General features: G+C 41.5%; 1 protein-coding gene across 1 annotated transcript; it reads right to left on the bottom strand.

Moving 5' to 3' along the window:
* Positions 1-35,981: 35,981 nt before the first annotated feature.
* On the bottom strand, positions 35,982-38,012 carry LOC148292272 (LOB domain-containing protein 29-like). The gene is made up of 2 exons (XM_088244990.1): positions 36,508-38,012; positions 35,982-36,407 (listed from the first exon to the last, which is right to left on the bottom strand). The coding sequence occupies exons 1-2, from the start codon at positions 36,784-36,786 to the stop codon at positions 36,102-36,104; spliced, it is 585 nt and encodes a 194-aa protein (XP_088101116.1). The 5' UTR covers positions 36,787-38,012; the 3' UTR covers positions 35,982-36,101.
* Positions 38,013-72,089: the final 34,077 nt, after the last annotated feature.

The raw sequence follows: 72,089 nt of genomic DNA, 5'->3' as shown, positions 1-72,089 counted from the left end.
AGCGGGACCATTGTGACCCCTCCAACCTTCCCGGATCCCCTGGCTGTGTTTTCTGAGGCCCTTAACTGGTCATCCATGAGTTGCTTATATATTCATATTTTTTTTTTTCTTTCTAAACCTTCTTCTTAACTTTTCCCCTTATCATTTACATGTTCTCAATCATCTTTACTTTGCTTTAACATTGAGGACAATGCTTCATTTAAGTTTGGGGGTGCTGGAAAGTTTTTTTTAGCTTATGTTTCTTTTCTTTGAGTCATTTTCAGTTTTCCTTCCCACACCAATGATAAATCTTGAGTCTAACTTCTAATATGGCTCTTAGGAATTTGATAAGCATTGTGTTAGGTCTGAATCTTATTCTTTTGCTAGCTAAGTCTCACATAATTATGCTTGAACTTTTTATGCACTTTAGCCATGATTATACAACTCTTGCATGTCTTACCCAATTGTATGCATTTTTGCTTGTGTGATTCACTGGAATGTCAAGTTTATAACTAAGATATGATTTAGGCCATCTTTGTTAAGCCTCTTTCTTTTTCCTCCATCAACCCATACAATACATATTCCATTGTAAACCCCTTTGTGCTCAAACACTTAGCCATTTCTTTCTATCACCTTATCATCCATTAAACATCCTACCATCTAGGGAACATGTAAAGTATGATTGTATTTCAGATTGTATTCAAGGCAATAAATGAGCTATTAAAAAAAAAAAAAAATTTAAAAGAAAAACAGAAAAGAAGTGTGGCCAATGTAGTCACGACCCTAGGGTGATATAAGGAGAAATCAAGGTGATCTAGGGTAAAGAGCCGCAAAATTGGGCCAAATATTATACAAAGTGTGTAAATGTCAAAATCAAATTGTGAAGTGATTCAATTGCAAAATCCGGTATTGTGAGCTTTTCAATTTATGTGCCTTACATTTCAAATGTCAATGATCTTGTTTACATGATATGCTCTACTTTGTTCCTTAGACTTTGTGTTCCAATATCTATTCTTTGTCTAACCATTACCATAACCCCATTACATCCATGAGTAAAGTCCTATTGATTTTGGTTTAGCTTGGCAAACTTGTGTTCATTCTTGCAGGAATTCATATCGTTGTCTGAGAAGCATGAGTTGTATCTTCATGGCTATTTCACACACACACCTTGAGCATGATTTTTGTGAGATTGTGGTAGCACTTGAATAATGTTTGGAACTTCCTTAGTGCTTGTTTTGTTCCTTGTTGAGCCATGTCTATGAAGTTTAAAATTTCTGTTCGGTTGGAAGGTTAACGTTTTTGTTTTTGTTTTGTTTTTGTTTTTTGGTTTTGCTTAAGGACTAACAAATCTAATAAGTTTTCTAACCATTTTGTTTTGTAGAGTTAGAAAAACGTTTGTGGGTATCGTATATGTTAAACCCTCAGGAGACACAACTCCTCCTACTAGGGATGCCTAGAGGTTTAAAGGCTTGTTGCATACGCTCAATGCAATCGAGTTACCTACGAAAGTGGTCTAGTTAACTTCTTGTTTTGTTTTTAGCTTCGTTTTCCTTTTGTTTTGCTTGAGGACTAGCAAAATCTAGGTTTGGGGGTATTTGATCGGTTCATAATTGTATATCATTTTGTACCCTTCTAGCTTATGATTTGGTTATGTTTTTGAGTTAAACTTGTGCTTTTAATCCTTTTTGTGTTTATCTTTCAGTTCATTGAGCTTTAGGTAATAATGATGGCTTTAGAGAGCATAATTCATGCAATTCAAGCATGTTAAGGCCTAATTTGGATGAATGGATGAAGAGCTTAAAGACAAACTCATTTTGGCTACAGCCCCCTGCCAGTCCAGTTCCGTAGGTCATATTGCAAGCTTTGTTTCAACAACCTTCATAGCTCGAATGAGGCCACATTCTTCATGAAAGTTGTTCCAATTGGTGTGTACTATAACATATCCAAAATTCAGACCCATTGGATAAATCTGGAGTCCGTTACCTAGCAAACACAGAACCATGCTCAGGATGGATCTTATCAGCGCGGAAAATGAGTTAGCAATTTGTTTTCGCCTTAACTTCCTCCTCCGACCTTGGATTGGCCCAAATAACATATGGCTGGAAAGAAGACATTCTGAACTTCAATTTCGAGTGCTTAAAGTCCTAATTTGATTAAGAGAAGCCCAAGTTGTAAGCCCTTGAAGTTGCTGGTCATGCTGACCTCAGCATGTGCTGGTTGGATGCTTGGTCATGGTGAGCTAGGTATGAGCTATCATTTCTGGTTGGAAGCTTGGTCATGGTGACATGAAGATGAGCTAGGGCTACTGGTGGGATCTATTGGCGAAGTGCATCAACCAATTCAAGATTTTCTAATACAAGTGCATCACCCAATTTAGATTTTCTAATACAAGTGCATCAACCATTTCAGATTTTATAAAACAAGTGTTGTATGCATTAGCCATATTGAATTCAGATTTTCACTTCCCCTAGGCCTATAAATAGGGAAGTTCTCTAAGCTTGTAAACACACCCCAAGGGGGGGAGCTCTCAAACACTTCTCTAGAGCTCCCTTCCCTTCTCTCCCTCAAATTCTCTTAGTTTTGCTTTCTAGTTCTCAATTCTAGCTTTCTTTAATGTTTTCTTAGTTGTAATTTATTTTTCTTGTAATGTACATTCTTTCTTAAGTATTCAAGTTTGATTAGTTTCCAAGTTTCAATTATGGTTTTTGTTCTTATTCATTATGCTTATAAGTTAATATGCTAGTTTGAATGATTGATCACCATTTAGGCTTGCATGTTAGCTATCTTGGTTTGAATTAAGAGTAGACACCATGCTTTAATTCGAATTGAACTATGAATAGGAAGAGTATGTATGGACATTCGACAACAGGGATTAGATACATGCTTGGTTGTTTAAATTGTTCTTCTATGCTTAATGGGTTCCTAATGCTTAATTTTAGGTTAGACAACAAATGATCAAATTAGGGAATTAGGAACACAAGGTTATGACCAAACACCATGGCTTAATCATACTTTAGCTAGAATCAATCCGTTAATCTAATTGAACTTGGGAACTTATTTGCTTGAGTTATTTCTTCCTTGTTTTATTTATTTCCTTTCTTTTTCATTTCTGTTTTGTGTAGGGAAAATGAATTGAATCATTCAATCACCAATCCTCGTGGGATCGACCTCGCACTTACATATCCTATACTACCGAACGGCTCGTGCACTTGCGAGTATCACAAGTTGAGGATGCAGCTTAATCCATTTTGGTGCAGCTGAAATCTACACAACAATGACTCCTCCCACCATATTATGATGTTGCCCAAGTTTTGGGCTCGATCCGAAATCAATAGGTGTTCCAAATTGGACAATTCAAGTTCAACGGCAGTTCGTTCCTAATTGGAGTGGTTGGGGTATTCCAAACTTCCAGCGATTGGATTTCACTCAAAAGTCACCAAACGACTCCTCCCACCATATTATGATGTTGCCCAAGTTTTGGGCTCGATCCAAAATCAATAGGTGTTCCAAATTGGACAATTCAAGTTCAACGACAGTTCGTTCCTAATTGGAGTGGTTGGTGTATTCCATACTTCTAGCGATTGGATTTCACTCAAAACTCACCAAATGACTCCTCCCACCATATTATGATGTTGCCCAAGTTTTGGGCTCGATCCAAAATCAATAGGTGTTCGAAATTGGACAATTCAAGTTCAACAGCAGTTCGTCCCTAATTGGAGTGGTTGGTGTATTCCATACCTCTGGTGATTGGATTGCACTCAAAACTCACCAAATGACTCCTCCCACCATATTATGATGTTGCCCAAGTTTTGGGCTCGATCCGAAATCAATAGGTGTTCCAAATTGGATAATTCAAGTTCAACGGCAGTTCGTTCCTAATTCGAGTGGTTGAAGTATTCCATACTTCTAGCGATTGGATTTCACTCAAAACTCACCAAATGACTCCTCCCGCCATATTATGACGTTGCCCAAGTTTTGGGCTCGATCCGAAATCAATAGGTGTTCGAAATTGGACAATTCAAGTTCAACAGCAGTTCGTCCCTAATTGGAGTGGTTGGTGTATTCCATACCTCTAGCTATTGCATTTCACTCAAAACTCACCAAATGACTCCTACCACCATATTATGATGTTGCCCAAGTTGTGGGCTCGATCCGAAATCAATAGGTGTTCCAAATTGGACAATTCAAGTTCAACGGCAGTTCGTTCCTAATTCCGGTGGTTGGTGTATTCCAAACTTCTAGCGATTGGATTTCACTCAAAACTCACCAAATGACTCCTCCCACCATATTATGATGTTGCCCAAGCTTTGGGCTCGATCCGAAATCAATAGGTGTGAGAAATTGGACAATTCAAGTTCAACGGAAGTTCGTTCCTAATTGGAGTGGTTGGTGTATTCCATACTTCTAGCGATTGGATTTCACTCAAAACTCACCAAATCACTACTCCCGCCATATTATGACGTTGCGCAAGTTTTGGGCTCGATCCGAAATCAATAGGTGTTCCAAATTGGACAATTCAAGTTCAACGGCAGTTCGTTCCTAATTGGAGTGGTTGGTGTATTCCATACTTCTAGCGATTGGATTTCACTCAAAACTCACCAAATGACTCCTCCCACCATATCCTGATGTTGCCCAAGTTTTGGGCTCGATCCGAAATCAATAGGGGTGAGAAATTGGACAATTCAAGTTCAACAGCTGTTCGTTCCTAATTGGAGTGGTTCGTGTATTCCATACTTCTAGCGATTGGATTTCACTCCAAACTCACCAAATGACTCCTCCCGCCATATTATGATGTTGCCCAAGTTTTGGTTTCGATCCGAAATCAATAGGTGTGAGACATTGGACAATTCAAGTTCAACGGCAGTTCGTTCCTAAATGGAGTGGTTGGTGTATTCCGTACTTCTACCGATTGGATTTCACTCAAAACTCACCAAATGACTCCTCCCACCATATTATGATGTTGCCCAAGTTTTGGGCTCGATCCGAAATCAATAGGTGTGAGAAATTGGACAATTCAAGTTCAACGGCAGTTCGTTCCTAATTGGAGTGGTTGGTGTATTCCATACTTCCAGCGATTGGATTTCACTCAAAAGTCACCAAATGACTCCTCCCACCATATTATGATGTTGCCCAAGTTTTGGGAACGATCCGAAATCAATAGGTGTTCCAAATTGGACAATTCAAGTTCAACGGCAGTTCGTTCCTAATTGGAGTGGTTGGTGTATTCCATACTTCTAGCGATTGGATTTCACTCAAAACTCTCCGAATGACTCCTCCCACCATATTATGATGTTGCCCAAGTTTTGGGCTCGATCCGAAATCAATAGGTGTTCGAAATTGGACAATTCAAGTTCAACAGCAGTTCGTCCCTAATTGGAGTGGTTGGTGTATTCCATACCTCTAGCGATTGGATTTCACTCAAAACTCACCAAATGAATCCTCCCACCATATTATGATGTTGCCCAAGTTTTGGGCTCGATCCGAAATCAATAGGTGTTCCAAATTGGATAATTCAAGTTCAACGGCAGTTCGTTCCTAATTCGAGTGGTTGAAGTATTCCATACTTCTAGCGATTGGATTTCACTCAAAACTCACCAAATGACTCCTCCCACCATATTATCATGCTGCCCAAGCTTTGGGCTCGATCCGAAATCAATAGGTGTGAGAAATTGGACAATTCAAGTTCAACGGAAGTTCGTTCCTAATTGGAGTGGTTGGTGTATTCCATACTTCTAGCGTTTGGATTTCACTCAAAACTCACCAAATGACTCCTCCCGCCATATTATGACGTTGCCCAAGTTTTGGGCTCGATCCGAAATCAATAGGTGTTCCAAATTGGACAGTTCAAGTTCAACGGCAGTTCGTTCCTAATTGGAGTGGTTGGTCTATTCCATACTTCTAGCGTTTGGATTTCACTCAAAACTCACCAAATGACTCCTCCCACCATATTATGATGTTGCCCAAGTTTTGGGCTCGATCCGAAATCAATAGGTGTTCCAAATTGGACAATTCAAGTTCAACGGCAGTTCGTTCCTAATTCGAGTGGTTGGTGTATTCCATACTTCTATCGATTGGATTTCACTCAAAACTCACCAAATGACTCCTCCCACCATATTATGATGTTGCCCTGTTTGTGCCTAATAAATCACGGCCATGAGCTGGCCGAGGGAACCCCTTTTCTCGGCCCCGGCCCTTGCTCGTAAAAGCTAAAGCGCGGCGTTTCACCAGGGTAGTTCGCCCTCCTGAAGACAAAAGAGGAAATGCTAATGCATGATCATCTCGGCCTCAGGCGCAGGCCGAGGCCGAGGCCAGGCAAAATTGCGGCCAAGACATTAAAGGCAAATCATCATGTGACAACAGGGTCCCAGGCTTCATTTAATGAAGTAGTGCCTGTTTAATGCAGCAAACCCACTGGCCATAAATAAGCATTTAATGCATGAGGGAAGGTGGGAAGTGACTAAAGTCAGGATTTGGTGATAAGAATCAGAGTGATTAGACGTGGACATTCTCACAAGAATTCTGACAGCTTGAGAGGTCAGCTCACCAGCTATCCAGGCCATAAATGCGTCTCCACGGCCAGAAGCTCAGAACCCACGATCGAGAATGGCGGCCGAGATTCACCAGGATTTGGGGTCACACCACCATACTTCATGATCCCAAATGTCGATTAGACTGCCCACTTGCTCTAATCAGGCTCCACCATGCAGATTTTCAGCCTCGATTACTCCTCCAGGGACTCTCCCTATAAATACAAGGCTCGAGCTACATTCAAAGGGTTCAACACCAAAACCAAGCCTCCCACGAAGCAACTTATTTTTTCCTGTAATGCACTTTCAATATCTTTACTTGCTTTTGTTGCTTCGATTCAGCTGCACCAAAATAGATTCAGCTGCATCCTCAACTTGTGATAGTCGCAAGTGCACGAGCCGTTTGGTAGTATAGCATATGTAAGTGCGAGGTCGATCCCACGAGGATTGGTGATTGAATGATCCAATTTGTTTCCCCTACACAAAATAGAAATGAAAAAGAAAATAAATAAAACAAAAAAAAGGAAATAACTCAAGCAAATAAGTTCCCAAGCTCAATTAGATTAATGGATTGATTCTACCTAAAGTATGATTAAGCCATGGTGTGTGGTCATAACCTTGTGTTCCTAATTCCCTAATTTGATCATTTGTTGTCTAACCTAAAACTAAGCATTAGGAACCCATTAAGCATAGAAGAACAATTTAAACAACCAAGCATGTATCTAATCCCTGTTGTCGAATGTCCATACATACTCTTCCTATTCATAGTTCAATTCGAATTAAAGCATGGTGTCTACTCTTAATTCAAACCAAGATAGCTAACATGCAAGCCTAAATGGTGATCAATCATTCAAACTAGCCTATTAACTTATAAGCATAATGCATAAGAACAAAAACCATAATTGAAACTTGGAAACTAATTAAACTTGAAACTTAAGAAAGAATGTACATTACAAATAAAATTAAAGTAGAACTTGAAAACTTGAAGGAAAATTTAGTAAAATCAATTTGTTACAACAATTGACAACTTGAAAGGAAACTAAGAGAATTTGAGGGAGAGAAGGGAAGGGAGCTCTAGAGAAGTGTTTGAGAGCTCCCCCCCTTGGGGTGTGATTTATGAAGCTTGAAGACTTCTCTATTTATAGGGCTAAGAGGGAGGAACATCATGATGAAATTCAACACCACCATTCCTTCTTTAATACAACCCATAACTCCCACCCCATCTTGTCTATATTAGTGTGGTTGGAATCAATCTCATCCCATACTTCTTTTGCTGCACCTCAAGCTTCTTCACATGGGTTCAAAGTTGATCAGTTGTGGCTGCCTTTGCTGCCAACCCATGTGGTTGCCTTTTGGTTGCCAACCCATGTGGTTGCCTTTTGGTTGCTGAAAAACGAGTTTTCTGAACCAGGCTTGGTGTAGGAAAGCCAGAGGTTTCAGAACGTATCCAATGGGGCTCAAATTTGGATATGTTATACTAAATTTGGATATGTTATACTACACACCCATTGGAACAACTTCTATGAAGAAAGTATTCCCATCGGAGCAGTAAAAGTGTGCGTTGTGGGCCTTGCAAGTTGGCTGCCGAACAGAGACTGGAATTGACTTCATTTCATTTCTTTGCTTTACATGCATGCACATGCTTTCTCTATAATAACTCCAGCATGTACCAACTTGCTCCTTTAGAATTTCATAGCTGGAATGCCTCCCCACTTCACTCATTATGTTGGATCCAAAGTCAGTTGCAGCATGGGTGAGGCACATGGCTGAAAGGAGGAGACAAGGCTCAAAGCTAGCAGCTGCAAATCCTCCTGAGCATCGTTCAGTGTTGGACGGGCTAAGGACTCTACATATGTTCAAATGGGCTGAATTTTGGATATGTTGTAGTAGACACCCATAGAAACAAGTTTCATGAAGATCTTCACCTCATTCGAGCCCCATAGCATGCTGATCCAAGGCCAAGAAGTTGACCTACGAAATTGGGCTGGAAAGGGGTTGTAGCCAAAATGTGTTTGTCTTTAAGCTCATATTCCTCATATGCCAATCAGCCCTTAACATGCATGGATTGCATCAAATGTTATCTCTTGCTATCTTAACCTACAAAACACACAAACAGAGGTAAGTGACTCAAAATAAAGAGAAACTAAGCAAAATCACTAAGTAAAGAAGGCAAGCAAGTGTATGAAATTATGGACTTATCAAAACAGAAAATGGATTAAAAGCACAAGTTTAACTCAATAACATAACCAAATCATAAGCTAGAAGGGTACAAAATGATATACAATTATGAACCGATCAGCTTTCCTAGGAGTAGTGTTAGGTTGTAAGGAAAATCCATTCATCAATATATCATACGACCCATGACTTTCAAGGCGCCGGAGCACCATCCTTGTTGTTCGTTCACTCACCCCATATATCACACGACCGCCGCTCCCTGAGCAGCGCGCCGGAGCACCGCCCCAAAACCCGCCACCAACACCATCACTCAACGGCCTTGTAGTTCAGACCGTGAACCTAACGGCCGAGACCAGTTCCTCTATCGGCTACAATCGTTTGATTAGAAGACGAGTTCAAGCAGGCGCACCACTCACCCATCCAATACTCATCAAACATCTCGACGCACGGTAGACCGTGCTGGCACGCCTGCGCACAAACGCACCGCACCCAAAAGCAGGAAACCGCGTGTCAACGCACGTCTCCTCGGCCAGGAAACCCAGGCCGTGAGATGTGCGCGGCAGACATGCCCAAGCTTTGGGATCGATCCGAAATCAATAGGTGTGAGAAAATGGACAATTCAAGTTCAACGGCAGTTCGTTCCTAATTGGAGTGGTTGGTGTATTCCATACTTCTAGCGATTGGATTTCACTCAAAACTAACCAAATGACTCCTCCCACCATATTATGATGTTGCCCAAGTTTTGGGCTCGATCCGAAATCAATAGGTGTGAGAAATTGGACAATTCAAGTTCAACGGCAGTTCGTTCCTAATTGGAGTGGTTGGTGTATTCCATACTTCTAGCGATTGGATTTCACTCAAAACTCACCAAATGACTCCTCCCACCATATTATGATGTTGCCCAAGTTTTGGGCTCGATCCGAAATCAATAGGTGTGAGAAATTGGACAATTCAAGTTCAACGGCAGTTCGTTCCTAATTGGAGTGGTTGGTGTATTCCATACTTCTAGCGATTGGATTTCACTCAAAACTCACCAAACGACTCCTCCCACCATAATATGATGTTGCCCAAGTTTTGGGCTCGATCCGAAATCAATAGGTGTTCCAAATTGGACAATTCAAGTTCAACGACAGTTCGTTCCTAATTGGAGTGGTTGGTGTATTCCATACTTCTAGCGATTGGATTTCACTCAAAACTCACCAAATGACTCCTCCCACCATATTATGATGTTGCCCAAGTTTTCGGCTCGATCCGAAATAAATAGGTGTGAGAAATTGGACAATTCAAGTTCAACGGAAGTTCGTTCCTAATTGGAGTGGTTGGTGTATTCCATACTTCTACCGATAGGATTTCACTCAAAACTCACCAAATGACTCCTCCCACCATATTAGGATGTTGCCCAAGTTTTGGGCTCGATCCGAAATCAATAGGTGTTCCAAATTGGACAATTCAAGTTCAACGGAAGTTCGTTCCTAATTGGAGTGGTTGGTGTATTCCATACTTCTAGCGATTGGATTTCACTCAAAACTCACCAAATGACTCCTCCCACCATATTATGATGTTGTCCAAGTTTTGGGCTCGATCCGAAATCAATAGGTGTTCCAAATTGGACAATTCAAGTTCAACGGCAGTTCGTTCCTAATTGGAGTGGTTGGTGTATTCCAAACCTCTAGCGATTGGATTTCACTCAAAACTCACCAAATGACTCCTCCCACCATATTACGAAGTTGCCCAAGTTTTGGGCTCGATTGGAAATCAATAGGTGTGAGCAATTCGACAATTCAAGTTCAACGGCAGTTCGTTCCTAATTGGAGTGGTTGGTGTATTCCACACTTCTAGCGATTGGATTTCACTCAAAACTCACCAAAGGACTCCTCCCACCATATTATGATGTTGCCCAAGTTTTGGGATCGATCCGAAATCCATAGGTGTGACAAATTGGACAATTCAAGTTCAACGGCAGTTCGTTCCTAATTGGAGTGGTTCGTGTATTCCATACTTCTAGCGATTGGATTTCACTCAAAACTCACCAAATGACTCCCCCCACCATATTATGATGTTGCCAAAGTTTTGGGCTCGATCCGAAATCAATAGGTGTTCGAAATTGGAAAATTCAAGTTCAACGGCAGTTTGTTCCTAATTGGAGTGGTTGCTGTATTCCATACTTCTAGCGATTGGATTTCACTCAAAACTCACAAAATGACTCCACCCACCATATTATGATGTCGCCCAACTTTTGGGCTCGATCCGAAATCAATAGGTGTGACAAATTGGACAATTCAAGTTCAACGGCAGTTCGTTCCTAATTGGAGTGGTTGGTGTATTCCATACTTCTAGCGATTGGATTTCACTCAAAACTCACCAAATGACTCCTCCCACCATATTATGTTGTTGCCCAAGTTTTGGGCTCGATCTGAGATCAATAGGTGTGAGAAATGGGACAATTCAAGTTCAACGGTAGTTCGTTCCTAATTGGAGTGGTTGGTGTATTCCATACTTCTAGCGATTGGATTTCACTCAAAACTCACCAAATGACTCGTCCCACCATATTATGGTGTTGCCCAAGTTTTGGGCTCGATATGAAATCAATAGGTGTGACAAATTGGACAATTCAAGTTCAACGGCAGTTCGTTCCTAATTGGAGTGGTTGGTGTATTCCATACTTCTAGCGATTGGATTTCACTCAAAACTCACCAAATGACTCCTCCCACCATATTATGATGTTGCCCAAGTTTTGGGCTCGATCCGAAATCAATAGGTGTGAGAAATTGGACAATACAAGTTTAACGGCAGTTCGTTACTAATTGGAGTGGTCGGTGTATTCCATATTTCTAGCGATTGGATTTCACTCAAAACTAACCAAATGACTCCTCCCACCATATTATGATGTTGCCCAAGTTTTGGGCTCGATCCGAAATCAATAGGTGTGACAAATTGGACAATTCAAGTTCAACGGCAGTTCGTTCCTAATTGGAGTGGTTGGTGTATTCCATACTTCTAGCGATTGGATTTCACTCAAAACTCACCAAATGACTCCTCCCACCATATTATGTTGTTGCCCAAGTTTTGGGCTCGATCTGAGATCAATAGGTGTGAGAAATGGGACAATTCAAGTTCAACGGTAGTTCGTTCCTAATTGGAGTGGTTGGTGTATTCCATACTTCTAGCGATTGGATTTCACTCAAAACTCACCAAATGACTCGTCCCACCATATTATGGTGTTGCCCAAGTTTTGGGCTCGATATGAAATCAATAGGTGTGACAAATTGGACAATTCAAGTTCAACGGCAGTTCGTTCCTAATTGGAGTGGTTGGTGTATTCCATACTTCTAGCGATTGGATTTCACTCAAAACTCACCAAATGACTCCTCCCACCATATTATGATGTTGCCCAAGTTTTGGGATCGATCCGAAATCCATAGGTGTGACAAATTGGACAATTCAAGTTCAACGGCAGTTCGTTCCTAATTGGAGTGGTTCGTGTATTCCATACTTCTAGCGATTGGATTTCACTCAAAACTCACCAAATGACTCCCCCCACCATATTATGATGTTGCCAAAGTTTTGGGCTCGATCCGAAATCAATAGGTGTTCGAAATTGGAAAATTCAAGTTCAACGGCAGTTTGTTCCTAATTGGAGTGGTTGCTGTATTCCATACTTCTAGCGATTGGATTTCACTCAAAACTCACAAAATGACTCCACCCACCATATTATGATGTCGCCCAACTTTTGGGCTCGATCCGAAATCAATAGGTGTGACAAATTGGACAATTCAAGTTCAACGGCAGTTCGTTCCTAATTGGAGTGGTTGGTGTATTCCATACTTCTAGCGATTGGATTTCACTCAAAACTCACCAAATGACTCCTCCCACCATATTATGTTGTTGCCCAAGTTTTGGGCTCGATCTGAGATCAATAGGTGTGAGAAATGGGACAATTCAAGTTCAACGGTAGTTCGTTCCTAATTGGAGTGGTTGGTGTATTCCATACTTCTAGCGATTGGATTTCACTCAAAACTCACCAAATGACTCGTCCCACCATATTATGGTGTTGCCCAAGTTTTGGGCTCGATATGAAATCAATAGGTGTGACAAATTGGACAATTCAAGTTCAACGGCAGTTCGTTCCTAATTGGAGTGGTTGGTGTATTCCATACTTCTAGCGATTGGATTTCACTCAAAACTCACCAAATGACTCCTCCCACCATATTATGATGTTGCCCAAGTTTTGGGCTCGATCCGAAATCAATAGGTGTGAGAAATTGGACAATACAAGTTTAACGGCAGTTCGTTACTAATTGGAGTGGTCGGTGTATTCCATATTTCTAGCGATTGGATTTCACTCAAAACTAACCAAATGACTCCTCCCACCATATTATGATGTTGCCCAAGTTTTGGGCTCGATCCGAAATCAATAGGTGTGACAAATTGGACAATTCAAGTTCAACGGCAGTTCGTTCCTAATTGGAGTGGTTGGTGTATTCCATACTTCTAGCGATTGGATTTCACTCAAAACTCACCAAATGACTCCTCCCACCATATTATGTTGTTGCCCAAGTTTTGGGCTCGATCTGAGATCAATAGGTGTGAGAAATGGGACAATTCAAGTTCAACGGTAGTTCGTTCCTAATTGGAGTGGTTGGTGTATTCCATACTTCTAGCGATTGGATTTCACTCAAAACTCACCAAATGACTCGTCCCACCATATTATGGTGTTGCCCAAGTTTTGGGCTCGATATGAAATCAATAGGTGTGACAAATTGGACAATTCAAGTTCAACGGCAGTTCGTTCCTAATTGGAGTGGTTGGTGTATTCCATACTTCTAGCGATTGGATTTCACTCAAAACTCACCAAATGACTCCTCCCACCATATTATGATGTTGCCCAAGTTTTGGGCTCTATCCGAAATCAATAGGTGTGAGAAATTGGACAATACAAGTTTAACGGCAGTTCGTTACTAATTGGAGTGGTCGGTGTATTCCATATTTCTAGCGATTGGATTTCACTCAAAACTAACCAAATGACTCCTCCCACCATATTATGAAGTTGCCCAAGTTTTGGGCTCGATCGGAAGTCATTAGGTGTGAGCAATTGGACAATTCAAGTTCAACGGCAGTACGTTCCTAATTGGAGTGGTTGGTGTATTCCATACTTCTAGCGATTGGATTTCACTCAAAACTCACCAAATGACTCCTCCCACCATATTATGATGTTACCCAAGTTTTGGGCTCGATCCGAATTCAATAGGTGTGAGAAATTGGACAATTCAAGTTCAATGGCAGTTCGTTCCTAATTGGAGTGGTTGGTGTATTCCATACTTCTAGCGATTGGATTTCACTCAAAACTCACCAAATGACTCCTCCCACCATATTATGATGTTGCCCAAGTTTTGGGCATGATCCGAAATCAATAGGTGTTCGAAATTGGACAATTCAAGTTCAACGGCAGTTCGTTCCTAATTGGAGTGGTTGGTGAATTCCATACTTCCAGCGATTGGATTTCACTCAAAACTCACCAAATGACTCCTCCCACCATATTATGATGTTACCCAAGTTTTGGGCTCGATCCGAATTCAATAGGTGTGAGAAATTGGACAATTCAAGTTCAACGGCAGTTCGTTCCTCATTGCAGTGGTTGGTGTATGTTAAGCTCATAATATCATACATATACATGCCCTATTTACTTACTTCTTTTGCTTAGTTTCCTATAATTCTTAGTTATTTGCCTCCCTTTGTGTGTTTTGTAGGCAAATAGAGCAAGAGGGCATAATTCATGCAATTCAAGCATGTTAAGGCCTAATTTGGATGAATGGATGAAGAGCTTAAAGACAAACTCATTTTGGCTACAGACCCTTGCCAGTCCAGTTCCGTAGGTCACATTGCAATATTTGTTTCAGTAACCTACACAGCTCGGATGAGGCCGCATTCTTCATGAAAGTTGTTCCAATGGGTGTGTACTATAACATATCCAAAATGCAGCCCCATTGGATAAATATGGAGTCTGTTACCAAATAAACACAGAGCCATGCTCAGGATGGATTTTATCTGCGCGCAAAATAAGTTAGCAATTTGTTTTGGCCTTAACTTCCTCCTCCGACCTTGGATTGGCCCAAATGATATATGGCTGGAAAGAAGACATTCTGAACTTCAAGTTTGAGTGCTTAAAGTCTTAATTTGCTTAAGGGAAGCCCAATTCGTAAGCCCTTGAAGTTGCTGGTCATGCTGACCTTAGGATGAGCTATTGTTTCTGGTTGGAAGCTTGGTCATGGTGACATGAAGATGAGCTAGGGCTGCTGGTGGGATTTATTGGTGAAGTGCATCAACCAATTCAAATTTTCTAATACAAGTGCATCAACCATTTCAGATTTTATAAAACAAGTGTTGTACGCATTAGCCATATTGAATTCAGATTTTCATCTTCCTTAGGCCTATAAATAGTGAGGTTTCCCAAGCTTGTAAACACACCCCAAGGGGGGGAGCTTTCAAACACTTCTCTTGAGCTCCCTTCCCTTCTCTCCCTCAAATTCTCTTAGTTTTGCTTTCTAGTTCTCAATTCTAGCTTTCTTTAATGTTTTCTTAGTTGTAATTTATTTTTCTTGTAATGTACATTATTTCTTAAGTATTCAAGTTTAATTAGTTTCCAAGTTTCAATTATGGTTTTTGTTCTTATTCATTATGCTTATAAGTTAATATGCTAGTTTGAAAGATTGATCACCATTTAGGCTTGCATGTTAGCTATCTTGGTTTGAATTAAGAGTATACACCATGCTTTAATTCGAATTGAACTATGAATAGGAAGAGTATGTATGGACATTCGACAACAGGGATTAGATACATGCTTGGTTGTTTAAAATGTTCTTCTATGCTTAATGGGTTCCTAATGCTTAATTTTAGGTTAGACAACAAATGATCAAATTAGGGAATTAGGAACACAAGGTTATGACCACACACCATGGCTTAATCATACTTTAGCTAGAATCAATCCATTAATCTAAATTGAACTTGGGAACTTATTTGCTTGAGTTACTTTCTTATTTTCTTCCTTCTTTCATGTTCTTTGTTTTTGTTTCTGTTTTGTGTAGGAAAACTGAATTGGATCATTCAATCACCAATCCCTGTGGAATCGACCTCGCACTTACATACGCTAAACTACCAACGGTTCGTGCACTTGCGAGTATCACAAGTTGAGGATGCAGCTGAATCCATTTTGGTACAGCTGAAATCTACACAACAGTGTATTCCACACTTCTAGCGATTGGATTTCACTCAAAACTAACCAAATGACTCCTCCCACCATATTATGATGTTGCCCAAGTTTTGGGCTCGACGCGAAATCAATAGGTGTGAGAAATTGGACAATTCAAGTTCAACGACAGTTCGTTCCTAATTGGAGTGGTTGGTGTATTCCGTACTTCTAGCGATTGGATTTCACTCAAAACTCACCAAATGACTCCTCCCACCATATTATAATGTTGCCCAAGTTTTGGGCTCGATCCGAAATTAATAGGTGTGAGAAATTGGACAATTGAAGTTCAACGGAAGTTCGTTCCTAATTGGAGTGGTTGGTGTGTATTCCATACTTCCAGCGATTGGATTTCACTCAAAACTCACCAAATGACTCCTCCCACCATATTATGATGTTGCCCAAGTTTTGGGCTCGATCCGAAATCAATAGGTGTTCCAAATTCGACAATTCAAGTTCAACGGCAGTTCGTTCCAAATTGGAGTGGTTGGTGTATTCCATACTTCTAGCTATTGGATTTCACTCAAAACTCACCAAATGACTCCTCCCACCATATTATGATGTTGCCCAAGTTTTGGGCTCGATCCGAAATCAATAGGTGTGAGAAATTGGACAATTCAAGTTCAACGGCAGTTCCTTCCTAATTGGAGTGGTTGGTGTATTCCATACTTCCAGCGATTGGATTTCACTCAAAACTCACCAAATGACTCCTCCCACCATATTATGATGTTGCCCAAGTTTGGGGCTCGATCCGAAATCAATAGGGGTGAGAAATTGGACAATTCAAGTTCAACGGCAGTTCGTTCCTAATTGGAGTGGTTGGTGTATTCCGTACTTCTAGCGATTGGATTTCACTCAAAACTCACCAAATGACTCCTCCCAGCATATTATGACGTTGCCCAAATTTTGGGCTCGATCCGAAATCAATAGGTGTTCCAAATTGGAAAATTCAAGTTCAACGGCAGCTCGTTCCTAATTGGAGTGGTTGGTGTATTCCATACTTCTAGCGATTGGATTTCACTCAAAACTCACCAAATGACTCCTCCCACCATATTATGATGTTACCCATGTTTGGGGCTCGATCCGAAATCAATAGGTGTGAGGAATTGGACAATTCAAGTTCAACAGCAGTTCGTTCCTAGTGGTTGGTGTATTCCATACTTCTAGCGATTGGATTTCATTCAAAACTCACAAATGACTCCTCGCACCATATTATGATGTTGCCCAAGTTTTGGGATCGATCCGAAATAAATAGGTGTTCCAAATTGGACAATTCAAGTTCAACGGCAGTTCGTTCCTAATTGGAGTGGTTGGTGTATTCCATACTTCTAGCGATTGGATTTCACTCAAAACTCACCAAGTGACTCCTCCCACCGTATTATGATGTTGCCCAAGTTTGGGGCTCGATCCGAAATCAATAGGGGTGAGAAATTGGACAATTCAAGTTCAACGGCAGTTCGATCCTAATTGGAGTGGTTGGTGTATTCCACACTTCTAGCGATTGGATTTCACTCAAAACCCACTAAATGCCTCCTCCCACCATATTATGATGTTGCCCAAGTTTTGGTCTCGAACCGAAATCAATAGGTGTTCCAAACTGGACAATTCAAGTTCAACGGCAGTTCGTTCCTAATTGGAGTGGTTGGTGTATTCCATAATTCTAGTGATTGGATTTCACTCAAAACTCACCAAATGACTCCACCAACCATATTATGATATTGCCCAAGTTTTGGGCTCGATCCGAAATCAATAGGTGTTCCAAATTGGACAATTCAAGTTCAACGGCAGTTCGTTCCTAATTGGAGTGGTTGGTGTATTCCATACTTCTAGCGATTGGATTTCACTCAAAACTCACCACAAGACTCCTCCCACCATATTAAGATGTTACCCAAGTTTATGGCTCGATCCGAAATCTATAGGTGTGCGAAATTGGACAATTCAAGTTCAACGGCCGTTCGTTCCTAATTGGAGTGGTTGGTGTATTCCATACTTCTAGCGATTGGTTTTCACTCAAAACTCACCAAATGACTCCTCCCACCATATTATGATGTTGCCCAAGTTTTGGGCTCAATCCGAAATCAATAGGTGTTCCAAATTGGACAATTCAAGTTCAACGGCAATTCGTTCGTAATTGCAGTGGTTGGTGTATTCCATACTTCTAACGATTGGATTTCACTCAAAACTCCCCAAATGACTCCTCCCACCATATTATGATGTTGCCCAAGTTTGGGGCTCGATCCGAAATCAATAGGTGTGAGAAATTGGACAATTCAAGTTCAACGGCATTTCGTTCCTAATTGGAGTGGTTGGTGTATTCCACACTTCTAGCGATTGGATTTCACTCAAAACTCACTAAATGACTCCTCCCACCACATAATGATGTTGCCCAAGTTTTGGGCTCGATCCGAAATCAATAGGTGCGAGAAATTGGACAATTCAAGTTCAACGGCAGTTCGTTCCTAATTGTAGTGGTTGGTGTATTCCATACTTCTAGCGATTGGATTTCACTCAAAACTCACCAAACGACTCCTCCCACCATATTATGATGTTGCCCAAGTTTTGGGCTCGATCCGAACTCAATAGGTGTGAGAAATTGGACAATTTAAGTTCATCGGCAGTTCGTTCCTAATTGGAGTGGTTGGTGTATTCCATACTTCTAGCGGTTGGATTTCACTCAAAACTCACCAAATGACTCCTCCCACCATATTATGATGTTGCCCAAGTTTTGGGCTCGATCCGAAATCAACAGGTGTGAGAAATTGGACAATTCAAGTTCAATGGCAGTTCGTTCCTAATTGCAGTGGTTGGTGTATTCCATACTTCTAGCGATTGGATTTCACTCAAAACTCACCAAATGACTCCTCCCACCATATTACGTTGTTCCCCAAGTTTTGGGCTCGATCCGAAATCAATAGGTGTGAGAAATTGGACAATTCAAGTTCAACGGCAGTTCGTTCCTAATTGGAGTGGTTGGTGTATTCCATACTTCTAGCGATTGGATTTCACTCAAAACTCACCAAATGACTCCTCCCACCATATTATGATGTTGCCCAAGTTTTGGGCTCGATCCGAAATCAACAGGTGTGAGAAATTGGACAATTCAAGTTCAATGGCAGTTCGTTCCTAATTGCAGTGGTTGGTGTATTCCATACTTCTCGCGATTGGATTTCACTCAAAACTCACCAAATGACTCCTCCCACCATATTACGTTGTTGCCCAAGTTTTGGGCTCGATCCGAAATCAATAGGTGTTCCAAATTGGACAATTCAAGTTCAACGGCAGTTCGTTCCTAATTGGAGTGGTTGGTGTATTCCATACTTCTAGCAATTGGATTTCACTCAAAACTCACCAAATGACTCCTCCCACCATATTATGTTGTTGCCCAAGTTTTGGGCTCGATCCGAACTCAATAGGTGTGAGAAATTGGACAATTTAAGTTCAACGGCAATTCGTTCCTAATTGGAGTTGTTGGTGTATTCCACACTTCTAGCGATTGGATTTCACTCAAAACTCACCAAATGACTCCACCCACCATATTATGATGTTGCAAAAGTTTGGGGTTCCATCCGAAATCAATTGGTGTGAGAAATTGGACAATTCAAGTTCAACGGCAGTTCGTTCCTAATTGGAGTGGTTGGTGTATTCCAAACTTCTAGCGATTGGATTTCACTCAAAACTCACCAAATGACTCCTCCCACCATATTATGATCTTGCCCAAGTTTTGGGCTCGACCTGAAATCAATAGGTGTGAGAAATTGGACAATTCAAGTTCAACGGCAGTTCGTTCCTAATTGGAGTGGTTGGTGTATTCCACAATTCTAGCGATTGGATTTCACTCAAAACTCACCAAATGACTCCTCCCACCATACTATGATGGTGCCCAAGTTTTGGGCTCGATCCGAAATCAATAGGTGTGAGAAATTGGACAATTCAAGTTCAACGGCAGTTCGTTCCTAATTGGAGTGGTTGGTGTATTCCATACTTCTAGCGATTGGATTTCACTCAAAACTCACCAAATGACTCCTCCGACCATATTATGACGTTGCCCAAGTTTGGGGCTCGATCCGAAATCAATTGGTGTGAGAAATTGGACAATTCAAGTTCAACGGCAGTTCGTTCCTAATTGTAGTGGTTGGTGTATTCCATACTTCTAGCGATTGGATTTCACTCAAAACTCACCAAATGACTCCTCCCAACATATTATGATGTTGCCCAAGTTTTGGGGTCGATCCGAAATCAATAGGTGCGAGAAATTGGACAATTCAAGTTCAACGGCAGTTCGTTCCTAATTGGAGTGGTTGGTGTATTCCATACTTCTAGCGATTGGATTTCACTCAAAACTCACCAAATGACTCCTCCGACCATATTATGACGTTGCCCAAGTTTGGGGCTCGATCTGAAATCAATAGGTGTGAGAAATTGGACAATTCATGTTCAACGGCAGTTCGTTCCTAATTGGAGTGGTTGGTGTATTCCATACTTCTAGCGATTGGATTTCACTCAAAACTCACCAAATGACTCCTCCCACCATATTATGATGTTGCCCAAGTTTTGGGCTCGATCCGAAATCAATAGGTGTGAGAAATTGGACAATTCAAGTTCAACGGCAGTTAGTTCCTAATTGGAGTGGTTGGTGTATTCCATACTTCTAGCGATTGGATTTCACTCAAAACTCACCAAATGACTCCTCCCACCATACTATGGTGGTGCCCAAGTTTTGGGCTCGATCCGAAATCAATAGGTGTGAGAAATTGGACAATTCAAGTTCAACGGCAGTTCGTTCCTAATTGGAGTGGTTGGTGTATTCCATACTTCTAGCGATTGGATTTCACTCAAAACTCACCAAATGACTCCTCCCACAATATTATGATGTTGCCCAAGTTTTGGGCTCGATCCGAAATCAATAGGTGTTCCAAATTGGACAATTCAAGTTCAACGGCAGTTCGTTCCTAATTGGAGTGGTTGGTGTGTTCCATACTTCTAGCGATTGGATTTCACTCAAAACTCCCCAAATGATTCCTCCCTCCATATTATGATGTTGCCCAAGTTTTGGGCTCGATCCGAACGCAATAGGTGCGAGAAATTGGACAATTTAAGTTCAACGGCAGTTCGTTCCAAATTGGAGTTGTTGGTGTATTCCATACTTCTAGCGATTGGATTTCACTCAAAACTCACCAAATGACTAGTCCCACCATATTATGATGTTGCACAAGTTTGGGGTTCAATCCGAACGCAATAGGTGCGAGAAATTGGACAATTTAAGTTCAACGGCAGTTCGTTCCAAATTGGAGTTGTTGGTGTATTCCATACTTCTAGCGATTGGATTTCACTCAAAACTCACCAAATGACTCCTCCCACCATATTATGATGTTGCACAAGTTTGGGGTTCAACGGCAATTCGTTCCTAATTGTAGTGGTTGGTGTATTCCATACTTCTAGCGATTGGATTTCACTCAACACTCACGAAATGACTCCTCCCATCATATTATGATGTTGCACAAGTTTGGGGTTCCATACGAAATCAATAGGTATGAGAAATTGGACAATTCAGGTTCAACGGCAGTTCGTTCCGAATTGGAGTGGTTGGTGTATTCCATAATTCTAGCGATTGGATTTCACTCAAAACTCACCAAACGACTCCTCCCACCATATTATGATGTCGCCCTAGTTTTGGGCTCGATCCGAAATCAATAGGTGTTCCAAATTGGACAATTCAAGTTCGACGGCAGTTCGTTCCTAATTGGAATGGTTGGTGAATTCCATACTTCTAGTGATTGGATTTCACTCAAAACTCACCAAATGACTCCTCCCACCATATTACGATGTTGCCCAAGTTTTGGGCTCGATCCGAAATCCATAGGTGTTCCAAATTGGACAATTGAAGTTCAACGGCAGTTCGTTCCTAATTGGAGTGGTTGGGGTATTCCATACTTCTCGCGATTGGATTTCACTTAAAACTGACCAAATGACTCCTCCCACCACATTATGATGTTGCCCAAGTTTTGGGCTCGATCCGAAATCAATAGGTGTTCCAAATTGGACAATTCAAGTTTAACGGCAGTTCGTTCCTAATTGGAATGGTTGGTGTATTACATACTTCTAGCGATTGGATTTCACTCAAAACTCACCAAATGACTCCTCCCCCCATATTATGAAGTTACCCAGGTTTTGGGATCGATCCGAAATCAATAGGTGAGAGAAATTGGACAATTCTATTTCAACGGCAGTTCGTTCCTAATTGGAGTGGTTGGTTTATTCCACACTAGTAGCGATTGGATTTCACTCAAAACTCACCAAATGACTCCTCGAACCATATTATGATGTTGCCCAAGTTTTGGGCTCGATCCGAAATCAATAGGTGTTCGAAGTTGGACAATTCAAGTTCAACGGCAGTTCGTTCCTAATTGGAGTGGTTGGTGTATTACATACTTCTAGCGATTGGATTTCACTCAAAACTCACCAAATGACTCCTCCCACCATATTATGATGTTGCCCAAGTTTTGGGCTCGATCCGAAATCAATAGGTGTGAGAAATTGGACAATTCAAGTTCAACGGCAGTTCGTTCCTAATTGGAGTGGTTGGTGTATTCCATACTTCTAGCGTTTGGATTTCACTCAAAACTCACCAAATGACTCCTCCCACCATATTATGATGTTGCCCAAGTTTTCGGCTCGATCCGAAATCAACAGGTGTGAGAAATTGGACAATTTAAGTTCAACGGCAGTTCGTTCCTAATTGTAGTGGTTGGTGTATTCCATACTTCTAGCGATTGGATTTCACTCAAAACTCACGAAATGACTCCTCCCACCATATTATGATGTTGCCCAAGTTTTGGGCTCGATCCGAAATCAAGAGGTGTGAGAAATTGGACAATTCAGGTTCAACGGCAGTTCGTTCCTAATTGGAGTGGTTGGTGTATTCCATACTTCTAGCGATTGGATTTCACTCAAAACTCACCAAATGACTCCTCCCACCATATTATGATGTTGCCCAAGTTTGGGGCTCGATCCGAAATCAATAGGTGTGAGAAATTGGACAATTCAAGTTCAACGGCAGTTCGTTCCTAATTGGAGTGGTTGGTGTATAACATACTTCTAGCGATTGGATTTCACTCAAAACTCACTATATGACTCCTCCCACGATATGATGATGTTGCCCAAGTTTTGGTCTCGATCCGAAATCAATAGGTGTTCGAAATTGGACAATTCAAGTTCAACGGCAGTTCGTTCCAAATTGGAGTGGTTGGTGTATTCCATACTTCTAGCGATTGGATTTCACTCAAAACTCACCATATGACTCCTCCCACCATATTATGATGTTGCCCAAGTTTTGGGCTCGATCCGAAATCAATAGGTGTGAGAAATTGGACAGTTCAAGTTCAACGGCAGTTCGTTCCTAATTGGAGTGGTTGGTGTATTCCGTACTTCTAGCGATTGGATTTCACTCAAAACTCACCAAATGACTCCTCCCACCATATTATGATGTTGCCCAAGTTTTGGGCTCGATCCGAAATCAATAGGTGTGAGAAATTGGACAATTCAAGTTCAACGGCAGTTCGTTCCTAATTGGAGTGGTTGGTGTATTCCATACTTCTAGCGATTGGATTACACTCAAAACTCACCAAATGACTCCTCCCGCCATATTATGATGTTGCCCAAGTTTTGGGCTCGATCCGAAATCAATAGGTGTGAGAAATTGGACAATTCAAGTTCAACGGCAGTTCGTTCCTAATTGGAGTGGTTGGTGTATTCCGTACTTCTAGCAATTGGATTTCACTCAAAACTCACCAAATGACTCCTCCCACCATATTATGTTGTTGCCCAAGTTTTGGGCTCGATCCGAAATCAATAGGTGTGAGAAATTGGCCAATTCAATTTCAACGGAAGTTCGTTCCTAATTGGAGTGGTTGGTGTATTCCATACTTCTAGCGATTGGATTTCACTCAAAACTCACCCAATGACTCCTCCCACCATATTATGCTGTTGCCCAAGTTTTGGGCTCGATCCGAAATCAATAGGTGTGAGAAATTGGACAATTCAAGTTCAACGGCAGTTCGTTCCTAATTGTAGTGGTTGGTGTATTCCATACTTCTAGAGATTGGATTTCACTCAAAACTCACCAAATGACTACACCCACCATATTATGATGTTGCCCAAGTTTTGAGCTCGATCCGAAATCAATAGGTTTGAGAAATTGGACAATTCAATTTCCACGGCAGTTCGTTCCTAATTGGAGTGGTTGGTGTATTCCATACTTCTAGCGATTGGATTTCACTCAAAACTCACCAAATGACTCCTCCCACCATATTATGATGTGGCACAAGTTTGGGGCTCGATACGAAATCAAAAGGTGTTCCAAATTGGACAATTCATGTTCAACGGCAGTTCGTTCCTAATTGAAGTGTTTGGTGTATTCCATACTTCTAGCGATTGGATTTCACTAAAAACTCACCAAATGACTCCTCCCACCATATTATGATGTTGCACAAGTTTGGGGTTCGATCCGAAATCAACAGGTGTGAGAAATTGGACAATTCAAGTTCAACGGCAGTTCGTTCCTAATGGGAGTGGTTGGTGTATTCCATACCTCTAGCGATTGGATTTCCCTCAAAACTCACCAAATGAGTCCTCCCACCATATTATGATATTGCCCAAGTTTTGGGCTCGATCCTAAATCAATAGGTGTGAGAAATTGGCCAATTCAATTTCAACGGAAGTTCGTTCCTAATTGGAGTGGTTGGTGTATTCCATACTTCTAGCGATTGGATTTCACTCAAAACTCACCCAATGACTCCTCCCACCATATTATGCTGTTGCCCAAGTTTTGGGCTCGATCCGAAATCAATAGGTGTGAGAAATTGGACAATTCAAGTTGAACGGCAGTTCGTTCCTAATTGGAGTGGTTGGTGTACTCCATACTTCTAGCGATTGGATTTCACTCAAAACTCATCAAATGACTCCTCCCACCATATTCTGATGTTGCCCAAGTTTTGGGCTCGATCTGAAATCAAAAGGTGTTCGAAATTTGACAATTCAAGTTCAACGGCAGTTCGTTCCTAATTGGAGTGGTTGGTGTATTCCATACTTCTAGCGATTGGATTTCACTCAAAACTAACCAAATGACTCCTCCCACCGTATTATGATGTTGCCCAAGTTTTGGGCTCGATTCGAAATTAATAGGTGTGAGAAATTGGACAATTCAATTTCAACGGCAGTTCGTTCCTAATGGGAGTGGTTGGTGTATTCCATACTTCTAGCGATTGGATTTTACTCAAAACTCACCAAATGACTCCATCCACCCTATTATGATGTTGCCCAAGTTTTGGGCTCGATCCGAAATCAATAGGTGTGAGAAATTGGACAATTCAAGTTCAACGGCAGTTCGTTCCTCATTGGAGTGGTTGGTGTATTTCATTCTTCTAGCGATTGGATATCACTCAAAAATCACCAAATGACTCCTCTCACCATATTATGATGTTGCCCAAGTTTGGGGTTCGATCCGAAATCAATAGGTGTTCCAAATTGGACAATTCAAGTTCAACGGCAGTTCGTTCCTAATTGGAGTGGTTGGTGTATTCCATACTTCTAGCGATTGGATTTCACTCAAAACTCACCAAATGACTCCTCCCACCATAATATGATCTTGCACAAGTTTGGGGTTCGATCCGAAATCAATAGGTGTGAGAAATTGCACAATTCAAGTTCAACGGCAGTTCGTTGCTAATGGGAGGGGTTGGTGTATTCCATACTTCTAGCGATTGGATTTCACTCAAAACTCACCAAATGACTCCTCCCACCATATTATGATGTTGCCCAAGTTTGGGGCTCGATCCGAAATCAATAGGTGTTCCAAATTGGACAATTAAGTTCAACGGCAGTTCGTTCCTAATTGGAGTGGTTGGTGTATTCCACACTTCTAGCGATTGCATTTCACTCAAAACTCACCTCCACCATATTATGATGTTGCCCAAGTTTTGGGCTCGATCCGAACTCAATAGGTGTGAGAAATTGGACAATTTAAGTTCAACGGCAGTTCGTTCCTAATTGGAGTGGTTGGTGTATTCCATACTTCTAGCGATTGGATTTCACTGAAAACTCACCAAATGACTCCTCCCAACATATTATGATGTTGCCCAAGTTTTGGGCTCGATCCGAAATCAATAGGTGTGAGAAATTGAACAATTCAAGTTCAACGGCTGTTCGTTCCAAATTGGGGTGGTTGGTGTATTCCATACTTCCAAACGATTGGATTTCACTCAAAACTCACCGAATGACTCCTCCCACCATATTATGATGTTGCCCAAGTTTTGGGCTCGATCCGAACTCAATAGGTGTGAGAGATTGAACAATTTAAGTTCAACGGCAGTTCGTTCCTAATTGGAGTGGTTGGTGTATTCCATACTTCTAGCAATTGGATTTCAATCAAAACTCACCAAATGACTCCTCCCACCAGATTATGTTGTTGCCCAAGTTTTGGGCTCGATCCGAAATCAATAGGTGTTCCAAATTGGACAATTCAAGTTCAACGGCAGTTCCTTCCTAATTGGAGTGGTTGGTGTATTCCATACTTCTAGCGATTGGATTTCACTCAAAACTCACCAAATGACTCCTCCCACCATATTATGATGTTGCCCAATTTAAGGGCTCGATCCGAAATCAATAGGTGTGAGAAATTGGACAATTCAAGTTCAACGGCACTTCGTTCCTAATTGGAGTGGTTGGTGTATTCCATACTTCTAGCGATTGGATTTCTCTCAAAACTCACTAAATGACTCCTCCCACCATATTATGATGTTGCCCAAGTTTTGGGCTCGATCCGAAATCAATAGGTGTGAGAAATTGGACAATTCAAGTTTAACGGCATTTCGTTCCTAATGGGAGTGGTAGGTGTATTCCATACCACTAGCGATTGGATTTTCCTCAAAACTCACCAAATGAGTACTCCCACCATATTATGATGTTGCCAAGTTTTGGGCTCGATCCGAAATCAATAGGTGTGAGAAATTGGACAATTCAAGTTCAACGGCATTTCGTTCCTAATTGGAGTGGTTGGTGTATTCCATACTTGTAGCGATTGGATTTCACTCAAAATTCACCGAATGACTCCTCCCACCATATTATGATGTTGCCCAAGTTTTGAGCTCGATCCGAACTCAATAGGTGTTCCAAATTGGACAATTCAAGTTCAACGGCAGTTCGTTCCTAATTGGAGTGGTTTGTGTATTCCATACTTCTAGAGATTGGATTTCACTCAAAACTGACCGAATGACACCTCCCACCATATTATGGGGTTGCCCAAGTTTTGGGCTCGATCCAAAATCAATAGGTGTGAGAAATTGGACAATTCAAGTTCAATGGCAGTTCGTTCCTAATTGGAGTGGTTGGTGTATTCCATACTTCTAGCGATTGGATTTCACTGAAAACTGTCCAAATGACTCCTCCCACCATATTATGATGTTGCCCAAGTTTTGTGCTCGATCCGAACTCAATATGTGTGAGAAATTGGACAATTCAAGTTCAACGGCACTTCGTTCCTAATTGGAGTGGTTGGTGTATTCCACACTTCTAGCGATTGCATTTCACTCAAAACTCACCCCCACCATATTATGATGTTGCCCAAGTTTTGGGCTCGATCCGAACTCAATAGGTGTGAGAAATTGGACAATTTAAGTTCAACGGCAGTTCGTTCCTAATTGGAGTGGTTGGTGTATTCCATACTTCTAGCGATTGGATTTCACTGAAAACTCACCAAATGACTCCTCCCAACATATTATGATGTTGCCCAAGTTTTGGGCTCGATCCGAAATCAATAGGTGTGAGAAATTGAACAATTCAAGTTCAACGGCTGTTCGTTCCAAATTGGGGTGGTTGGTGTATTCCATACTTCTAACGATTGGATTTCACTCAAAACTCACCGAATGACTCCTCCCACCATATTATGATTTTGCCCAAGTTTTGGGCTCGATCCGAACTCAATAGGTGTGAGAGATTGAACAATTTAAGTTCAACGGCAGTTCGTTCCTAATTGGAGTGGTTGGTGTATTCCATACTTCTAGCAATTGGATTTCAATCAAAACTCACCAAATGACTCCTCCCACCAGATTATGTTGTTGCCCAAGTTTTGGGCTCGATCCGAAATCAATAGGTGTTCCAAATTGGACAATTCAAGTTCAATGGAAGTTCGTTCCTAATTGGAGTGGTTGGTGTATTCCATACTTCTAGCGATTGGATTTCACTCAAAACTCACCGAATGACTCCTCCCACCATGTTATGATGTTGCCCAAGTTTTGGGCTCGATCCGAAATCAATAGGTGTGAGAAATTGGAGAATTCAAGTTCAACGGCAGTTCGTTCCTAATTGTAGTGGTTGGTGTATTCCATACTTCTAGCGATTGGATTTCACTGAAAACTGTCCAAATGACTCCTCCCACCATATTATGATGTTGCCCAAGTTTTGGGCTCGATCCGAACTCAATAGGTTTGAGAAATTGGACAATTCAAGTTCAACGGCAGTTCGTTCCTAATTGGAGTGGTTGGTGTATTCCATACTTCTAGCGATTGGATTTCACTGAAAACTGTCCAAATGACTCCTCCCAACATATTATGATGTTGCCCAAGTTTTGGGCTCGATCCGAAATCAATAGGTGTGAGAAATTGAGCAATTCAAGTTCAACGGCAGTTCGTTCCGAATAAGAGTGGTTGGTGTATTCCATACTTCTAGCGATTGAATTTCACTGAAAACTCACCAAATGACTCCTCCCAACATATTATGATGTTGCCCAAGTTTTGGGCTCGATCCGAAATCAATAGGTGTTCCAAATTGGACAATTCAAGTTCAACGGCAGTTCGTTCCTAATTGGAGTGGTTTGTGTATTCCATACTTCTAGCGATTGGATTTCACTCAAAACTGACCGAATGACTCCTCCCACCATATTATGGGATTGCCCAAGTTTTGGGCTCGATCCAAAATCAATAGGTGTGAGAAATTGGACAATTCAAGTTCAATGGCAGTTCGTTCCTAATTGGAGTGGTTGGTGTATTCCATACTTCTAGCGATTGGATTTCACTGAAAACTGTCCAAATGACTCCTCCCAACATATTATGATGTTGCCCAAGTTTTGGGCTCGATCCGAAATCAATAGGTGTGAGAAATTGAGCAATTCAAGTTCAACGGCAGTTCGTTCCTAATTGGAGTGGATGTTGTATTCCATACTTCTAGCGATTGGATTTCACTCAAAACTCACCAAATGACTACTCCAACAATATTATGATGTTGCCCAAGTTTTGGGCTCGATGCGAAGTCAATAGGTGTTCCAAATTGGACAATTCAAGTCCAACGGCAGTTCGTTCCTAATTGGAGTGGTTGGTGTTTTCCATACTTCTAGCGATTTGATTTCACTCAAAACTCACCAAATGACTCCTCCCACCATATTATGATGTTGCCCAAGTTTTGTGCTCGATCCGAACTCAATATGTGTGAGAAATTGGACAATTTAAGTTCAACGGCAGTTCGTTCCTAATTGGAGTGGTTGGTGTATTCCATACTTCTAGCGATTGGATTGCCCTCAAAACTCACCAAATGACTCCTCCCACCATTTTATGATGTCGCACAAGTTTGGGGTTCCATCCGAAATCAATAGGTGTGAGCAATTTGGCAATTCAAGTTCAACGGCAGTTCGTTCCTAATTGGTGTAGTTGGTGTATTCCATACTTCTAGCGATTGGATTTCAATCAAAACTCACCAAATGACTCCTCCCACCATATTATGTTGTTGCCCAAGTTTTGGGCTCGATCCGAAATCAATAGGTGTTCCAAATTGGACAATTCAAGTTCAACGGAAGTTCGTTCCTAATTGGAGTGGTTGGTGTATTCCATACTTCTAGCGATTGGATTTCACTCAAAACTCACCGAATGACTCCTCCCACCATGTTATGATGTTGCCCAAGTTTTGGGCTCGATCCGAAATCAATAGGTGTGAGAAATTGGACAATTCAAGTTCAACGGCAGTTCGTTCCTAATTGTAGTGGTTGGTGTATTCCATACTTCTAGCGATTGGATTTCACTGAAAACTGTCCAAATGACTCCTCCCACCATATTATGATGTTGCCCAAGTTTTGGGCTCGATCCGAACTCAATAGGTGTGAGAAATTGGACAATTCAAGTTCAACGGCAGTTCGTTCCTAATTGGAGTGGTTGGTGTATTCCATACTTCTAGCGATTGGATTTCACTGAAAACTGTCCAAATGACTCCTCCCAACATATTATGATGTTGCCCAAGTTTTGGGCTCGATCCGAAATCAAGAGGTGTGAGAAATTGGACAATTTAAGTTCAACGGCAGTTCGTTCCTAATTGGAGTGGTTGGTGTATTCCATACTTCTAGCGATTGGATTTCACTGAAAACTCACCAAATGACTCCTCCCAACATATTATGATGTTGCCCAAGTTTTGGGCTCGATCCGAAATCAATAGGTGTGAGAAATTGAGCAATTCAAGTTCAACGGCAGTTCTTTCCAAATTAGAGTGGTTGGTGTATTGCATACTTCTAGCGATTGAATTTCACTGAAAACTCACCAAATGACTCCTCCCAACATATTATGATGTTGCCCAAGTTTTGGGCTCGATCCGAAATCAATAGGTGTTCCAAATTGGACAATTCAAGTTCAACGGCAGTTCGTTCCTAATTGGAGTGGTTTGTGTATTCCATACTTCTAGCGATTGGATTTCACTCAAAACTCACCAAATGACTCCTCCCACAATAATATGATGTTGCACAAGTTTTGGGCTCGATGCGAAGTCAATAGGTGTTCCAAATTGGACAATTCAAGTCCAACGGCAGTTCGTTCCTAATTGGAGTGGTTGGTGTTTTCCATACTTCTAGCGATTTGATTTCACTCAAAACTCACCAAATGACTCCTCCCACCATATTATGATGTTGCCCAAGTTTTGGGCTCGATCCGAAATCAATAGGTGTGAGAAATTCGACAATTCCAGTTCAACGGCAGTTCGTTCCTAATTGGAGAGGTTGGTGTATTCCATACTTCTAGCGATTGGATTTCACTGAAAACTCACCAAATGACTCCTCCCAACATATTATGATGTTGCCCAAGTTTTGGGCTCGATTCGAAATCAATAGGTGTGAGAAATTAAGCAATTCAAGTTCAACGGCAGTTCGTTCCTAATTGGAGTGGTTGGTGTATTCCATACTTCTAGGGATTGGATTTCACTCAAAACTCACCAAATGACTCCTCCCACCATATTATGATGTTGCCCAAGTTTTGGGCTCGATCCGAAATCAATAGGTGTTCCAAATTGGACAATTCAAGTTCAACGGCAGTTCGTTCCTAATTGGAGTGGTTTGTGTATTCCATACTTCTAGCGATTGGATTTCACTCAAAACTCACCAAATGACTCCTCCCACAATAATATGATGTTGCACAAGTTTGGGGTTCGATCCGAAATCAATAGGTGTGAGAAATTGGACAATTCAACTTCAACGGCAGTTCGTTCCTAATGGGATTGGTTGGTGTATTCCATACTTCGAGCAATTGGATTTCACTCAAAACTCACCAAATGACTCCTTGCACCATATTATGATGCTGCCCAAATTTTGGGCTCGATTCGAAATCAATTGGTGTGAGAAATGGGACAATTTAAGTTCAACGGCAGTTCAATCCTAATGGGAGTGGTGGGTGTATTCCATACTTCTAGCGATTGGATTTCACTCAAAACTCACCGAATGACTCCTCCCACCATGTTATGATGTTGCCCAAGTTTTGGGCTCGATCAGAACTCAATAGGTGTGAGAAATTGGACAATTCAACTTCAACGGCAGTTCGTTCCTAATGGGATTGGTTGGTGTATTCCATACTTCGAGCAATTGGATTTCACTCAAAACTCACCAAATGACTCCTTCCACCATATTATGATGTTGCCCAAATTTTGGGCTCGATTCGAAATCAATTGGTGTGAGAGATGGGACAATTTAAGTTCAACGGCAGTTCAATCCTAATGGGAGTGGTGGGTGTATTCCATACTTCTAGCGATTGGATTTCACTCAAAACTCACCGAATGACTCCTCCCACCATGTTATGATGTTGCCCAAGTTTTGGGCTCGATCAGAACTCAATAGGTGTGAGAAATTGGACAATTCAAGTTCAACGGCAGTTCGTTCCTAATTGGAGTGGTTGGTGTATTCCATACTTCTAGTGATTGGATTTCACTCAAAACTCACCAAATGACTCCTCCCACCATAATATGATGTTGCACAAGTTTGGGGTTCGATCCGTAATCAATAGGGGTGAGAAATTGGACAATTCAAGTTCAACGGCCGTTCGTTCCGAATTGGAGTGGTTGGTGTATTCCATACCTCTAGTGATTGGATTTCACTCAAAACTCACCAAATGACTCCTCCCACCATATTATGATGTTGCCCAAGTTTGGGGCTCGATCCGAAATCAATAGGTGTGAGAAATTGGACAATTCAAGTTCGACGGCAGTTCGTTCCGAATTGGAGTGGTTGGTGTATTCCATACCTCTAGTGATTGGATTTCACTCAAAACTCACCAAAAGACTCCTCCCAACATAATATGGTGTTGCACAAGTTTGGGGTTCGATCCGAAATCAATAGGTGTGAGAAATTGGACAATTCAAGTTCAACGGCCGTTCGTTCCTAATGGGAGTGGTTGGTGTATTCGATACTTCTAGCGATTGGATTTCACTCAAAACTCACCAAATGACTCCTCCCCCCATATTATGATGTTGCCCAAGTTTGGGCCTGGATCCGTAATCAATAGGTGTGAGAAATTGGACAATTCAAGTTGAACGGCAGTTCGTTCCTAATTGGAGTGGTTGGTGTATTCCATACTTCTAGCGATTGGATTTCACTCAAAACTCACCAAATGACTCCTCCCACCATATTATGATGTTGCCCAAGTTTATCGCTCGATCCGAAATCTATAGGTGTGCGAAATTAGACAATTCAAGTTCAACGGCAGTTCGTTCCTAATTGGAGTGGTAGGTGTATTCCATACTTCTAGCGATTGGATTTCACTCAAAACTCACCAAATGACTCCTCCCACCATATTATGATGTTGCCCAAGTTTTGGGCTCGACCCGAAATCAATAGGTGTGAGAAATTGGACAATTGAAGTTCAGCGGAAGTTCGTTCCTAATTGGAGTGGTTGGTGTATTCCATTCTTCTAGCAATTGGATTTCACTCAAAACTCACCAAATGACTCCTCCCACCATATTATGATGTTGCCCAAGTTTTGGGCTCGATCCGAAATCAATAGGTGTGAGAAATTGGACAATTCAAGTTCAACGGCAGTTCGTTCCTAATTGGAGTGGTTGGAGTATTCCACACTTCTAGCGATTGGATTTCACTCAAAACTCACCAAATGACTCCTCCCACCATATTATGATGTTGCCCAAGTTTGGGGCTCGATCCGAAATCAATAGGTGTGAGAAATTGGACAATTCAAGTTCAACGGCAGTTCGTTCCTAATTGGAGTGGTCGGTGTATTCCATACTTCTAACGATTGGATTTCACTCAAAACTCACTAAATGACTCCTCCCACCATATTATGATGTTACCCAAGGTTTGGTCTCGATCCGAAATCAATAGGTGTTCCAAATTGGACAATTCAAGTTCAACAGCAGTTCGTTCCTAATTGGAGTGGTTGGTGTATTCCATACTTCTAGCGATTGGATTTCACTCAAAACCCACCAAATGACTGATCCCACCATATTATGATGTTGCCCAAGTTTTTGGCTCGATCCGAAATGAATAGGTGTGCGAAATTGGAAAATTCATGTTCAACGGCAGTTCGTTCCTAATTGAAGTGGTTGGTGTATTCCATACTTCTAGCGATTGGATTTCACTCAAAACTCACCAAATGACTCCTCCCACCATATTATGATGTTGCCCAAGTTTGGGGCTCGATCCGAACTCAATAGGTGTGAGAAATTGGACAATTCAAGTTCAACGGCAGTTCGTTCCTAATTGGAGTTGTTGGTGTATTCCATACTTCTTGCGATTGGATTTCACTCAAAACTCACCAAATGACTCCTCCCACCATATTATGATATTGCACAAGTTTGGGGTTCCATTCGAAATCAATAGGTGTGAGAAATTGGACAATTCAAGTTCAACGGCAGTTCGTTCCTAATTGGAGTGGTTGGTGTATTCCATACTTCTAGCGATTGGATTTCACTGAAAACTCACCAAATGACTCCTCCCACCATATTGTGATGTTGCCCAAGTTTTGGGTTCGATCTGAAATCAATAGGTGTTCCAAATTGGACAATTCAGGTTCAACGGCAGTTCGTTCCTAATTGGAGTGGTTGGTGTATTCCATACTTCTAGCGATTGGATTTCACTCAAAACTCACCAAATGACTCCTCCCACCATATTACGATGTTGCCCAAGTTTTGGGCTCGATCCGAAATCAATAGGTGTTCCAAATTGGACAATTCAAGTTCAACGGCAGTTCGTTCATAATTGGAGTGGTTGGTGTATTCCATACTTCTAGCGATTGGATTTCACTCAAAACTCACCAAATGACTCCTCCCACCATATTATGATGTTGCCCAAGTTTTGGGCTCGATCCGAAATCAATAGGTGTTCCAAATTGGACAATTCAAGTTCAACGGCAGTTAGTTCCTAATTGGAGTGGATGGTGTATTCCATACTTCTAGCGATTGGATTTCCCTCAAAACTCACCAAATGACTCCTCCCACCATATTATGATGTTGCCCAAGTTTTGGGCTTGATCCGAAATCAATAGGTGTTGCAAATTGGACAATTCAAGTTCAACGGCAGTTCGTTCCTAATTGGAGTGGTTGGTGTATTCCATACTTCTAGCGATTGGATTTCACTCAAAACTCACCAAATGACTCCTCCCACCATATTATGATGTTGCCCAAGTTTTGGGCTCGATCCGAACACAATAGGTGTGAGAAATTGGACAATTTAAGTTCAACGGCAGTTCGTTCCAAATTGGAGTTGTTGGTGTATTCCATACTTCTAGCGATTGGAATTCACTCAAAACTCACCAAATGACTCCTCCCACCATATTATGATGTTGCCCAAGTTTTGGGCTAGATCCGAAATCAATAGGTGTTCCAAATTGGAAAATTCAAGTTCAACGGCAGTTCGTTCCTAATTGGAGTGGTTGGAGTATTCCACACTTCTAGCGATTGGATTTCACTCAAAACTCACCAAATGATTCCTCCCACCATATTATGATGTTGCCCAAGTTTTGGGCTCGATCCGAACACAATAGGTGTGAGAAATTGGACAATTTAAGTTCAACGGCAGTTCGTTCCTAATTGGAGTTGTTGGTGTATTCCATACTTCTAGCGATTGGATTTCACTCAAAACTCACCGAATGACTCCTCCCACCATGTTATGATGTTGCCCAAGTTTTGGGCTCGATCCGAAATCAATAGGTGTTCCAAATTGGACAATTCAAGTTCAACGGCAGTTCGTTCCTAATTGGAGTGGTTGGTGTATTCCATACTTCTAGCGATTGGATTTCACTCAAAACTCACCAAATGACTCCTCCCACCATATTATGATGTTGCCCAAGTTTTGGGCTCGACCCGAAATCAATAGGTGTGAGAAATTGGACAATTGAAGTTCAGCGGAAGTTCGTTCCTAATTGGAGTGGTTGGTGTATTCACTACAAGAAAAAAGTCCTTTCACAACGCGCAATGTGCGTTGTGAAAACATATTGACAACATGCGGCGCACATTGTTGAAGCCGATGTCGTTAAAAGGTGTAGGGCTTTCGACAACACGCGTTGAACGTCGTCATTTATTTTGGCGCTCGTTGTGAACAACATTAACCACAACATGCGCACGTTGTAGGAGCGATTGACAACAACGTGCCGAGCGTGTTGTCTTATAATATTATGACAACATGTCTGTGCTCGTTGTTGTTTATGTTTTGACAACAAGCAATGCGCGTTGTTATATCAAATATATATGTTTTTTTTAAATAATTATCAAAATTACCTGATAAAAGTATAATTTATCTATAAATAGAAGCTCTATGATAAACATAAATATTTCCTTACTTCACATTCATAAGGCATCCCAGAATACAAAGCTTTCATTCAAAAGATAAATAAGGAGTTCCATATACATATTACAAAGTTATATTCATCCCAATATACTCATCGATGGTGAATGTAGCTGGAAACCACTGATTGAAGCTCATCAGCATCCTGAAAACCCCATTGCCTGTTGTAATTTGTTTGCATGCCAAAAGAAGACATGGAATGAGAAGTGCCCTCTTCGAAGCTGCCATATGAGACATTTTCTTCTGGGATATTCACTAAATTTTCTTCTGGGATATTTGAATTCATAATTCCATTCTCATAATTCCAACTTTGAGCTGCTTGATTAGGGTTTGAGCCATTGACAAAGCTTTGAGCTGCTTGATCCTTGAGGAAAGCTAACTGTGCTTGTAAGTTGACCACCTGAAAAGTTCAAACCAAAAGCATATACTCATCAGTTACTTCAACATACAATCTGAACAGAAACCCAATCTGAACATACAAAGGGTACTAAATGATTAACCTGCTGTTGGAGAGCAAAAATATGTGAAACACATCCATATATGGGATCTTGAATCCTGGCTTGAGCTTCATATGATATCGACATTGCGGCCTTGCATCGATCGCTCAACGGAAGGTGAACTAAAAGCCTCGACACATTGCTTGCGCCAAAAACCTTGTGGATGGCAGAAAAATCAACATCTCCCTCTTCATAGCAGAAATGAGGCGCAAAAATACACCCCGTCACACATTTTCTTCTCAAGAACTTGCAGGCTCCACAGGGAGAACCACAACTAGCCATGGTTTTGATGATCTTTTTTAATTGGGAGGGTTTTATATACGTTTTATGTTGGTGATTTTTGTTTTTGTTTTTACCGCATTATTGGTGATTTTTGCCCCGCATTATCCGCATTATTGTTTAGGGTTTTTGTTTTTGTTTTTACCGCATTATTGGTGATTTTTGCCCCGCATTATCCGCATTATGGTTTAGGGTTTTTGTAATATAATATTGCCCCGCATTATCCGCATTATTGGTGATTTTTTTTTTGTTTTTACCGCATTAATGTCGTCTTATAATATTGCCCCGCATTATCCGCATTATTGGTGATTTTTGTTTTTGTTTTTACCGCATTAATGGTGATTTTTGTTTTTGTTTTTACCGAACCTTGGATCCTACCTAACAAATAATAATAAACCATGGCAGCCATTATCAAACACATCATTCCCACTTTTTCCAGTTGCTGAGTTGGTTTTGGTTTTGTCACTTTCACCGTATTCAATTTCAGATTTACTTGTGTTTTGATCAATTGTTTAAACTTAAAGCAAGCTGGAAGGTGAAGAAAAATTGGGATCCTACCTAACAAATAATAATAAACCATGGCAATCAGAACCATCAAACGCATGTAAAGAATCATGCCATCCCTCTTAACATAAAGCAATACAAGGCATCAGTGCATTGCAACAAAGTCTGGAAAACCAAGTAACTAAACCAATCAGCAAATTTAGCATTCATAAGCAAAGCTAAACTAAATAGTAATCCCAGTTTGCAGCAATAAATTCATGTTAAGGACAGGGAAAATAAAAGTAACATCGTCTACAAAGACAGGGAAAATAAAAGTAACATAGATGGGTACCAAGAATAGGCATGTGGATCTGGCCAAAACCTTGCAGGCACTAAATTGCTTGCCTGAGTACATGTATAAAGACATATATGGCTGATTCCTTAAAAACCAAAATTAGATGCAAATTTTAAACCTTTCTACATTGTAAGTCCAAATTTCCTAAAGCAAAGACCTAAAATTGCTTACCTGGCCTTTGCTCCTTCAACTTTGTGAAGGTTTGGGAGAGACTGACGGTTTGGAATCTGATTCCAAATATACAAGAATTGAACCCAGATGTACAAGATCTACAAGATAAATTCATATGGAAGAAGAAAGAAGAAAAAGGGATTTGAAAAAAAAAATAGAACCAGAAATAACGTAGGGAGAAGAAGAGAGGGATAGGGAAAAAAAAAAAAGAGGTAGAAGAAAAGAGAGAGAGAGAGAAGAACAAGAAAAAAGAGAAAGAGAAAGAAAAGAAAGAAAAAGAGAAAGAAAGAAAAAGAGAAAGAAGAGAGAGACTGTCGGCGGTACAGGGAGAAGAGAAAAGAAGAAGAAAAAAGAGAGAAGAAAAAGAGAGAGAGAAATAGAAAGAGAAAGAAAGAGAGAGAGGATGCGCATGCGCATGCGGGGCTTTTTCCCGCAAAAAATTTCACTATCTTTTCCGCCAATATTTTATTTATTTAATAAATTAATATAATTTTGACAACACGCTTCGTGCGTTGTAGAACTTAAAACTACTACAACATGCAAGGCCGCGTTGTGAAAATAGCTCTATTCTATATTTTGACAACACGCTATACACGCACGTTGTTATAAATTGTATAATACAACATGCTGCTTCTGCGGGTTGTTAAAAATATTGTTCCACAACGCATATGAATGCACGTTGTTGATTACATGTTGTCATAAGTTATTTTTCTTGTAGTGATTCCATTCTTCTAGCAATTGGATTTCACTCAAAACTCACCAAATGACTCCTCCCACCATATTATGATGTTGCCCAAGTTTTGGGCTCGATCCGAATTCAATAGGTGTGAGAAATTGGACAATTCAAGTTCAACGGCAGTTCGTTCCTAATTGGAGTGGTTGGTGTATTCCACACTTCTAGCGATTGGATTTCACTCAAAACTAACCAAATGACTCCTCCCACCATATTATGATATTGCCCAAGTTTTGGGCTCGATGCGAAATCAATAGGTGTGAGAAATTGGACAATTCAAGTTCAACGGCAGTTCGTTCCTAATTGGAGTGGTTGGTGTATTCCATACTTCTAGCGATTGGATTTCACTCAAAACTCACCAAATGACTCCTCCCACCATATTATGATGTTGCCCAAGTTTTGGGCTCGACCCGAAATCAATAGGTGTGAGAAATTGGACAATTGAAGTTCAGCGGAAGTTCGTTCCTAATTGGAGTGGTTGGTGTATTCCATTCTTCTAGCGATTGGATTTCACTCAAAACTCACCAAATGACTCCTCCCACCATATTATGATGTTGCCCAAGTTTTGGGCTCGATCCGAAATCAATAGGTGTGAGAAATTGGACAATTCAAGTTCAACGGCAGTTCGTTCCTAATTGGAGTGGTTGGTGTATTCCATACTTCTAGCGATTGGATTTCACTCAAAACTCACCAAATGACTCCTCCCACCATATTATGATGTTGCCCAAGTTTGGGGCTCGATCCGAAATCAATAGGTGTGAGAAATTGGACAATTCAAGTTCAACGGCAGTTCGTTCCTAATTGGAGTGGTTGGTGTATTCCATACTTCTAGCGATTGGATTTCACTCAAAACTCACTAAATGACTCCTCCCACCATATTATGGTGTTACCCAAGGTTTGGTCTCGATCCGAAATCAATAGGTGTTCCAAATTGGACAATTCAAGTTCAACGGCAGTTCGTTCCTAATTGGAGTGGTTGGTGTATTCCATACTTCTAGCGATTGGATTTCACTCAAAACCCACCAAATGACTGATCCCACCATATTATGATGTTGCCCAAGTTTTTGGCTCGATCCGAAATGAATAGGTGTGCGAAATTGGAAAATTCATGTTCAACGGCAGTTCGTTCCTAATTGGAGTGGATCGTGTATTCCATACTTCTAGCGATTGGATTTCCCTCAAAACTCACCAAATGATTCCTCCCACCATATTATGATGTTGCCCAAGTTTTGGGCTCGATCCGAAATCAATAGGTGTTCCAAATTGGACAATTCAAGTTCAACGGCAGTTCGTTCCTAATTGGAGTGGTTGGTGTATTCCATACTTCTAGGGATTGGATTTCACTCAAAACTCACGAAATGACTCCTCCCACCATATTATGATGTTGCCCAAGTTTTGGGCTCGATCCGAACACAATAGGTGTGAGAAATTGGACAATTTAAGTTCAACGGCAGTTCGTTCCAAATTGGAGTTGTTGGTGTATTCCATACTTCTAGCGATTGGAATTCACTCAAAACTCACCAAATGACTCCTCCCACCATATTATGATGTTGCCCAAGTTTTGGGCTAGATCCGAAATCAATAGGTGTTCCAAATTGGACAATTCAAGTTCAACGGCAGTTCGTTCCTAATTGGAGTGGTTGGAGTATTCCACACTTCTAGCGATTGGATTTCACTCAAAACTCACCAAATGATTCCTCCCACCATATTATGATGTTGCCCAAGTTTTGGGCTCGATCCGAACACAATAGGAGTGAGAAATTGGACAATTTAAGTTCAACGGCAGTTCGTTCCTAATTGGAGTTGTTGGTGTATTCCATACTTCTAGCGATTGGATTTCACTCAAAACTCACCGAATGACTCCTCCCACCATGTTATGATGTTGCCCAAGTTTTGGGCTCGATCCGAAATCAATAGGTGTTCCAAATTGGACAATTCAAGTTCAACGGCAGTTCGTTCCTAATTGGAGTGGTTGGTGTATTCCATACTTCTAGCGATTGGATTTCACTCAAAACTCACCAAATGACTCCTCCCACCATATTATGATGTTGCCCAAGTTTTGGGCTCAACCCGAAATCAATAGGTGTGAGAAATTGGACAATTGAAGTTCAGCGGAAGTTCGTTCCTAATTGGAGTGGTTGGTGTATTCCATTCTTCTAGCAATTGGATTTCACTCAAAACTCACCAAATGACTCCTCCCACCATATTATGATGTTGCCCAAGTTTTGGGCTCGATCCGAATTCAATAGGTGTGAGAAATTGGACAATTCAAGTTCAACGGCAGTTCGTTCCTAATTGGAGTGGTTGGTGTATTCCACACTTCTAGCGATTGGATTTCACTCAAAACTAACCAAATGACTCCTCCCACCATATTATGATATTGCCCAAGTTTTGGGCTCGATGCGAAATCAATAGGTGTGAGAAATTGGACAATTCAAGTTCAACGGCAGTTCGTTCCTAATTGGAGTGGTTGGTGTATTCCATACTTCTAGCGATTGGATTTCACTCAAAACTCACCAAATGACTCCTCCCACCATATTATGATGTTGCCCAAGTTTTGGGCTCGACCCGAAATCAATAGGTGTGAGAAATTGGACAATTGAAGTTCAGCGGAAGTTCGTTCCTAATTGGAGTGGTTGGTGTATTCCATTCTTCTAGCGATTGGATTTCACTCAAAACTCACCAAATGACTCCTCCCACCATATTATGATGTGGCCCAAGTTTTGGGCTCGATCCGAAATCAATAGGTGTGAGAAATTGGACAATTCAAGTTCAACGGCAGTTCGTTCCTAATTGGAGTGGTTGGTGTATTCCATACTTCTAGCGATTGGATTTCACTCAAAACTCACCAAATGACTCCTCCCACCATATTATGATGTTGCCCAAGTTTGGGGCTCGATCCGAAATCAATAGGTGTGAGAAATTGGACAATTCAAGTTCAACGGCAGTTCGTTCCTAATTGGAGTGGTTGGTGTATTCCATACTTCTAGCGATTGGATTTCACTCAAAACTAACTAAATGACTCCTCCCACCATATTATGATGTTACCCAAGGTTTGGTCTCGATCCGAAATCAATAGGTGTTCCAAATTGGACAATTCAAGTTCAACGGCAGTTCGTTCCTAATTGGAGTGGTTGGTGTATTCCATACTTCTAGCGATTGGATTTCACTCAAAACCCACCAAATGACTGATCCCACCATATTATGATGTTGCCCAAGTTTTTGGCTCGATCCGAAATGAATAGGTGTGCGAAATTGGAAAATTCATGTTCAACGGCAGTTCGTTCCTAATTGAAGTGGTTGGTGTATTCCATACTTCTAGCGATTGGATTTCACTCAAAACTCACCAAATGACTCCTCCCACCATATTATGATGTTGCCCAAGTTTGGGGCTCGATCCGAACTCAATAGGTGTGAGAAATTGGACAATTCAAGTTCAACGGCAGTTCGTTCCTAATTGGAGTTGTTGGTGTATTCCATACTTCTTGCGATTGGATTTCACTCAAAACTCACCAAATGACTCCTCCCACCATATTATGATGTTGCACAAGTTTGGGGTTCCATTCGAAATCAATAGGTGTGAGAAATTGGACAATTCAAGTTCAACGGCAGTTCGTTCCTAATTGGAGTGGTTGGTGTATTCCATACTTCTAGCGATTGGATTTCACTCAAAACTCACCAAATGACTCCTCCCACCATATTATGATGTTGCCCAAGTTTTGGGCTCGATCCGAACTCAATAGTTGTGAGAAATTAGACAATTTAAGTTCAACGGCAGTTCGTTCCTAATTGGAGTGGGTGGTGTATAACATACTTCAAGCGATTGGATTTCACTCAAAACTCACTATATGACTCCTCCCACCATATTATGATGTTGCCCAAGTTTTGGTCTCGAACCGAAATCAATAGGTGTTTCAAATTGGACAATTCAAGTTCAACGGCAGTTCGTTCCTCATTGGAGTTGTTGGTGTCTTCCATACTTCTAGCGATTGGATTTCACTCAAAACTCACCAAATGACTCCTCCCACCATATTATGATGTCGCCCAAGTTTTGGGCTCTATCCGAAATCAATAGGTGTTCCAAATTGGACAATTCAAGTTCAATGGAAGTTCGTTCCTAATTGGAGTGGTTGGTGTATTCCATACTTCTAGCGATTGGATTTCACTCAAAACTCACCAAATGACTCCTCCCACCATATTATGATGTCGCCCAAGTATTGGGCTCGATCCGAAATCAATAGGTGTGAGAAATTGGACAATTCAAGTTCAACGGCAGTTCGTTCCTAATTGGAGTTGTTGGTGTATTCCATACTTCTAGCGATTGGATTTCACTCAAAACTCACCAAATGACTCCTCCGACCATATTATGTTGTTGCCCAAGTTTGGGGCTCGATCCGAAAAAAATAGGTGTGAGAAATTGGACAATTCAAGTTCAACGGCAGTTTGTTCCTAATTGGGGTGGTTGGTGTATTCCATACTTCTAGCGATTGGATTTCACTCAACACTCACGAAATGACTCCTCCCGCCATATTATGATGTTGCCCAAGTTTTGGGCTCGATCCGAAATCAATAGGTGTTCCAAATTGGACAATTCAAGTTCAACGGCAGTTCGTTCCTAATTGGAGTGATTGGTGTATTCCATACTTCTAGCGATTGGATTTCACTCAAAACTCACCAAATGACTCCTCCGACCATACTATGATGTTGCCCAAGTTTGGGGAACGATCCGAAATCAACAGGTGTGAGAAATTGGACAATTCAAGTTCAACGGCAGTTCGTTACTAATTGGACTGGTTGGTGTATAACAAACTTCTAGCCATTGGATTTCACTCAAAACTCACTATATGACTCCTCCCACCATATTATGATGTTGCCCAAGTTTTGGTCTCGATCCGAATTCAATAGGTGTTTCAAATTGGACAATTCAAGTTCAACGGCAGTTTGTTCCTAATTGGAGTGGTTGGTGTATTCCATACTTCTAGCTATTGGATTTCTCTCAAACCTCACCAAATGACTCCTCCCACCATATTATAATGTTGCCCAAGTTTTGGGCTCGATCCGAAATCAATAGGTGTTCCAAATTGGACAATTCAAGTTCAACGGCAGTTCGTTCCTAATTGGAGTGGTTGGTGTATTCCATACTTCTAGCGATTGGATTTCACTCAAAACTCACTATATGACTCCTCCCACCATATTATAATGTTGCCCAAGTTTTGGGCTCGATCCGAAATCAATAGGTGTGAGAAATTGGACAATTCAAGTTCAATGGCAGTTCGTTCCTAATTGGAGTGGTTGGTGTATTCCGTACTTCTAGCGATTGGATTTGACTCAAAACTCACCAAATGACTCCTCCCGCCATATTATGTTGTTGCCCAAGTTTGGGGCTCGATTCGAAATCAATAGGTGTTCCGAATTGGACAATTCAAGTTCAACGGCAGTTCGTTCCTAATTGGAGTGGTTGGTGTATTCCATACTTCTAGCGATTGGATTTCACTCAAAACTCACCAAATAACTCCTCCCACCATATTATGATGTTGCCCAAGTTTTGGTCTAGATCCGAAATCAATAGGTGTTCCAAATTGGACAATTCAAGTTCAACGGCAGTTCGTTCCTAATTGGAGTGATTGGTGTATTCCACACTTCTAGCGATTGGATTTCACTCAAAACTCACCAAATGATTCCTCCCACCATATTATGATGTTGCCCGTATTTTGGGCTCGATCCGAACACAATAGGTGTGAGAAATTGGACAATTTAAGTTCAACGGCAGTTCGTTCCTAATTGGAGTTGTTGGTGTATTCCATACTTCTAGCGATTGGATTTCACTCAAAACTCACCAAATGACTCCTCCCACCATATTATGATGTTGCACAAGTTTGGGGTTCCATCCGAAATCAGTAGGTGTGAGAAATTGGACAATTCAAGTTCAACGGCAGTTCGTTCCGAATTGGAGTGGTTGGTGTATTCCATACTTCTAGCAATTGGATTTCACTGAAAACTCACCAAATGACTCCTCCCACCATATTATGATGTTGCCCAAGTTTTAGGCTCGATCCGAAATCAATAGGTGTTCCAAATTGGACAATTCAAGTTCAACGGCAGTTTGTTCGAAATTGGAGTGGTTGGTGTATTCCATACTTCTAGCGATTCGATTTCACTCGAAACTCACCAAATGACTCCTCCCAACATATTATGATGTTGCCCAAGTTTTGGGCTCGATCCGAAATCAATAGGTGCGAGAAATTGGACAATTAAAGTTCAACGGCAATTCGTTCCTAATTGGAGTGGTTGGTGTATTCCATACTTCTAGCGATTGGATTTCACTCAAAACTCACCCAATGACTCCTCCCACCATATTATGATGTTGCCCAAGTTTTGGGCTCGATCCGAAATCAATAGGTGTGATAAATTGGACAATTCAAGTTCAATGGCAGTTCATTCCTAATTGGAGTGGTTGGCGTATTCCGTACTTCTAGCGATTGGATTTCACTCAAAACTTACCAAATGACTCCTCCCGCCATATTATGAGGTTGCCCAAGTTTGGGGCTCGATCCGAAATCAATAGGTGTTCCAAATTGGACAATTCAAGTTCAACGGCAGTTCGTTCCTAATTGGAGTGGTTGGTGTATTCCATACTTCTAGCGATTGGAATTCACTCAAAACTCACCAAATGACTCCTCCCACCATATTATGATGTTGCCCAAGTTTTGGGCTAGATCCGAAATCAATAGGTGTTCCAAATTGGACAATTCAAGTTCAACGGCAGTTCGTTCCTAATTGGAGTGGTTGGAGTATTCCACACTTCTAGCGATTGGATTTCACTCAAAACTCACCAAATGATTCCTCCCACCATATTATGATGTTGCCCAAGTTTTGGGCTCGATCCGAACACAATAGGTGTGAGAAATTGGACAATTTAAGTTCAACGGCAGTTCGTTCCTAATTGGAGTTGTTGGTGTATTCCATACTTCTAGCGATTGGATTTCACTCAAAACTCACCAAATGACTCCTCCCACCATATTATGATGTTGGACAAGTTTGGGGTTCCATCCGAAATCAGTAGGTGTGAGAAATTGGACAATTCAAGTTCAACGGCAGTTCGTTCCGAATTGGAGTGGTTGGTGTATTCCATAATTCTAGCAATTGGATTTCACTCAAAACTCACCAAATGACTCCTCCCACCATATTATGATGTTGCCCAAGTTTTGGGCTCGATCCGAAATCAATAGGTGTTTCAAATTGGACAATTCACGTTCAACGACAGTTCGTTCCTAATTGGAGTGGTTGGTGTATTCCATACTTCTAGCGATTGGATTTCACTCAAAACTCACCAAATGACTCCTCCCACCATATTATGATGTTGCCCAAGTTTTGGGCTCGATCCGAAATCAATAGGTGTTCCAAATTGGACAATTCAAGTTCAACGGCAGTTCGTTCCTAATTGGAGTGGTTGGTGTATTACATACTTCTAGCAATTGGATTTCACTCAAAACTCACCAAATGACTCCTCCCACCATATTATGATGTTGCCCAAGTTTTGGGCTCGATCCGAACACAATAGGTGTGAGAAATTGGACAATTTAAGTTCAACGGCAGTTCGTTCCAAATTGGAGTTGTTGGTGTATTCCATACTTCTAGCGATTGGATTTCACTCAAAACTCACCAAATGACTCCTCCCACCATATTATGATGTTGCACAAGTTTGGGGTTCCATCCGAAATCAATAGGTGTGAGAAATTGGACAATTCAAGTTCAATGGCAGTTCGTTCCGAATTGGAGTGGTAGGTGTATTCCATACTTCTAGCGATTGGATTTCTCTCAAAACTCACCAAATGACACCTCCCACCATATTATGATGTTGCCCAAGTTTTGGGCTCGATCCGAAATCAATAGGTGTTCCAAATTGGACAATTCAAGTTCAACGGCAGTTCATTCCTAATTGGAGTGGTTGGTGTATTCCATACTTCTAGCGATTGGAATTCACTCAAAACTCACCAAATGACTCCTCCCACCATATTATGATGTTGCCCAAGTTTTGGGCTAGATCCGAAATCAATAGGTGTTCCAAATTGGACAATTCAAGTTCAACGGCAGTTCGTTCCTAATTGGAGTGGTTGGAGTATTCCACACTTCTAGCGATTGGATTTCACTCAAAACTCACCAAATGATTCCTCCCACCATATTATGATGTTGCCCAAGTTTTGGGCTCGATCCGAACACAATAGGTGTGATAAATTGGACAATTTAAGTTCAACGGCAGTTCGTTCCTAATTGGAGTTGTTGGTGTATTCCAAACTTCTAGCGATTGGATTTCACTCAAAACACACCAAATGACTCCTCCCACCATATTATGATGTTGCACAAGCTTGGGGTTCCATCCGAAATCAGTTGGTGTGAGAAATTGGACAATTCAAGTTCAACGGCAGTTCGTTCCGAATTGGAGTGGTTGGTGTATTCCATAATTCTAGCGATTGGATTTCACTCAAAACTCACCAAATGACTCCTCCCACCATATTATGATGTAGCACAAGTTTTGGGCTCGATCCGAAATCAATAGGTGTTCCAAATTGGACAATTCAAGTTCAACGGCAGTTCCTTCCTAATTGGAGTGGTTGGTGTATTCCATACTTCTAGCGATTGGATTTCACTCAAAACTCACCAAATGACTCCTCCCACCATATTATGATGTTGCCCAAGTTTTGGGCTCGATCCGAAATCAATAGGTGTTTCAAATTGGACAATTCAAGATCAACGACAGTTCGTTCCTAATTGGAGTGGTTGGTGTATTCCATACTTCTAGCGATTGGATTTCACTCAAAACTCACCAAATGACTCCTCCCACCATATTATGATGTTGCCCAAGTTTTGGGCTCGATCCGAAATCAATAGGTGTTCCAAATTGGACAATTCAAGTTCAACGGCAGTTCGTTCCGAATTGGAGTGGTTGGTGTATTACATACTTCTAGCAATTGGATTTCACTCAAAACTCACCAAATGACTCCTCCCACCATATTATGATGTTGCCCAAGTTTTGGGCTCGATCCGAACACAATAGGTGTGAGAAATTGGACAATTTAAGTTCAACGGCAGTTCGTTCCAAATTGGAGTTGTTGGTGTATTCCATACTTATAGCGATTGGATTTCACTCAAAACTCACCAAATGACTCCTCCCACCATATTATGATGTTGCACAAGTTTGGGGTTCCATCCGAAATCAATAGGTGTGAGAAATTGGACAATTCAAGTTCAATGGCAGTTCGTTCCGAATTGGAGTGGTAGGTGTATTCCATACTTCTAGCGATTGGATTTCTCTCAAAACTCACCAAACGACACCTCCCACCATATTACGATGTTGCCCAAGTTTTGGGCTCGATCCGAAATCAATAGGTGTTCCAAATTGGACAATTCAAGTTCAACGGCAGTTCATTCCTAATTGGAGTGGTTGGTGTATTCCATACTTATAGCGATTGGATTTCACTCAAAACTCACCAAATGACTCCTCCCACCATATTATGATGTTGCCCAAGTTTGGGGCTCGATCCGAAATCAATAGGTGTTCCAAATTGGACAATTCAAGTTCAACGGCAGTTCGTTCCTAATTGGAGTGGTTGGTGTATTCCATACTTCTAGCGATTGGATTTCTCTCAAAACTCACCAAATGACTCCTCCCACCATATTATGATGTTGCCCAAGTTTTGGGCTCGATCCGAAATCAATAGGTGTTCCAAATTGGACAATTCAAGTTCAACGGCAGTTCGTTCCTAATTGGAGTGTTTGGTGTAATCCATACTTCTAGCGATTGGATTTCACTCAAAACTCACCAAATGACTCCTCCCACCATATTATGATGTTGCCCAAGTTTTGGGCTCGATCCGAAATCAATAGGTGTTCCAAATTGGACAATTCAAGTTCAACGGCAGTTCGTTCCCAATTGGAGTGGTAGGTGTATTCCATACTTCTAGCGATTGGATTTCTCTCAAAACTCACCAAATGACTCCTCCCACCATATTATGATGTTGCCCAAGTTTTGGGCTCGATCCGAAATCAATAGGTGTTCCAAATTGGACAATTCAAGTTCAACGGCAGTTCGTTCCTAATTGGAGGGTTTGGTGTAATCCATACTTCTAGCGATTGGATTTCACTCAAAACTCACCAAATGACTCCTCCCACCATATTATGACGTTGCCCAAGTTAGGGGCTCGATCCGACATCAATAGGTGTGAGAAATTGGACAATTCAAGTTCAACGGCAGTTCGTTCCTAATTGGAGTGGTTGGTGTATTCCATACTTCTAGCGATTGGATTTCACTCAAAACTCACCAAATGACTCCTCCCACCATATTATGACGTTGCCCAAGTTTTGGGCTCGATCCGAAATCAATAGGTGTGAGAAATTGAACAATTCAAGTTCAACGGCAGTTCGTTCCTAATTTGAGTGGTTGGTGTATTCCATACTTCTAGCGATTGGATTTCACTCAAAACTCACCAAATGACTCCTCCCACCATATTACGATGTTGCCCAAGTTTTGGGCTCGATCCGAAGTCAATAGGTGTTCCAAATTGGACAATTCAAGTTCAACGGCAGTTCGTTCCTAATTGGAGTGGTTGGTGTATTACATACTTCTCGCGATTGGATTTCACTTAAAACTCACCAAATGACTCCTCCCACCACATTATGATGTTGCCCAAGTTTTGGGCTCGATCCGAAATCAATAGGTGTTCCAAATTGGACAATTCAAGTTCAACGGAAGTGCGTTCCTAATTGGAGTGGTTGGTGTATTACATACTTCTAGCGATTGGATTTCTCTCAAAACTCACCAAATGACTCCTCCCACCATATTATGATCTTGCCCAAGTTTTGGGCTCGATCCGAAATCAATAGGTGCGAGAAATTGGACAATTCAAGTTCAACGGCAGTTCGTTCCTAATTGGAGTGGTTGGTGTATTCCATACTTCTAGCGATTGGATTTCATTCAAAACTCACCAAATGACTCCTCCCACCATATTATGATGTTGCCCAAGTTTTCGGCTCGATCCGAAATCAACAGGTGTGAGAAATTGGACAATTTAAGTTCAACGGCAGTTCGTTCCAAAATGTAGTGGTTGGTGTATTCCATACTTCTAGCGATTGGATTTCACTAAAAACTCACTAAATGACTCCTCCCATCATATTATGATGTTGCACAAGTTTGGGGTTCCATACGAAATGAATAGGTGTGAGAAATTGAACAATTTAAGTTCAACGACAGTTCGTTCCTAATTGGAGTGGTTGGTGTATTCCATACTTCAAGCGATTGAATTTCACTCAAAACTCACCAAATGATTCCTCCCACCATATTATGACGTTGCCCAAGCTAGGGGCTCGATCCGAAATCAATAGGTGTGAGAAATTGGACAATTCAAGTTCAACGGCAGTTCGTTCCTAATTGGAGTGGTTGGTGTATTCCATACTTCTAGCGATTGAATTTCACTCAAAACTCACCAAATGACTCCTCCCGCCATATTATGCTGTTGCCCAAGTTTTCGGCTCGATCCGAAATCAATAGGTGTGAGAAATTGGACAATTCAAGTTCAACGGCAGTTCGTTCCCAATTGGTGTGGTTGGTGTATTCCATACTTCTAGCGATTGGATTTCACTCAAAACTCACCAAATGACTCCTCCCACCATATTATGATGTTGCCCAAGTTTGGGGCTCGATCCGAAATCAATAGGTGTGAGAAATTGGACAATACAAGTTCAACGGCAGTTCGTTCCTAATTGCAGTGGTTCGTGTATTCCATACTTCTAGCGATTGGATTTCACTCAAAACTCACCAAATGACTCCTCCCACCATATTATGATGTTGCCCAAGTTTTGGGCTCGATCCGAACTCAAAAGGTGTTCCAAATTGGACAATTCAAGTTCAACGGCAGTTCGTTCCTAATTGGAGAGGTTGGTGTATTCCATACTTCTAGCGATTGGATTTCACTCAAAACTCACCAAATGACTCCTCCCACCATATTATGATGTTGCCCAAGTTTTGGGCTCGATCCGAAATCAATAGGTGTGAGAAATTGGACAATTCAAGTTCAACGGCAGTTCGTTCCTAATTGGAGTGGTTGGTATATTCCACACTTCTAGCGATTGGATTTCACTCAAAACTCACCAAATGACTCCTCCCACCATATTATGATGTTGCCCAAGTTTGGGGCTTGATCCGAAATCAATAGGTGTTCCAAATTGGACAATTCAAGTTCAATGGCAGTTCGTTCCTAATTGGAGTGGTTGGTGTATTTCATACTTCTATCGATTGTATTTCACTCAAAACTCACCAAATGACTCCTCCGACCATATTATGATGTTGCCCAAGTTTTGGGCTCGATCCGAAATCAATAGGTTTGAGAAATTGGACAGTTCAAGTTCAACGACAGTTCGTTCCTAATTGGGATGGTTGGTGTATTCCATACTTATAGCGATTGGATTTCACTCAAAACTCACCAAATGACTCCTCCCACCATATTACGATGTTGCCCAAGTTTTGGGCTCGATCCGAAATCAATAGGTGTGAGAAATTGGACAATTCAAGTTCAATGGAAGTTCGTTCCTAATTGTAATGGTTGGTGTATTCCATACTTCTAGCGATTGGATTTCACTCAAAACTCACCAAATGATTCCTCCCAACATATTATGATGTTGCCCAAGTTTTGGGCTCGATCCGAAATCAATTGGTGTGAGAAATTGAACAATTCAAGTTCAACGGCAGTTCGTTCCTAATTGGAGTGGTTGGTGTATTCCATACTTCTAGCGATTGTATTTCACTCAAAACTCACCAAATGACTCCTCCCACCATATTATGGTGTTGCCCATGTTTTGGGCTCGATCCGAAATCAATTGGTGTTCCAAATTGGACAATTCAAGTTCAACGGCAGTTCGTTCCTAATTGGAGTGGTTGGTGTATTCCATACTTCTAGCGATTGGATTTGACTCAAAACTCACCAAATGACTCCTCCCACCATATTATGATGTTGCCCAATTTAGGGGCTCGATCCGAAATCAATAGGTGTGAGAAATTGGACAATTCAAGTTCAACGGCACTTCGTTCCTAATTGGAGTGGTTGGTGTATTCCATACTTCTAGCGATTGGATTTCTCTCAAAACTCACTAAATGACTCCTCCCACCATATTATGATGTTGCCCAAGTTTTGGTCTCGATCCGAAATCAATAGGTGTTCCAAATTGGACAATTCAAGTTCAACGGCAATTCGTTCCTACTTGGAGTGGTTGGTGTATTCCATACTTCTAGCGATTGGATTTCACTCAAGACTCACTAAATGACTCCTCCCACCATATTATGATGTTGCCCAAGTTTTGGTCTCGATCCGAAATCAATAGGTGTTCCAAATTGGACAATTCAAGTTCAACGGCAGTTCGTTCCTAATTGGAGTGGTTGGTGTAATCCATACTTCTAGCGATTGGATTTCACTCAAAACTCACCAAATGACTCCTCCCACCATATTATGATGTTGCCCAAGTTTTGGGCTCGATCCGAAATCAATAGGTCTGAGAAATTGGACAATTTAAGTTCAACAGCAGTTCGTTCATAATTGGAGTGGTTGGTGTATTCCATACTTCTAGGGATTGGATTTCACTCAAAACTCACGAAATGACTCCTCCCATGATATTATGATGTTGTACAAGTTTGGGGTTCCATACGAAATCGATATGTGTGAGAAATTGGACAATTCAGGTTCAACGGCAATTCGTTCCTAATTGGAGTGGTTGGTGTATTCCATACTTCTAGCGATTGGATTTCACTCAAACTCACCAAATGACTCCTCCCACCATATTACGATGTTGCCCAAGTTTTGGGCTCGATCCGAAATCAATAGGTGTTCCAAATTGGACAATTCAAGTTCAACGGCAGTTCGTTCCTAATTGGAGTGGTTGGTGTATTCCATACTTCTCGCGATTGGATTTCACTTAAAACTCACCAAATGACTCCTCCCACCACATTATGATGTTGCCCAAGTTTTGGGCTCGATCCGAAATCAATAGGTGTTCCAAATTGGACAATTCAAGTTCAACAGCAGTTCGTTCCTAATTGGAGTGGTTGGTGTATTCCATACTTCTAACGATTGGATTTCACTCAAGACTCACTAAATGACTCCTCCCACCATATTATGATGTTGCCCAAGTTTTGGGCTCGATCAGAAATCAATAGGTGTGAGAAATTGGACAAATCAAGTTCAACGGCAGTTCGTTCCTTGTTGGAGTGGTGGGTGTATTATATACTTCTAGCGATTGGATTTCACTCAAAACTCACCAAATGACTCCTCCCATCATATTATGATGTTGCACAAGTTTGGGGTTCCATACGAAATCAATAGGTGTGAGAAATTGGACAATTCAGGTTCAACGGCAGTTCGTTCCTAATTGGAGTGGTTGGTGTATTCCATACTTCTAGCGATTGGATTTCACTCAAAACTCACCAAATGACTCCTCCCACCATATTATGATGTTGGCCAAGTTTTGGGCTCGATCCGAAATCAATTGGTGTTCCAAATTGGACAATTCAAGTTCAACGGCAGTTCGTTCCTAATTGGAGTGGTTGGTGTATTCCATACTTCTAGCGATTGGATTTCACTCAAAACTCAGCAAATGACTCCTTCCACCGTATTATGATGTTGCCCAAGTTAAGGGCTCGATCCAAATTCAATAGGTGTGAGAAATTGGACAATTCAAGTTCAACGGCAGTTCGTTCCTAATTGGAGTGGTTGGTGTATTCCATACTTCTAGCGATTGGATTTCACTCAAAACTCACTAAATGACTCTTCCCAACATATTATGATGTTGCCCAAGTTTTGGTCTCGATCCGAAGTCAATAGGTGTTCCAAATTGGACAATTCAAGTTCAACGGCAGTTCGCTCCTAATTGGAGTGGTTGGTGTATTCCATACTTCTAGCGATTGGATTTCACTCAAAACTCAGCAAATGACTCCTTCCACCGTATTATGATGTTGCCCAAGTTTTGGGCTCAATCCGAAGTCAATAGGTGCGAGAAATTGGACAATTCAAGTTCAACGGCAGTTCGTTCCTAATTGGAGTGGTTGGTGTAATCCATACTTCTAGCGATTGGATTTCACTCAAAACTCACCAAATGACTCCTCCCACCATATTATGATGTTGCCCAAGTTTTGGGCTCGATCCGAAATCAATAGGTCTGAGAAATTGGACAATTTAAGTTCAACAGCAGTTCGTTCATAATTGGAGTGGTTGGTGTATTCCATACTTCTAGGGATTGGATTTCACTCAAAACTCACGAAATGACTCCTCCCATGATATTATGATGTTGTACAAGTTTGGGGTTCCACAAGAAATCGATATGTGTGAGAAATTGGACAATTCAGGTTCAACGGCAATTCGTTCCTAATTGGAGTGGTTGGTGTATTCCATACTTCTAGCGATTGGATTTCACTCAAAACTCACCAAATGACTCGTCCCACCATATTATGATGTTGCCCAAGTTTTGGGCTCGATCCGAACTCAATAGGTGTTCCAAATTGGACAATTCAATTTCAACGGCAGTTCGTTCCTAATTGTAGTGGTTGGTGTATTCCATACTTCTAGCGATTGGATTTTACTCAAACTCACCAAATGACTCCTCCCACCATATTACGATGTTGCCCAAGTTTTGGGCTCGATCCGAAATCAATAGGTGTTCCAAATTGGACAATTCAAGTTCAACGGCAGTTCGTTCCTAATTGGAGTGGTTGGTGTATTCCATACTTCTCGCGATTGGATTTCACTTAAAACTCACCAAATGACTCCTCCCACCACATTATGATGTTGGCCAAGTTTTGGGCTCGATCCGAAATCAATTGGTGTTCCAAATTGGACAATTCAAGTTCAACGGCAGTTCGTTCCTAATTGGAGTGGTTGGTGTATTCCATACTTCTAGCGATTGGATTTCACTCAAAACTCAGCAAATGACTCCTTCCACCGTATTATGATGTTGCCCAAGTTAAGGGCTCGATCCAAATTCAATAGGTGTGAGAAATTGGACAATTCAAGTTCAACGGCAGTTCGTTCCTAATTGGAGTGGTTGGTGTATTCCATACTTCTAGCGATTGGATTTCACTCAAAACTCACTAAATGACTCTTCCCAACATATTATGATGTTGCCCAAGTTTTGGTCTCGATCCGAAGTCAATAGGTGTTCCAAATTGGACAATTCAAGTTCAACGGCAGTTCGCTCCTAATTGGAGTGGTTGGTGTATTCCATACTTCTAGCGATTGGATTTCACTCAAAACTCCCCAAATGACTACTCCCACCATATTATGATGTTGCCCAAGTTTTGGGCTCGATCCGAAATCAATAGGTGTGAGAAATTGGACAATTTAAGTTCAACAGCAGTTCGTTCCTAATTGGAGTGGTTGGTGTATTCCATACTTCTAGCTATTGGATTTCACTCAAAACTCACGAAATGAATCCTCCCACCATATTATGATGTTGCACAAGTTTGGGGTTCCATACGAAATCAATAGGTGTGAGAAATTGGACAATTCAGGTTCAACGGCAGTTCGTTCCTAATTGGAGTGGTTGGTGTATTCCATACTTCTAGCGATTGGATTTCACTCAAAACTCACCAAATGTCTCCTCCCACCATATTATGATGTTGCCCAAGTTTTGGCCTCGATCCGAAATCAAAAGGTGTTCCAAATTGGACAATTCAAGTTCAACGGCAGTTCGTTCCTAATTGGAGTGGTTGGTGTATTCCATACTTCTAGCGATTGGATTTCACTCAAAACTCACCAAATGACTCCTCCCACCATATTATGATGTTGCCCAAGTTTTGGGCTCGATCCGAAATGAATAGGTGTGAGAAATTGGACAATTCAAGTTCAACGGCAGTTCGTTCCTAATTGGAGTGGTTGGTGTATTCCATACTTCTAGCGATTGGATTTCACTCAAAACTCACCAAATGACTCCTCCCAACATATTTTGATGTTGCCCAAGTTTTGGGCTCGATCCGAAATGAATAGGTGTGAGAAATTGAACAATTCAAGTTCAACGGCAGTTCGTTCCTAATTGGAGTGGTTGGTGTATTCCTTACTTCTAGCGATTGGAATTCACTCAAAACTCACCAAATGACTCCTCCCCCCATATTACGATGTTGCCCAAGTTTTGGGCTCAATCCGAAATCAATAGGTGTTCCAAATTGGACAATTCAAGTTCAACGGCAGTTCGTTCCTAATTGGAGTGGTTGGTGTATTCCATACTTCTAGCGATTGGATTTCGCTCAAAACTCACCAAATGACTCCTCCCACCATATTATGATGTTGCCCAAGTTTTCGGCTCGACCCGAAATCAATAGGTGTGAGAAATTGGACAATTCAGGTTCAACGGAAGTTCGTTCCTAATTGGAGTGGTTGGTGTATTCCATACTTCTAGCGATTGGATTTCACTCAAAACTCACCAAATGACTCCTCCCACCATATTATGATGTTACCCAAGTTAGGGGCTCGATCCGAAACCAATAGGTGTGAGAAATTGGACAATTCAAGTTCAACGGCAGTTCGTTCCTAATTGGAGTGGTTGGTGTATTCCATACTTCTAGCGATTGGATTTCACTCAAAACTCACCAAATGAGTCCTCCCATCATATTGTGATGTTGCACAAGTTTGGGGTTCCATCCGAAATCAATAGGTGTGAGAAATTGGACAATTCAAGTTCAACGGCAGTTCGTTCCGAATTGGAGTGGTTGGTGTATTCCATACTTCTAGCGATTGGATTTCACTCAAAACTCACCAAATGACTCCTCGCACCATATTATGATGTTGCCCAAGTTTTCGGCTCGATCCGAAATCAATAGGTGTGAGAAATTGGACAATTCAAGTTCAACGGCAGTTCGTTCCTAATTGGAGTGGTTGGTGTATTCCATACTTCTAGCGATTGGATTTCACTCAAAACTCACTAAATGACTCCTCCCACCATATTATGATGTTCCCCAAGTTTTGGGCTCGATCCGAAATCAATAGGTGTTCCAAATTGGACAATTCAAGTTCAACGGCAGTTCGTTCCTAATCGGAGTGTTTGGTGTATTCCATACTTCTAGCTATTGGATTTCACTCAAAACTCACCAAATGACTCCTCCCACCATACTATGATGTTGCCCAAGTTAGGGGCTGGATCCGAAATCAATAGGTGTGAGAAATTGGACAATTCAGGTTCAACGGAAGTTCGTTCCTAATTGGAGTGGTTGGTGTATTCCATACTTCTAGCGATTGGAATTCACTCAAAACTCACCAAATGACTCCTCCCCCCATATTACGATGTTGCCCAAGTTTTGGGCTCAATCCGAAATCAATAGGTGTTCCAAATTGGACAATTCAAGTTCAACGGCAGTTCGTTCCTAATTGGAGTGGTTGGTGTATTCCATACTTCTAGCGATTGGATTTCGCTCAAAACTCACCAAATGACTCCTCCCACCATATTATGATGTTGCCCAAGTTTTCGGCTCGATCCGAAATCAATAGGTGTGAGAAATTGGACAATTCAGGTTCAACGAAAGTTCGTTCCTAATTGGAGTGGTTGGTGTATTCCATACTTCTAGCGATTGGATTTCACTCAAAACTCACCAAATGACTCCTCCCACCATATTATGATGTTACCCAAGTTAGGGGCTCGATCCGAAACCAATAGGTGTGAGAAATTGGACAATTCAAGTTCAACGGCAGTTCGTTCCTAATTAGAGTGGTTGGTGTATTCCATACTTCTAGCGATTGGATTTCACTCAAAACTCACCAAATGAGTCCTCCCATCATATTGTGATGTTGCACAAGTTTGGGGTTCCATCCGAAATCAATAGGTGTGAGAAATTGGACAATTCAAGTTCAACGGCAGTTCGTTCCGAATTGGAGTGGTAGGTGTATTCCATACTTCTAGCGATTGGATTTCACTCAAAACTCACCAAATGACTCCTCGCACCATATTATGATGTTGCCCAAGTTTTCGGCTCGATCCGAAATCAATAGGTGTGAGAAATTGGACAATTCAAGTTCAACGGCAGTTCGTTCCTAATTGGAGTGGTTGGTGTATTCCATACTTCTAGCGATTGGATTTCACTCAAAACTCACTAAATGACTCCTCCCACCATATTATGATGTTCCCCAAGTTTTGGGCTCGATCCGAAATCAATAGGTGTTCCAAATTGGACAATTCAAGTTCAACGGCAGTTCGTTCCTAATCGGAGTGTTTGGTGTATTCCATACTTCTAGCTATTGGATTTCACTCAAAACTCACCAAATGACTCCTCCCACCATACTATGATGTTGCCCAAGTTAGGGGCTGGATCCGAAATCAATAGGTGTGAGAAATTGGACAATTCAGGTTCAACGGAAGTTCGTTCCTAATTGGAGTGGTTGGTGTATTCCATACTTCTAGCGATTGGATTTCACTCAAAACTCACCAAATGACTCCTCCCACCATATTATGATCCCAAGTTAGGGGCTCGATCCGAAATCAATAGGTGTGAGAAATTGGACAATTCAAGTTCAACGGCAGTTCGTTCCTAATTGGAGTGGTTGGTGTATTCCATACTTCTAGCGATTGGATTTCACTCAAAACTCACCAAATGACTCCTCCCACCATATTACGATGTTGCCCAAGTTTCGGGCTCGATCCGAAATCAATAGGTGTTCCAAATTGGACAATTCAAGTTCAACGGCAGTTCGTTCCTAATTGGAGTGGTTGGTGTATTCCATACTTCTAGCGATTGGATTTCACTCAAAACTCACCAAATGACTCCTCCCACCATATTATGATGTTGCCCAAGTTTTCGGCTCGATCCGAAATCAATAGGTGTGAGAAATTGGACAATTCAGGTTCAACGGAAGTTCGTTCCTAATTGGAGTGGTTGGTGTATTCCACACTTCTAGCGATTGGATTTCACTCAAAACTCACCAAATGACTCCTCCCACCATATTATGATGTTACCCAAGTTAGGGGCTCGATCCGAAATCAATAGGTGTGAGAAATTGGACAATTCAAGTTCAACGGCAGTTCGTTCCTAATTGGAGTGGTTGGTGTATTCCATACTTCTAGCGATTGGATTTCACTCAAAACTCACCAAATGACTCCTCCCATCATATTATGATGTTGCACAAGTTTGGGGTTCCATCTGAAATCAATAGGTGTGAGAAATTGGACAATTCAAGTTCAACGGCAGTTCGTTCCTAATAGGAGTGGTTGGTGTATTCCATACTTCTAGCGATTGGATTTCACTCAAAACTCACCAAATGACTCCTCGCACCATATTATGATGTTACCCAAGTTTTCGGCTCGATCCGAAATCAATAGGTGTGAGAAATTGGACAATACAAGTTCAGCGGCAGTTCGTTCCTAATTGGAGTGGTTGGTGTATTCCATACTTCTAGCGATTGGATTTCACTCAAAACTCACTAAATGACTCCTCCCACCATATTATGATGTTGCCCAAGTTTTGGGCTCGATCCGAAATCAATAGGTGTTCCAAATTGGACAATTCAAGTTCAACGGCAGTTCGTTCCTAATCGGAGTGTTTGGTGTATTCCATACTTCTAGCTATTGGATTTCACTCAAAACTCACCAAATGACTCCTCCCACCATATTATGATGTTGCCCAAGTTAGGGGCTGGATCCGAAATCAATAGGTGTGAGAAATTGGACAATTTAAGTTCAACGGCAGTTCGTTCCTAATTGGAGTGGTTGTTGTCTTCCATACTTCTCGCGATTGGATTTCACTCAAAACTCACCAAATGACTCCTCCCACCATATTATATTGTAGCAAAAGTTTTGGGCTCGATCCGAAATCAAGAGGTGTTCCAAATTGGACAATTCAAGTTCAACGGCAGTTCGTTCCTAATTGGAGGGGTTGGTGTATTCCACACTTCTCCTTATTGGATTTCACTCAAAACTCCCCAAATGACTCCTCCCACCATATTATGATGTTGCCCAAGTTTGGGGATCTATCCGAAATCAATAGGTGTGAGAAATTGGACAATTCAAGTTCAACGGCAGTACGTTCCTAATTGGAGTGGATGGTGTATTCCGTACGTCTACCGACTGGATTTCACTCAAAAATCACCAAATGACTCCTCCCGCCATATTATGATGTTGCCCAAGTTTTGGGGCCGATCCGAAATCAATAGGTGTTCCAAATTGGACAATTCAAGTTCAACGGCAGTTCGTTCCTAACTGGAGTGGTGGGTCTATTCTATATTTCTAGCGATTGGATTTCACTCAAAACTCACCAAATGACTCCTCCCACCATATTATGATGTTGCCCAAGTTTTGGGCTCGATCCGACATCAATAGGTGTGAGAAAATGGTCGTTTCAATTTCAACGGCAGTTCGTTCCTAATTGGAGTGGTTGGTGTATTCCATACGTCTAGCGATTGGATTTCGCTCAAAATTCACCAAATGACTCCTCCCACCGTATTATGATGTTGCCCAAGTTTTGGGCTTGATCCGAAATCAATAGGTGTTCCAAATTGGACAATTCAAGTTCAACAGCAGTTCGTTCCTAATTGGAGTGGTTGGTGTATTCCATACTTCTAGCGATTGGATTTCACTCAAAACTCACCAAATGACTCCTCCCACCATATTATGATGTTGCCCAAGTTTTGGGCTCGATCCGAAATCAATAGGTGTTCCAAATTGGACAACTCAAGTTCAACAGCAGTTCGTTCCTAATTGGAGTGGTTGGTGTATTCCATACTTCTACCTTCTGGATTTCACTCAAAACTCAACAAATAACCCCTCCCACCATATTATGACGTTGCCCAAGTTCTGGGTTCGATCCAAAATCAACAGGTGTGAGAAATTGGACAATTCAAGTTCAACGGCAGTTCGTTCCTAATGGGAGTGGTTGGTGTATTCCATACCCCTAGCGATTGGATTTCCCTCAAAACTCACCAAACGAGTCCTCCCACCATATTATGATGTTGCCCAAGTTTTGATCTCGATCCGAACTCAATAGGTGTGAGAAATTGGACAATTAAAGTTCAACGGCAGTTCGTTCCTAATTGGAGTGGTTGGTGTATTCCATACTTCTAGCGATTGGATTTCACTCAAAACTCAGCAAATGACTCCTCCCACCATATTATGATGTTGCACAAGTTTGGGGTTCAATCCGAAATCAACAGGTGTGAGAAATTGGACAATTAAAGTTCAACGGCAGTTCGTTCCTAATTGGAGTGGTTGTTGTATTCCACACTTCTAGCGATTGAATTTCACTCAAAACATACCAAATGACTCCTCCCAACATATTATGATGTTGCCCAAGTTTTGGGCTGGATCCGAAATCAATAGGTGTTCCAAATTGGACAATTCAAGTTCAACGGCAGTTCGTTCCTAACTGGAGTGGTGGGTGTATTCTATACCTCTAGCGATTGGATTTCACTCAAAACACACCAAATGACTCCTCCCACCATATTATGATGTTGCCCAAGTTTTGGGCTCGATCCGACATCAATAGTTGTGAGAAATTGGTCGATTCAATTTCAACGGCAAGTCGTTCCTAATTGGAGTGGTTCGTGTATTCCATACTTCTAGCGATTGGATTTCACTCAAAACTCACCAAATGACTCCTCCCACCATATTATGTTGTTGCCCAAGTTTTGGGCTGGATCTGAAATCAATAGGTGTTCCAAATTGGACAATTCAAGTTCAACGGCAGTTCGTTCCTAATTGGAGTGGTTGGTGTATTCCATACTTCTACCGACTGGATTTCATTCAAAAATCACCAAATGACTCCTCCCACCATATTATGTTGTTGCCCAAGGTTTGGGCTGGATCCGAAATCAATAGGTGTTCCAAATTGGACAATTCAAGTTCAACGGTAGTTCGTTCCTAATTGGAGTGGTTGGTGTATTCCATACTTCTACCGACTGGATTTCATTCAAAAATCACCAAATGACTCCTCCCACCATATTATGATGTTTCCCAGGTTTTGGGCTCGATCCGAAATCAATAGGTGTTCCAAATTGCACAATTCAAGTTCAACGGCAGTTCGTTCCTAATGGGAGTGGTTGGTGTATTCCATACTTCTAGCGATTGGATTTCACTCAAAACTCACAAAATGACTCCTCCCACCGTATTATGATGTTGCACAAGTTTGGGGTTCGATCCGAAATCAATAGGTGTGAGAGATTGGACAATTCAACTTCAACGGCAGTTCGTTCCTAATTGGAGGGGTTGGTGTATTGCATACTTCTAGCTATTGGATTTCACTCAAAAATCACCAAATGACTCCTCCCACCATATTATGATGTTTCCCAGGTTTTGGGCTCGATCCGAAATCAATAGGTGTTCCAAATTGCACAATTCAAGTTCAACGGCAGTTCGTTCCTAACTGGAGTGGTGGGTGTATTCTATACCTCTAGCGATTGGATTTCACTCAAAACACACCAAATGACTCCTCCCACCATATTATGATGTTGCCCAAGTTTGGGGCTCGATCCGAAATCAATAAGTGTGAGAAGTTGGACAATTCAAGTTCAACGGCAGTACGTTCCTAATTGGAGTGGTTGGTGTATTCCATACTTCTAGCGATTGAATTTCACTCAAAACTCACCAAATGACTGCTCCCACCATATCATCATGTTGCCCAAGTTTGGGGTTCAATCCGAAATCAATAGGTGTGAGAAATTGCACAGTTCAAGTTCAACGGCAGTTCGTTCCTAATGGGAGTGGTTGTTTTATTACATACTTCTAGCGATTGGATTTCACTCAAAACTCACCAAATGACTCCTCCCACCATATTATGATGTTGCACAAGTTTGGGGTTCGATCCGAAATCAACAGGTGTGAGAAATTGGACAATACAAGTTCAACGGCAGTTCGTTCCTAATGGGAGTGGTTGGTGTATTCCAAACCACTAGCGATTGGATTTCCCTCAAAACTCACCAAATGAGTCCTCCCACCATATTATGATGTTGCCCAAGTTTTGGGCTCGATCCGAAATCAATAGGTGTTCCAAATTGGACAATTCAAGTTCAACGGCAGTTCGTTCCTAATTGGAGGGGTTGGTGTATTCCATACTTCTAGCAATTGGATTTCACTCAAAACTCATCAAATGACTCCTCCCACCATATTATGATGTTGCCCAAGTTTGGGGCTCGATCCGAAATCAATAGGTGTGAGAAATTGGACAATTCAAATTCAACGGCAGTACGTTCCTAATTGGAGTGGTTGGTGTATTCCATACTTCTAGCGATTGAATTTCACTCAAAACATACCAAATGACTCCTCCCACCATATTATCATGTTGCCCAAGTTTGGGGTTCGATCCGAAATCAATAGGTGTGAGAAATTGCACAATTCAAGTTCAACGGCAGTTCGTTCCTAATGGGAGTGGTTGGTGTATTCCATACCACTAGCGATTGGATTTCCCTTAAAACTCACCAAATCAGTCCTCCCACCATATTATGATGTTGCCCAAGTTCTGGGCTCGATCCGAAATCAATAGGTGTGAGAAATTGGACAATTCAAGTTCAACGGCAGTTCGTTCCTAATTGGAGTGGTTGGTGTATTCCACACTTCATGTGATTGGGTTTCACTCAAAACTCACCAAATGACTCCTCCCACCATTTTACGATGTTGCCCAAGTTTTGGGCTCGATCCGAAATCAATAGGTGTTCCAAATTGGACAATTCAAGTTCAACGGCAGTTCGTTCCTAATTGGAGTGGCTGGTGTATTCCATACTTCTAGCGATTGGATTTCACTCAAAACTCACCAAATGATTCCTCCCACCATATTATGATGTTGCTCAAGTTTTGGGCTCGATCCGAAATCAATAGGTGTTCCAAATTGGACAATTCAACTTCAACGGCAATTCGTTCCTAATTGGAGTGGTTGGTGTATTCCATACTTCTAGCGATTGGATTTCACTCAAAACTCACCAAATGACTCCTCCCACCATATTATGATGTTGCCCAAGTTTTGGGCTCGATGGTTGGTGTATTCCATACTTCTAGCGATTGAATTTCACTCAAAACTCACCAAACGACTCCTCCCACCATATTATGATGTTGCACAAGTTTGGGGTTCGATCCGAAATCAACAGGTGTGTGAAATTGGACAATTCAAGTTCAACTGCAGTTCGTTCCTAATGGGAGTGGTTGGTGTATTCCATACCTCTAGCGATTGGATTTCCCTCAAAACTCACCAAATGAGTCCTCCCACCATATTATGATATTGCCCAAGTTTTGGGCTCGATCCGAAATCAATAGGTGTGAGAAATTGGACAATTCAATTTCAACGGCAGTTCGTTCCTAATTGGAGTGGTTGGTGTATTCCATACTTCTAGCGATTGGATTTCACTCAAAACTCACCCAATGACTCCTCCCACCATATTATGATGTTGCCCAAGTTTTGGGCTCGATCCGAAATCAATAGGTATTCCAAATTGGACAATTCAAGTTCAACGGCAGTTCGTTCCTAATTGGAGTGGTTGGGGTATTCCATACTTCTAGCGATTGGAATTCACTCAAAACTCACCAAATGACTCCTCCCCCCATATTACGATGTTGCCCAAGTTTTGGGCTCGATCCGAAATCAATAGGTGTTCCAAATTGGACAATTCAAGTTCAACGGCAGTTCGTTCCTAATTGGAGTGGTTGGTGTATTCCATACTTCTAGCGATTGGATTTCGCTCAAAACTCACCAAATGACTCCTCCCACCATATTATGATGTTGCCCAAGTTTTCGGCTCGATCCGAAATCAATAGGTGTGAGAAATTGGACAATTCAGGTTCAACGGAAGTTCGTTCCTAATTGGAGTGGTTGGTGTATTCCATACTTCTAGCGATTGGATTTCACTCAAAACTCACCAAATGACTCCTCCCACCATATTATGATGTTACCCAAGTTAGGGGCTCGATCCGAAACCAATAGGTGTGAGAAATTGGACAATTCAAGTTCAACGGCAGTTCGTTCCTAATTGGAGTGGTTGGTGTATTCCATACTTCTAGCGATTGGATTTCACTCAAAACTCACCAAATGAGTCCTCCCATCATATTGTGATGTTGCACAAGTTTGGGGTTCCATCCGAAATCAATAGGTGTGAGAAATTGGACAATTCAAGTTCAACGGCAGTTCGTTCCGAATTGGAGTGGTTGGTGTATTCCATACTTCTAGCGATTGGATTTCACTCAAAACTCACCAAATGACTCCTCGCACCATATTATGATGTTGCCCAAGTTTTCGGCTCGATCCGAAATCAATTGGTGTGAGAAATTGGACAATTCAAGTTCAACGGCAGTTCGTTCCTAATTGGAGTGGTTGGTGTATTCCATACTTCTAGCGATTGGATTTCACTCAAAACTCACTAAATGACTCCTCCCACCATATTATGATGTTCCCCAAGTTTTCGGCTCGATCCGAAATCAATAGGTGTGAGAAATTGGACAATTCAAGTTCAACGGCAGTTCGTTCCTAATCGGAGTGTTTGGTGTATTCCATACTTCTAGCTATTGGATTTCACTCAAAACTCACCAAATGACTCCTCCCACCATACTATGATGTTGCCCAAGTTAGGGGCTGGATCCGAAATCAATAGGTGTGAGAAATTGGACAATTCAGGTTCAACGGAAGTTCGTTCCTAATTGGAGTGGTTGGTGTATTCCATACTTCTAGCGATTGGATTTCACTCAAAACTCACCAAATGACTCCTCCCACCATATTATGATCCCAAGTTAGGGGCTCGATCCGAAATCAATAGGTGTGAGAAATTGGACAATTCAAGTTCAACGGCAGTTCGTTCCTAATTGGAGTGGTTGGTGTATTCCATACTTCTAGCGATTGGATTTCACTCAAAACTCACCAAATGACTCCTCCCACCATATTACGATGTTGCCCAAGTTTCGGGCTCGATCCGAAATCAATAGGTGTTCCAAATTGGACAATTCAAGTTCAACGGCAGTTCGTTCCTAATTGGAGTGGTTGGTGTATTCCATACTTCTAGCGATTGGATTTCACTCAAAACTCACCAAATGACTCCTCCCACCATATTATGATGTTGCCCAAGTTTTCGGCTCGATCCGAAATCAATAGGTGTGAGAAATTGGACAATTCAGGTTCAACGGAAGTTCGTTCCTAATTGGAGTGGTTGGTGTATTCCACACTTCTAGCGATTGGATTTCACTCAAAACTCACCAAATGACTCCTCCCACCATATTATGATGTTACCCAAGTTAGGGGCTCGATCCGAAATCAATAGGTGTGAGAAATTGGACAATTCAAGTTCAACGGCAGTTCGTTCCTAATTGGAGTGGTTGGTGTATTCCATACTTCTAGCGATTGGATTTCACTCAAAACTCACCAAATGACTCCTCGCACCATATTATGATGTTACCCAAGTTTTCGGCTCGATCCGAAATCAATAGGTGTGAGAAATTGGACAATACAAGTTCAGCGGCAGTTCGTTCCTAATTGGAGTGGTTGGTGTATTCCATACTTCAGGCGATTGGATTTCACTCAAAACTCACTAAATGACTCCTCCCACCATATTATGATGTTGCCCAAGTTTTGGGCTCGATCCGAAATCAATAGGTGTTCCAAATTGGACAATTCAAGTTCAACGGCAGTTCGTTCCTAATCGGAGTGTTTGGTGTATTCCATACTTCTAGCTATTGGATTTCACTCAAAACTCACCAAATGACTCCTCCCACCATATTATGATGTTGCCCAAGTTAGGGGCTGGATCCGAAATCAATAGGTGTGAGAAATTGGACAATTTAAGTTCAACGGCAGTTCGTTCCTAATTGGAGTGGTTGTTGTCTTCCATACTTCTCGCGATTGGATTTCACTCAAAACTCACCAAATGACTCCTCCCACCACATTATATTGTAGCCCAAGTTTTGGGCTCGATCCGAAATCAAGAGGTGTTCCAAATTGGACAATTCAAGTTCAACGGCAGTTCGTTCCTAATTGGAGGGGTTGGTGTATTCCACACTTCTCCTTATTGGATTTCACTCAAAACTCACCAAATGACTCCTCCCACCATATTATGATGTTGCCCAAGTTTGGGGATCTATCCGAAATCAATAGGTGTGAGAAATTGGACAATTCAAGTTCAACGGCAGTACGTTCCTAATTGGAGTGGATGGTGTATTCCGTACGTCTACCGACTGGATTTCACTCAAAAATTACCAAATGACTCCTCCCGCCATATTATGATGTTGCCCAAGTTTTGGGGCCGATCCGAAATCAATAGGTGTTCCAAATTGGACAATTCAAGTTCAACGGCAGTTCGTTCCTAACTGGAGTGGTGGGTCTATTCTATATTTCTAGCGATTGGATTTCACTCAAAACTCACCAAATGACTCCTCCCACCATATTATGATGTTGCCCAAGTTTTGGGCTCGATCCGACATCAATAGGTGGGAGAAAATGGTCGTTTCAATTTCAACGGCAGTTCGTTCCTAATTGGAGTGGTTGGTGTATTCCATACGTCTAGCGATTGGATTTCGCTCAAAACTCACCAAATGACTCCTCCCACCGTATTATGATGTTGCCCAAGTTTTGGGCTTGATCCGAAATCAATAGGTGTTCCAAATTGGACAATTCAAGTTCAACAGCAGTTCGTTCCTAATTGGAGTGGTTGGTGTATTCCATACTTCTAGCGATTGGATTTCACTCAAAACTCACCAAATGACTCCTCCCACCATATTATGATGTTGCCCAAGTTTTGGGCTCGATCCGAAATCAATAGGTGTTCCAAATTGGACAATTCAAGTTCAACAGCAGTTCGTTCCTAATTGGAGTGGTTGGTGTATTCCATACTTCTACCTTCTGGATTTCACTCAAAACTCAACAAATAACCCCTCCCACCATATTATGACGTTGCCCAAGTTCTGGGTTCGATCCAAAATCAACAGGTGTGAGAAATTGGACAATTCAAGTTCAACGGCAGTTCGTTCCTAATGGGAGTGGTTGGTGTATTCCATACCCCTAGCGATTGGATTTCCCTCAAAACTCACCAAACGAGTCCTCCCACCATATTATGATGTTGCCCAAGTTTTGATCTCGATCCGAACTCAATAGGTGTGAGAAATTGGACAATTAAAGTTCAACGGCAGTTTGTTCCTAATTGGAGTGGTTGGTGTATTCCATACTTCTAGCGATTGGATTTCACTCAAAACTCAGCAAATGACTCCTCCCACCATATTATGATGTTGCACAAGTTTGGGGTTCAATCCGAAATCAACAGGTGTGAGAAATTGGACAATTAAAGTTCAACGGCAGTTCGTTCCTAATTGGAGTGGTTGTTGTATTCCACACTTCTAGCGATTGGATTTCACTCAAAACACACCAAATGACTCCTCCCACCATATTATGATGTTGCCCAAGTTTTGGGCTCGATCCGACATCAATAGTTGTGAGAAATTGGTCGATTCAATTTCAACGGCAAGTCGTTCCTAATTGGAGTGGTTCGTGTATTCCATACTTCTAGCGATTGGATTTCACTCAAAACTCACCAAATGACTCCTCCCACCATATTATGTTGTTGCCCAAGTTTTGGGCTGGATCTGAAATCAATAGGTGTTCCAAATTGGACAATTCAAGTTCAACGGCACTTCGTTCCTAATTGGAGTGGTTGGTGTATTCCATACTTCTACCGACTGGATTTCATTCAAAAATCACCAAATGACTCCTCCCACCATATTATGTTGTTGCCCAAGGTTTGGGCTGGATCCGAAATCAATAGGTGTTCCAAATTGGACAATTCAAGTTCAACGGTAGTTCGTTCCTAATTGGAGTGGTTGGTGTATTCCATACTTCTACCGACTGGATTTCATTCAAAAATCACCAAATGACTCCTCCCACCATATTATGATGTTTCCCAGGTTTTGGGCTCGATCCGAAATCAATAGGTGTTCCAAATTGCACAATTCAAGTTCAACGACAGTTCGTTCCTAATGGGAGTGGTTGGTGTATTCCATACTTCTAGCGATTGGATTTCACTCAAAACTCACAAAATGACTCCTCCCACCGTATTATGATGTTGCACAAGTTTGGGGTTCGATCCGAAATCAATAGGTGTGAGAGATTGGACAATTCAAGTTCAACGGCAGTTCGTTCCTAATTGGAGGGGTTGGTGTATTGCATACTTCTAGCTATTGGATTTCACTCAAAACTCACCAAATGACTCCTCCCACCATATTATGATGTTGCCCAAGTTTGGGGCTCGATCCGAAATCAATAAGTGTGAGAAGTTGGACAATTCAAGTTCAACGGCAGTACGTTCCTAATTGGAGTGGTTGGTGTATTCCATACTTCTAGCGATTGAATTTCACTCAAAACTCACCAAATGACTGCTCCCACCATATCATCATGTTGCCCAAGTTTGGGGTTCAATCCGAAATCAATAGGTGTGAGAAATTGCACAGTTCAAGTTCAACGGCAGTTCGTTCCTAATGGGAGTGGTTGTTTTATTACATACTTCTAGCGATTGGATTTCACTCAAAACTCACCAAATGACTCCTCCCACCATATTATGATGTTGCACAAGTTTGGGGTTCGATCCGAAATCAACAGGTGTGAGAAATTGGACAATACAAGTTCAACGGCAGTTCGTTCCTAATGGGAGTGGTTGGTGTATTCCATACCACTAGCGATTGGATTTCCCTCAAAACTCACCAAATGAGTCCTCCCACCATATTATGATATTGCCCAACTTTTGGGCTCGATCCGAAATCAATAGGTGTGAGAAATTGGACAATTCAATTTCAACGGCAGTTCGTTCCTAATTGGAGTGGTTGGTGTATTCCATACTTCTAGCGATTGGATTTCACTCAAAACTCACCCAATGACTCCTCCCACCATATTATGATGTTGCCCAAGTTTTCGGCTCGATCCGAAATCAATAGGTATTCCAAATTGGACAATTCAAGTTCAACGGCAGTTCGTTCCTAATTGGAGTGGTTGGGGTATTCCATACTTCTAGCGATTGGATTTCACTCAAAACTCACCAAATGACTCCTCCCACCATATTATGATGTTGCCCAAGTTTTGGGATCGATCCGAAATCAATAGGTGTTCCAAAATGGACAATTCAAGTTCAACGGCAGTTCGTTCCTAATTGGAGTGGTTGGTGTATTCCATACTTCTAGCGATTGGATTTCACTCAAAACTCACCAAATGACTCCTCCCACCATATTATGATGTTGCCCAAGTTTGGGGCTCGATCCGAAATCAATAAGTGTGAGAAGTTGGACAATTCAAATTCAACGGCAGTACGTTCCTAATTGGAGTGGTTGGTGTATTCCATACTTCTAGCGATTGAATTTCACTCAAAACATAACAAATGACTCCTCCCACCATATTATCATGTTGCCCAAGTTTGGGGTTCGATCCGAAATCAATAGGTGTGAGAAATTGCACAATTCAAGTTCAACGGCAGTTCGTTCCTAATGGGAGTGGTTGGTGTATTCCATACCACTAGCGATTGGATTTCCCTTAAAACTCACCAAATCAGTCCTCCCACCATATTATGATGTTGCCCAAGTTCTGGGCTCGATCCGAAATCAATAGGTGTGAGAAATTGGACAATTCAAGTTCAACGGCAGTTCGTTCCTAATTGGAGTGGTTGGTGTATTCCACACTTCATGTGATTGGGTTTCACTCAAAACTCACCAAATGACTCCCCCCACCATTTTACGATGTTGCCCAAGTTTTGGGCTCGATCCGAAATCAATAGGTGTTCCAAATTGGACAATTCAAGTTCAACGGCAGTTCGTTCCTAATTGGAGTGGCTGGTGTATTCCATACTTCTAGCGATTGGATTTCACTCAAAACTCACCAAATGACTCCTCCCACCATATTATGATGTTGCCCAAGTTTTGGGCTCGATCCGAAATCAATAGGTGTTCCAAATTGGACAATTCAACTTCAACGGCAGTTCGTTCCTAATTGGAGTGGTTGGTGTATTCCATACTTCTAGCGATTGGATTTCACTCAAAACTCACCAAATGACTCCTCCCACCATATTATGATGTTGCCCAAGTTTTGGGCTCGATGGTTGGTGTATTCCATACTTCTAGCGATTGAATTTCACTCAAAACTCACCAAACGACTCCTCCCACCATATTATGATGTTGCACAGGTTTGGGGTTCGATCCGAAATCAACAGGTGTGTGAAATTGGACAATTCAAGTTCAACTGTAGTTCGTTCCTAATGGGAGTGGTTGGTGTATTCCATACCTCTAGCGATTGGATTTCCCTCAAAACTCACCAAATGAGTCCTCCCACCATATTATGATATTGCCCAAGTTTTGGGCTCGATCCGAAATCAATATGTGTGAGAAATTGGACAATTCAATTTCAACGGCAGTTCGTTCCTAATTGGAGTGGTTGGTGTATTCCATACTTCTAGCGATTGGATTTCACTCAAAACTCACCCAATGACTCCTCCCACCATATTATGATGTTGCCCAAGTTTTGGGCTCGATCCGAAATCAATAGGTGTTCCAAATTGGACAATTCAAGTTCAACGGCAGTTCGTTCCTAATTGGAGTGGTTGGTGTATTCCATACTTCTAGCGATTGGATTTCACTCAAAACTCACCAAATGACTCCTCCCACCATATTATGATGTTGCCCAAGTTTTGGGATCGATCCGAAATTAATAGGTGTTCCAAATTGGACAATTCAAGTTCAACGGCAGTTCGTTCCTAATTGGAGTGGTTGGTGTATTCCATACTTCTACCGACTGGATTTCACTGAAAACTCAACAAATGACTCCTCCCACCATATAATGATGTTGCCCAAGTTTTGGGCTCGATTCGAAATCAATAGGTGTTCCAAATTGGACAATTCAAGTTCAACGGCAATTCGTTCCTAACTGGAGTGGTTGGTGTATTCCATTCTTCTAGCGATTGGATTTCACTCAAAACTCACCAAATGACTCCTCCCACCATATTATGATGTTGCCCAAGTTTTGGGCTCGATCCGAAATCAATAGGTGTGAGAAATTGGAGAATTCAATTTCAACGGCAGTTCGTTCCTAATTGGAGTGGTTGGTGTATTCTATACTTCTAGCGATTGGATCTCACTCAAAACTCACCAAATGACTCCTCCCACCATATTATGATGTTGCCCAAGTTTTGGGATCGATCCGAAATCAATAGGTGTGAGAAATTGGACAATTCAATTTCAACGGGAGTTCGTTCCTAATTGGAGTGGTTGGTGTATTCCACACTTCTAGCGATTGGATTTCACTCAAAACTCTCCAAATGACTCCTCAAACCATATTATGATGTTGCCCATGTTTTGGGCTCGATCCGAAATCCATAGGTGTTCCAAATTGGACAATTCAAGTTCAACGGCAGTTCGTTCCTAATTGGAGTGGTTGGTGTATTCCATACTTCTAGCGATTGGATTTCACTCAAAACTCACCAAATGACTCCTCCCACCATAAAATGTTGCCCAACTTTTGGGCTTGATCCGAAAACAATAGGTGTTCAAAATTGGACAATTCAAGTTCAACGGCAGTTCGTTCCTAATTGGAGGGGTTGGTGTATTCCATACTTCTAGCTATTGGAT

Source organism: Prunus avium, chromosome 8 (assembly GCF_965620075.1).
Source record: "Prunus avium chromosome 8, drPruAviu1.hap1.1, whole genome shotgun sequence".
NCBI lineage: Eukaryota > Viridiplantae > Streptophyta > Magnoliopsida > Rosales > Rosaceae > Prunus > Prunus avium.
Note: the sequence above shows the minus strand (reverse complement) of the source record. Positions and strands in the feature narration are given on the sequence as shown.

What these genes read in the sequence shown, in the direction of transcription:
- LOC148292272 (XM_088244990.1), bottom strand. Translation starts at nt 36,786, where the DNA reads ATGGCTAGTTGTGGTTCTCCCTGTGGAGCCTGCAAGTTCTTGAGAAGA. An exon ending in TTTTTGCTCTCCAACAGCAG is followed by an intron (nt 36,408 to 36,507) that starts GTTAATCATTTA and finishes TGAACTTTTCAG; the next exon opens with GTGGTCAACTTACAAGCACA.